At 47.8% G+C, this 71291-nt stretch overlaps 3 protein-coding genes across 5 annotated transcripts; all 3 read left to right on the top strand.

Annotated features, from left to right (window-relative positions):
- Positions 1-19004: 19004 nt before the first annotated feature.
- Positions 19005-19520, top strand: LOC122205300 (60S ribosomal protein L21-like). The gene has a single exon (XM_042913574.1). The coding sequence runs from the start codon at positions 19020-19022 to the stop codon at positions 19500-19502; it is 483 nt and encodes a 160-aa protein (XP_042769508.1). The 5' UTR covers positions 19005-19019; the 3' UTR covers positions 19503-19520.
- Positions 19521-32167: 12647 nt separating this feature from the next.
- On the top strand, positions 32168-42422 carry LOC122205294 (NUT family member 2G-like). 2 transcript variants are annotated; one of them, XM_042913562.1, is made up of 7 exons: positions 32168-35096; positions 37035-37752; positions 38241-38369; positions 38712-38851; positions 39311-39597; positions 41083-41199; positions 41565-42422. In XM_042913562.1, exons 1-7 carry the CDS (start codon positions 35081-35083, stop codon positions 42318-42320), a joined length of 2163 nt encoding a protein of 720 aa, XP_042769496.1. In that variant the 5' UTR covers positions 32168-35080; the 3' UTR covers positions 42321-42422. The 2 variants fall into 2 exon arrangements, with proteins under 2 accessions (XP_042769496.1, XP_042769497.1); XM_042913563.1 differs by lacking the exon at positions 32168-35096 and adding an exon at positions 36573-36914.
- An 18324-nt stretch (positions 42423-60746) lies between these two features.
- On the top strand, positions 60747-68409 carry LOC122205299 (putative serine protease 47). Of its 2 annotated transcripts, XM_042913572.1 has the most exons (6): positions 60747-60963; positions 61773-61935; positions 63211-63488; positions 64959-65125; positions 65235-65378; positions 65706-65783. In XM_042913572.1, the coding sequence occupies exons 1-5, from the start codon at positions 60762-60764 to the stop codon at positions 65337-65339; spliced, it is 915 nt and encodes a 304-aa protein (XP_042769506.1). In that variant the 5' UTR covers positions 60747-60761; the 3' UTR covers positions 65340-65378; positions 65706-65783. The 2 variants fall into 2 exon arrangements, with proteins under 2 accessions (XP_042769506.1, XP_042769505.1); XM_042913571.1 differs by lacking the exons at positions 65235-65378; positions 65706-65783 and adding an exon at positions 67658-68409.
- The last annotated feature ends 2882 nt before the right edge of the window (positions 68410-71291 follow it).

Below are 71291 nucleotides of genomic sequence, written 5' to 3'. Positions count from 1 at the left end.
ACATCAGAAGTGTGTGTATGATCCCAGCCTGTCCTTGACCAGGGCTAAACAGACCTCACACGATTCTTGCTGGAGGCAGGCCAGGGTGATCAGACACCACCTGGGGGATGGTGGAGGATGAGGAATCTAACCAGATACCAAGGGTGGGGACTCCAGCTGAACTGACTTAGCAGGACTCTTGCTAAAACTGAACAGTGCAGAGAACTCAGAAGAAGCTGGTTGGAAAAGTTCATAAAAGCCTGAGTAGAATCTTCCCAGGACAGAATCTCTGTCAAGGGGAAGGAGCACTTCATTCTCATCCCCTCAAGATACCTGAGAACGTTTCTCAGCTGACTTAAGATCACAAATCTCCTGGTCAATGTGTCTGGGCACTCCTAAATGCCAGAGCCCATTAGCATACTATGAGTCTGCTCAAAACCCCCTCAAAAGCACTGTTGCAGAATCAGGATGTTGCCATCACTGTTCTCCTGGATGCTGACCCCAGCCCACCTGACGCTGACTGCAATGCCTGAGAAAGGGTGGTTAGCACTCAGAGCAGGGGCCACTCAGGAGCTAATAGGTGAACACCCAAAGAAAGAAAAAGCGGGGGTGGGGGGGACAATTGGGGACAGACAGGTAAAAATGAAAGAAAAACAAAAGAAAAATCCTACACACCTAAAGTTATAAGTCATTCTAAAAGATTTTGTTTATAAAAATAAAAATGAATGTTAGAAAAACCTACCACATGCCTATGCTCAGCTGGGTCACTCTGGGGTTTGGACTTGAATACATGAATGATATGGCAGGGCATCACTGCACTGTCAGTCTCAGGAGTGACTGAGATAATTAAGGCACCCAAGGCATAGCTCTGCCAGAAGTCCTAAGACCTCTTGGATCTGAAAGGCTCTCTGGTCCATCAGTTATGAGAGAGGATTTTTACATTAAAATGGCATTCTGTTTATGCTGAGGCTATTCATACGTTACAATTCTCTATTCTCTAAAACTACTCAATTGGCAGATAAGTGGAAAAACCAAAACTGATTATTTTCTTTGTCCAAAATTGTCTTCAAGTTTTAAATCTGTATAATTTTCAGAACACTTATAATTATTCTACAGAACATGAAACAAGAAAACTAATTTTTTTATTGCCTTGATATTTGTATTATCAGGTATCTAAGACCCAAACAAAAATGTAGGCCAGATATACAAATCTGTGAAATTTTAAGTGATATTTAGGGAGCTGCAGTTAGAAATGCACGTTCCACTTCATAAAGTCTAGCTGATCTAATGAACCTTTCTTGGGTCTCATGGATGTACAGGCCTATATTTTTATGATAGTTAGGCCTGCTGTATTATTTTATAAGATTTCTCTCTTGCCACTTTTAAATGTTTACAAAGTATGATCACGTTTCCCAGGTGGGATCCTTGCAACTTTCCTGTAGGTGAGTTACAAGACATGTTCACATTATCCCCATGCCACCTGCCAGCAGCTGAGTGGTGGTGAGAGTGGGAGTGTGCCACCTCCGTACTGCTTTCCACAGTGGCTTCACCAATTTACAATCCTACTAACAGTGCATAACGGTTCTCTCTTCTCCGCATCCTTACCAGCACTTGTTATTTCTCAGACAAAATAGAGTTTAAATACACAGTTACAAGAGATAGTGAAGAACATAATACATTAATAAACAGTTCAACACAGCAAAATAAAACAATTGTAAACATCTATGCACCTAGTAAGAGACCATCAGAGTATATGAAGCAAAAACTGACAGAACTGAAGGGAGAAACAGTCCTACAATAATAGTTGGAGACATCAACATCCCTCTCACAATAATGCATGAAACCACCAGATGGAACATAAGGAATCAGAAGACTTAAACAACATAATAAACCAACTGACTCTAACATATACAGAGCACTCTACCCAACAACAAATGCATACACATTTTTCCTCAAGTGTTCACGGGGCATATTCTAGGATAGGCCCTATGTTAGGAACAAAATTAAGTCTTGAGATTTAAAGAAACAGACATCATACAATGTATCTACTCTAACCACAGTGGGATGAAGACAGAAATCAGTAACATAAAAAATTAAAACTTCACAAAATTGTGTAAATTAGTTTTCAACAACCCGTGGATAAAGAAGAAATCACAAGAGAAATTAGATAATACTTAGCTGTGATTGAAAATGAATGAAGATACAACACACCAAAACTTACGGCATACAATGAAAACAGTGCTTAAGGGGTAAATCTCTAACTATGAACACATTAAAAAACAAAAGAGATCTCAAACCAACAACCTAAATTTACAACTTAAGGAACTAGAAAAAGAAAAGAGGGGTGCCAAGATGGCTCAGTCGATTAAGCATCTGACTCTTGGTTTTGGCTAAAGTCATGATCTTACGGTTCATGAATTCAAGCCCCACGTTGGACTCTGTGCTCACAGCGCACAGCCTGCTTGGGATTCTCTCTCTCCCTCACTCTCTACCCCTCCTAAGTACATAAACAAACATTAAAAAAAAGAACAAACTAAACCCAAGCTATCAGAAGGAAGGAAATGATAAAGAAAAGAGATAAATGAAATAGAGAATAAAAAAATAATCAATGAAACTGAAAACTAGTTCTTTGAAAAAATCAACAAAATTGACAAACATTTAGCTAGGTGGACTAAGAAAAAAAGAGAACACTCAAATAATCAGAAATAATATTCAGAAATGAAAGTGGGGACAATAATACCGACCTTACAGAAATAAAAAGGATTGTAAGAGAATAAAAGGAACAATTGTACACAAAAAATTTGGATAAGTCATGTGAAATGCACAAATTCTTAGAAACACAAGACAGATCAAAACAAAATCATGAAGAAACAATCTGAATAGATCTATAACTAGTAAGGATATTTAATTACTAATAAAAAAATAGCCAACAAAGGAAACCCTGGACCTGATGGCTTCAATTGTGAATTTCACTAGACATTTAAAGAATAATCAATCCTTCTCAAACTTTTCCAAATAATTGAAGAGGAGGGAATACTTCCTAACTCATTCTGTGAGGTCAACATAACCCTGATACCAAAGCTAGAAAAGCCACCAGAAGAAAACTGAGACTAATATCTTTCATAAACACTTAATAATCTCAACATAATAGCAAACAGAATTCAACAGCATATTGAAAGGATTATACAGCATGACTAAGTGGGATTTATTCCTGTAATGCAAGGATGGTTCAACATAGAAAATTCAATCAACACACCACATTAACAGAATGAAGAAACCCACATGATCATCTGAATTGATGCAGGAAACACATTTTACCAAATTCAACACTTTTTCATGATATAAACACTTAACAAGATAGGAATAGAAGGAAATTATCTCTACATAATAAAAGCCATAAAGGAAAAACCCAAAGCAAACATAATCCTCAAATGTGAGAGACTGAAAACTTTTCCTTTAAGATCAGAAACAACGCAAAGATGCTTTTCACAACTTCTATTCAACATGGCACTGGAAGTCCTAGCCAGAGAAATCAGGCAATAAAAAGAAATAAAATTATCTGTTTGCAGAGAACATATCATATGTAGAAAACCTTAAAGAAAGATACCACAAAAATCGTTAGAATAAATGAATTCAGCAATGTATCAGGATATAGAGTCAACACACAAAAACCAGTTGCATTTCTACATGCAAAAATGAACAATCTGAAAAGGAAATTACAAAAACAAGTCCATTTACAATAGCACCAGAAAAGAATACTTAGGGATTGACTTAATCAAGGAGACAATGAAAGCTAATGAAAATTCCAAGATGTTGCTGAAAGAAATTAAGAAGATATAAATAGAAACACATCCCATGCTCATGGATTAGAAGATTAAGTGTTGTTAAAATGTCAATATTACCCAAAGTAATCTACAGATTCAATGCAATACCTACCAAAGTATCAATGATATCTTTTCTGAAATAGGAAAACCTATCCTAAAATTCATATGGAATCTCAAGAGACCCTGAATAGCCAAAACAATCTTAAGAACAAAACTCACACTTCCTGATTTCAAAATCTACTACAAAGCTACAGGAGTCAAAACAGTGTGGTATTGGCATAAAGAAACCACAATATGGACCAATGGAATCAAATATAGAGCCCAGAAGTAAACCCTTGCATATGAAGTCAAATGATTTTTGACAAGAGTGCCCAGACTATTCAATGGAGAAAGGACAGCCTTTTCAACAAAACTGGATATTCACATGCAAAATAATGAAGCTGGACCCTTACCTAACACAATATACTAAAATTAACTCAAAATGGATAAAGAGCTCAAATGTAAGACCTAAAATAATAAAGCTCTTAGAAGAAAACATATGACTAAAGCTTCATGACACTGGCTTTGGCAGTGATTTTTTGGATAGGATAACCAAAGGCATAGGGAACAACAAAAAATAGACGAACTTGGGACACTAAGAAAATTTAAACATTTTGACATCAAGAGGCACTATCCACAAAATAAAAACACAACATATAGAATGGGAGAAAACATGTAAATCATGCATCTGATAAGGAATCACTATCCAGAATATGTAGAAATTTCCTAAAACTTGATAGAAAACAAAACAAAACTGATTCAACAATGGGCAAACAACTTGAATAGAATTTCTCTAAAAAAGATAAACAAATGACCAATAAGCATGTGAAAAGATGCTCAACATCACTTATCATTAGGGAAATGCTGATCAAAACTCCAATGAGATACTACTTTACACCTATCAGGATGGCTACTGCAAAAAAATGAGAGGATTTGGCAAGGATTTGGAGAAATTGGAACCCTTTGGCATTATTGGGAATATAAAATGATATGGTCACTGTGGAAAACAGTAAGAAGGTTCCTCAATAAATTAAAAATAAAAGTATGATAGGACCCAGCAACTGCATTTCTGGGAATACACCCAAAAGAAACGAAAGCAAGGTTTTCAAGAGATATTTATACATTCACGTTCAGAGCAGAATTAGTCACATTATGTGGGATGTAACCCAATTGTCCAACCAATAAACACATAGGCAAATGTGCTATATACATAAAACAAAATGTTATTTAGCATTTAAAAGCAATGAAATTCTCTAATGTATTACAACATGGATAAAACTTGAGGACCTTAGGCTAAATTCAATAAGCCACTCACAAAAATACAGACAAATACTTTAAGATTCCATTTATATGATGTATATAGAGTAGTCAAATTCACAAAGAGAAAAAATAATGGTTGCCAGGTGTGGGGTAGAGAGGAGAATGGAAAGTTAATAGGTATAGATTTTCAGATTTAAACTATGAAAAGATCTTCAATAAATGGTGTTTGGAAAATTGGACAGCTACATGTAAAAGAATGAAACCAGACCATTTTCTTACAACATGCACAGAATAATCTCAAAATGGACTAAAAACCTAAATGTGAGACCTGAAACCATAAAAATCCTAGAGAATATCATAGGTAGTAATGTCTCTGATATTGGCTGTAACAACTTCTTTCTAGATATATCTCCTGAGGCAAAGGAAACAAAAGAAAATTAACTATTAGGAGTATATCAAAATAAAAATCTTCAACATAGCAAAGGAAACAAAAATAAAAGACAATCTACAAATGGCATCTCTGATAACATACAAACCCAACACCAAAAATACAAATAATCCAATTTAAAAATGGGCAAAAGACATGAACAGACATTTCTCCAAAGTCATACAGATGGCTGACACATGAAAATGTGCTCAACATCACTCATTATCAAATACAAATCAAAACCACAATGAATTATCAACTCAAACCTGTCAGAATGGCTAAAATCAAAAACACAAGTGTTGGTAAAGTTGTGGAGATAAAGGAACCTTCATGCACTGTTGGAGGGAAAGCAAACTGGTATAGCCACTGTGGAAGACAGTAGGGAGGTTCCTTAAACAATTAAAAATAGAACTACCCTAGATTTCTACTGTGTCTATTCTCACTCCAGCAGAAGTCTGGGATTTTATTCTCTGGAGAGGTTTCTGTACTGCATGCACACACCCTAATCCTAAACCCAACCCTAACCATCTGGAGAGGTCTGAGCGGCAAAATACAAGACACATACCCTAACCCTAACCCTAATCCCTAAAAGCTAAGTCTAACCATAACCGACTCTGATTTCAGCTCAAGTCATGATGCCAGGCATGGAGCCTGCTTGGGATATTTTCTCTCTCTCTCTCTCTCTCTCTCTCTCTCTCCCTCTCCCTCTCCCTCTCCCTCTCTCCCTCTCTCCCTCTCTCCCTCCATTTGCCCCTCTCCGCCCATTTGCCCCTCTCCCCCATGCTCTCTCTCTCTCTCGCTCTTGCTTCACACTCATGCTCTCTCTCTCTTGCTTCACACGCACCACACCCCCATACACCAGTGGTTAAATTCTGGTAAATGTTTAATAAAATGATCTTTAGGGGTAGGTGGTAAAGCGTTAATCTGTGGCATTTAACAATTTGCCTGGTGTTCATATTCTCAGCATGACTAATTCCACCTGATGTCACAGAACTGGGAAGAAATATGCACCATTAACTATTCCAAGCTAGTACAAGCCAGTTCCAGTGCACCCTTTCCTCATTCGCAAAAACATGTGCACATAATTCACTTGTATCCCAAGTAATACCCTAAACTTTTACCCAAATATACAAAATAAAAATGTTGCATATCTCCAAAATATACAACCTTTCATATACCTAAATACATACATACAATTTCTACCTGCACCCTGAATGTACTACAAACCACCTCTTACTAACCAGATTTTTACAGACAAAACCTGATTCACCTCAAATACTCACATGCCACACCTACAAGTATATCCACACACACAACTGGTGCCCAAATACAAACATGAACAATGAACACGCTACCCAAAAGTTTACGGTGAATACCCTGAAAAGACACATAGGCTCTCAAAAACTACCAAGTACCCAGTTGTTTCATGAACCACCCCAAAATATTCCCATAATATCACAGCTCTAAAATGCACATACTCTACCATTCCGGAACACAAACACAACCTACTCAGACTGTTTCAAAATATATACACTGAACCTCCCACATCTTGTAGAATACACACCCCATAAGCTACCATGAACCCAAATACACACACAGCCACAAAAAAAAAACCTAATTTACCAAATCCATAGAAGACTACCCCATAAATGCTGAAACCATGCATATAAGCCAACTAGCCAAATTCTGCAACCATTACATTCCAGAAGTGACACAAGCGAATCCCTGAACCCATGAACACACATACTCACAAACTAGCCATGAATATAAATATACATAGAACCCTCACAGATACACACAAAACACCAACAATCATTGCACTCTACATTCATACTTCCACACGTGAACACAAAACACACACCCACACACACACACTCCAAATCTCTAAATACATCACCCAAAACGCTATGCATCATCTTCACATTTCCAGAATACAACATTACCACCACACTTCCCAAACAATCCCCAAAATGTACAAAAACCCTAGCATTCTCCAAAGGAGGTAACTTTGACTATTCCAGACAACCCCAAACCCTATGAATAAACTTACAAAATTCACATGTGTGCTGGTAAATGTACATACAAACTAGTATACACTCCTACAACAAGGAAACACCTCTGGCACATCATATATAAACACACATAAAACCCTTTGAAGTCCCCAATGAAAGATCTCAAATTTCCACATTCCTAAGTACTCACAAAGCCATATTATGCACCCTCAGTACATACAAATACAATTCTCCAACTCCCCTGTATAAACACATAACTCCATTACTCTGTCAATACAAAAATATTCCCAGATACATACTAATAAGCCCCTAATGAAAAATGCAAACACTCACCATAAAAAATATTCATCCAATCTGCCATGCTCCTTGAATACAAAGACAACACACATTTCTCACAAGCCCCAAATATATCCCAAATTACCCAGCACACTACAAATGTGAAAACAAACCACCTTATACCTCCCAATACACATAAAGCTTCACATAACCCACATACACATAATCAGACTCTCATATACTCAATAACTCCACCATCTTCCAGAATACAGATTAAGCCCACACCATACAATCCATTCATCTGCACATATCTGACACACCGCCAGTTATACCTATGAAATAGTCACATACTGTCCTCACCCCCCAGATATGTGCTCACAACTCCTGGAAATCACAAAAGAAACACATGTAACAATACAGCATGTCCTGAGCGCACAAAGGACCCATCCACTTTTCAAAATGTCAACCTTAAAAATAGCCAGCCATTTTACCAGCAAAATTACTTTATTCAGGAATAGCAGAGGAAATGCAATTTGGAACACGCAAACTATGGCAAACCATAGGCAAGCCTAGAGAACAAAAAGAGATGCTTGTTTTTATAAAAGGAGTAAGTTGGGAGGAGTGGTTTTGAATCAAAGTTCGTTGGAGAAGATCAAGAGTTTGATGTGGTGGCAGTTTTCCACTGGCTGGGCTGTTGTTGGGCAAGGAGAAAATCTTCTACTGCTGGAGTAGTCAGGTATGCTTTTCCCTACTGGGTCTACATATGGGAGTGACTGGTAGTGCCTGAGAGCTCTTTACTTATTTTCATAGAAAATATGCAGAGACCCTACACCAAAAGTAATAAACACACTCTCCCCAATATTGCCAGTAGGCACAAGCAGCTAACCCTTCCAAACCTGACACTACAAACTGCCAACATTCAGGGGAACAACATACATACACAAACAATCCCAAGTCCTAAATTACAAACACATAACCCAAACACCTGGACTACATCTGAATTACAACTCAAACCCGCTAAATAAACTTAACCCCACCCTGAAGAAACACACTCGTGTCTCCCACTTAACCCCAAACATCCACATACACATCACCAACACACAGATGCGGATATACTAGTCACATTCCCATCAACTCTATAAAAAGACAAACCTCAACTAAGAATCCATGTAAACATATTTCCAAGAGACTCTTTAATATGACAGGTACAAAGCCACCACTGCCCATGAAATCCTACAATCTGTAGCAGACCCACAAACACACATACACCACACCACATTTCCAGATACAACCACCGACAACGTCCCAATCTCCAACCAAACACAAAACTTATCCTCAGATAAACACTGAATCTCAACAACCCACGAACACATATACATACACTCTGCACTACAAACTCACCCACACAGTCTCCTCACTCCCACAGAACACAAGCATAAACCACCTTAAATCCCAAAGGAACAGGCAGCAGCGTGTGCTGGCAATGGCTTCAGAATCCGAACCAGCTGCACCGGACCCAAATACACACACACGTATTTCATGAATATACACACACGTATTTCACTTCCATGATACCATGGATGTGCAAATAATTTACGATTAAACAGAAAACAATACTCTTCCTTGTAAATTCCACCTACTCAACGGAATCTTACCTACTGATGTTGGTTTTTCCTTCGCTCCCGCATCAGTGCCACCTGCGCTCCGCTTCCCTCACGGAGCTGCACCCTCAGACGCCAACCACGACGTCTGCTCGCCACCCGCCCATTCCACACACCCGACCCCAGACCCACGGCCGCCGGACCCTGCCGCCACTGACTCCCAAGAACCGGCCGCAGCCCCATACGGTCCACACCCGCACACCGCAAACCGCCCAGAAAAACTCGCACATCAGCTCACCATCGCGGCGGTGGTCGCCGAGCGTACTTACTTCCGGCTACCACACAAGTCGCACGAACACAAACAACGGTGTTAACACTGATGACCACGGCCTCGCCTGAGCAACTAACACCCCGCGAAACTTTAACCTAGAGTTTAAGTCACTACATGTAGCACAAGGCCACCTCCCACGGCACCGCCCACAGCAGGGAGGGCCGTTGGGCCCCGCCCACACCTACAACCAGCAGGACTGCAGCCCCGCCCCCCTGGGCCTGTGCCTGCAGGAGGACGGGGGATATGCTGGAACCAACCTGGAGATCTCTGCAGGAGAGGACCAAGGGACCCTCTCGCGCTGGGAAGCCACTCGGGCGGCTCGAGCTCAGACGGGACGGACTCTTTATGGCCGTCCAGCCGTGGAGCCGGCGCCTGTGAAGCCAGCACTGGCGATTGTAACACCGCACACGTGCGCTCCGCGCCCTCTGACGCGGCCTTCCCACCGAGTCAGGGACCAGGTGCACCTGCAGCCCCACGGCCTCCGGTGGGGCCACGGCCGCCCTCGGCCCGGACCGCCCGTCCCTCTTCTCGTCCCCGCCTTTCCACAAGTGCTGTGCCCCTTGGACGCCCGAGCCCGAAGGTTCCATGAAGGAACAGATCAGGCGGAGAATGCAGACCTGGGGAACACTCCAAGGGCCCCCTCCCTCCCCGCCTCCTTTCCCAGAGTTTCCCGAACGCACTGCCTGTGCCAGGTTAGGTTCCTTAGTGTAGCTGCTGATACACGGGCTGCTCAGTACGTGGGATGCACGGACGTCTCCTTAGAGGCTTGTGCTCTGCCTTTGATCCTGCTGGACAGATGCAGTCACACAGCTGGGCTGGGAACGATTTGCCCTCCCCTCCCTCCTTTTCAAAACAGCGAAGAATTTCAACTGATTTTTTGAAAAAGACTCAACTTCTTGACCAGATTTTGTAGTATTCTTGGGAGAAGCTGCAACCTCCACAACCTCTTCGTGGCCAGTTGCCACCTTCGTGCTATTTCTCAGCCACAGCAGAACGATGAAACCTCACACGGCACACCCCCAAGTGCACGGGCTGCAGACTCCAAGAGACACAAGCATGATATCCCCCACTCTGCTAACGTCCTTGCTTGTGTGGAAGGCCACCCCTCTTCTGAGGCCTGTGATCCGTGTCCAGAGATGGGTTTGTCTCAGAAGTTAATGCAGGAACGGCCAGAGATCAGGGTCTAAAGGAATGCTCTTACTCCCTCCTAGGACCAGTCTTCCCAAGTTACATTTGGGCTAATTTGATGCCATCTAGACTCTGGACTCTAGATTTCGAAGTGTTCGAAAATGATTGCAGAATTGGGACCAGAGAATTTTTCTGCAGTGTAATCTTTTATCAGTGGCCCTGAGAAGGGTCACTCAAGTCCTACCTCTGAGCCATGAGTGAGAATCTTAGCAATAATTGGTTGACTGACTGGACAAAGGGAGCAAACAAGAAGGAGCCTGCTTTCACGAGTGCCTGAGTACATTTCGCCTCAAAACTCTCTAGGCAACTAATAGTTTACTGGGAACCTGAACAGGCAAGTGGCCATTTCCCATGCCTTTGGGAAATTGAAGACTCTTGGCATACCCTCAACCATAGGGAGCCACCAAGAACAAAGACAGGAACTGGAACAATCACAAAGGTTTAAGAGACCAGAGGAGCTCAGGCCAGGATGACTGATGAGCTTCTCCCGAACAAGGCCAATCACTCAAGACTGTGAGGCAAAACACACACTGACAGTCAAGTGAAGAAATGGGAATATGTTCCAAACAAAGGAATGAGATAAATCTCTAGAAACTGACTTAATGAAATGGGAGATAAGTGACTTACCCAACAGAGAGTTCAAGACAATGATGATAAACGGACTTCATGCTGTATTACAAAGCTGTAATCACCAAGGCAGTATGGTACTGGCACAAGAACAGACACTCAGATCAATGGAACAGAAGACAGAACCCAGAAATGGACCCACAAACATATGGCCAACCAATCTTTGACAAAGCAGGAAAGAATATCCATGGAATAAAGACAGTCTCTTCAGCAAGTGGTGCTGAGAAAACTGGACAGTGACATGCAGAAAAATGAACCTGGACATCTTTCTTACACTATACACAAAAATAAACTCAAAATGGATGGAAGACCTAAATGTAAGACAGGAAGCCATCAAAATCCTTGAGGAGAAAACAGTCAAAAATCTCTTTGACCTTGGCCGCAGCAACTTCTTACTCAACACGTCTCTGGAGGCAAGGGAAACAAAAGCAAAAATGTACTGGGACCTCATCAAAATAAAAAGCTTCTGCACAGCAAAGGAAATGATCAGCAAAACTAAAAGGCAACCAACAGAATGGGAGAAGATATTTGCAAACGACATATCAGATAAAGGGCTATATCCAAAATCTATAAAGAACTTATCAAACTCAACACCCAAAAAACAAATAATCCAGTGAAGAAATGGGCAGAAGACATGAACACACACTTCTCCAAAGAAGACATCCAGATGGCCAACCGATACATGAAAAAATGCTCAGCATCACTCATCATCAGGGAAATACAAATCAAAACCACAATGAGATACCACCTCTCACACCTGTCAGAATGGCTAACATTAACAACTCAAGCAACAACAGATGTTGACAAGGATGCAAAGAAAGAGGATCTCTTTTCCACTGCTGGTGGGAATGCAAACTGGTGTACCCACTCTGGAAAACAGTATGGAGGTTCCTCAAAAAATTAATAATAGAACTACCCTACGACCCAGCAATTGAACTACTTGGTATTTATCCAACAGGTACAGGTATGCTGTTTTGAAGGGGCACCTGCACCCCCATGTTCATAGCAGCACTATCAACAAAAGCCAAAGTATGGAAAGAGCCCAATGTCCAACAATGGATGAATGGATAAAGAAGACTTGGTGTATATATATATATATATAATGGAGTATCATTCAGCAATCAAAAAGAATGAAATCTTGCCATTCGCAACTATGTGGACAGAGCTAGACGGTATTGTGCTAAGCGAAATTACTCAGAGAAAGACAAATATCATATGACTTCACTCATATGAGGACTTTAAGATACAAAACAGATGAACATAAGGGAAGGGCAGCAAAAATAATATAAAAACAGGGAGGGGGACAAAAACATAAGAGACTCTTAAATATGGAGAACAGTTACTGGAGGGGGTGTGGGAGGGGATGGGATAAATGCATTAGGGGCATTAAGGAATCTACTCCTGAAATCATTGTTGCACTATATGCTAACTGACGTGGATGTAAATTAAAAAAATAAATTTCTTCCGACCTCTTTGTCATCATCTTTTTAAAAAATTTTTATTTATTTTTATTTTTTTAATGTTTATTTATCTTAGAGAGAGAGAGAGAGACAGAGTGTGAGTGAGGGAGGGGTAGAGAGAGAGGGAGACACAGAATCTGAAGTAGGCTCTAAGCTCTGTGCTGTCAGCACAGAGCCCAACGCGGGGCTCGAACTCATGAACTGTGATATCATGACCTGAGCCAAAGTCAGACGCTTAACAGACTGAGCCACCCAGGCACCCCCATCATCCTTTCTTGATAAAAAGCCTCAAGAATGTAGGGATAGAAAGAACATACCTTAAGATCATAAAAGCCACATATGAAAGGCCCACAGCTAAGATCATCCTCAATGCGGAAAAACTGAGAGCCTTCCCCCTAAAATCAGGAACACAACAGGGATGGCCACTCCCACCACTGTTGTCAGTATCATACTGAAAGTCCTAGTCTCAGCAATCAAACAAAAATAAATAAAAGTCATCCAAACTGGCAAGGAGTAAGTCAAACTCTCGCTCTTCTCAGATGACGTGACACTATGGAAAACCCAAAAGATTCCACCAAAAAACTGGTAGAAATGATATGTGAATTCGGCAAAGTCACAAAATATAAAATCAACATACAGAAAGCAGTTGTATTTCTATACATCAACAATGAAGCAATAGAAAGAGAAATTGAGGAATCAATCCCATCTACAATTGCACCAAAACCCATAAGATACCTAGGAGTAAACCTAATCAAAGAGGTAAAAGGTCTGTATACTGAAAACTATAGTAAGCTTATGAAAGAAACTGAAGACACAAAGAAATGGAAAAACATTCCATACTCATGGAATGGAAGAACAAATACTGTTAAAATGTCGATACTATCCAAAGCAATCTACACATTCGGCACAACCCCTATCAAAATACCACCAGCATTCTTCACAGAGCTAGAACAGTCCTAAAACTTGTATGGAACCAGAAAAGACCCCAAATAGCCAAAGTTATGTTGAAAATGAAAACCAAAGCTGGAGGCATCACAATTCCAGACTTCTAGCTGTATTACAAATCTATAATCATCAAGACAGTATGGTATGGACACAAAAACAAACACATAGATCAATGGAACAGAACAGAAAACCCAGAAATGGACCCACAGACATATGGCCAACTAATCCTCAACAAAGCAAGAAAGAAGATCCAATGGGAAAAAGACAGTCTCTTCAACAAATGGTGCTGGGAAAACTGGACAGCAACACGCAGACAACTGAAACTGGAGCACTTTCTTACACTATACACAAAGATAAATTCAAAATGGATGAAAAACCTAAATGTGAGACCGGAAACAATCAAAATCCTATAGGAGAAAATAAACAGCATCCTCTTCGATTATGGCCGCAGGAAATTCTTACTAGACATGTCTCCAGAGGCAAGGGAAGCAAAAGCAAAAATGAACAATTGGGACCTCATCAAGATAAAAGGCTTCTGCACAGCAAACAATCAACAAAACTAAAAGGCAGCTATGGAATGGGAGAAGATATATGCAAATCACATCTCAGATAAAGGGTTAGTTTTCAAAATTTAGAAAGAATTTATAAAGAACTCAACACCCAAAAAACAAATAATGCAGTGAAGAAATGGGCAGGAGACACGAACACTTTTCCAAAGAAGACATCCAGGTTGCTAACAGACACATGAAAACATGCTCAACATCACTCATAATTGGGGAAATACAAATCAAAACCACAATGAGATACCACCACACACCTGTCAGATGGCTAAAATGAACAACTCAGGAAACCACCGATATTGGTGAGGACACAGAAAAAGGGGAACACTATTCCCTGTTGGTAAGAATGCAAACCGGTGCAGCCACTCCGGAAAACAGTATGGAGGTTTCTCAAAAAATTAAAAATAGAACTATCCTACAATCCAGAAATTGCAGTATTAGGTATTTACCCAAAGGGTACAAAAATGCTGATTCAAAGGGGCACATGCACCCCCAATGTTTATAACAGCACTATCAACAATAGCCAAATTATGGGAAGAGCCCCAATGTCTATCAACTGATGAATGGATAAGGAAGATGTGGTGTATATGTACGTATACATACATACCTACATACATATACATACACATACATACATATATACACACAATGGAATACTACTTGGCAATCAAAGAGAATGAAGCCTTCCATTTCCAATAATGTGGATGGAACTAGAGTGTATTATGCTAAGCAAAATAAGTCAGGCAGAGAAAGACAAATATCTATGATTTCACTCCTAGGTGGACTTTGAGAAACACAACAGATGAACATAAGGGAAGGGAAGGAAAAATAAGATAAAAACGGGGCGGCGGGGGGGAGACAAACCATAAGAGACTCTAAGTACAGGGAACAGACTGAGGGTTGTTGAAGGGGAGGTGGAGGATGAGCTAAATGGGCGATGGGTATTAAGGAAGGCACTTGTTTGTGATGATCACTGGGTGTCATACCTAAGTGAGGAATCACTGGATTCTATTCCTGACACCAAGCCTACATTGTATGCCAATACTTGAATTTAAATAAATAAAAGAGAAAAAGAAAAAAAAACAGGAATCTGAAGAGTGCCTGGGGCACACAGTGGGGAGGTTATGTGCTCATTTTAGAGCACATCTCAGAGAGGCAGCATTCATGGAACATTCTGGGAACAAAGGAACTGGCCAGAGCCATTTCCCTCCTCTACCCCTTAGCAAAAGCACAGGGCAAACTGTAGGAACCAGTGCAGTATCAGCACTCACAACCTAACTTGTTTACACCAAGTCCCACCCCCACACCCTCTGATAGAACCACTCTTCCCAGTCAACAGCCTCATCCCCAGCTTGGCAGGCCCCTCCTCATGGAGACCTGCCCAAACCCCTGCTCACATGTATCTCCCAATCAGGAGGTTTGCAGAGTCTTGTTCCCATGGCAGTGGCAACAGGTCTCATTCCACAAGCAGACCAGGGAGCACCCAGTTAAAACTCGCCACATTCAAGCCAGGAACCAAACACTGCCCACAGCAGGCAAAGAGAGCTCTGCAAGTAACTGGCCCAAAGAATAAAGCAGCCCGTACTCAATAGCATAGCGCAAACAGCATACCTTAGAGCCACTCCCGGAAGCACCAGGTCCTGGGGAACAGGTGACACTATACTGCAGGGCACTACAGCACCTCTTCTTCAATAGGCCATTACCCTCAAGCACAGGAGACTCAGCTGACTTGCCTAACAAACAGAAACAGGCACAGGGACATAAGCAAAATGAGGAGACAGAGGAATTTATCCCAAATGAAGCAACAGGACAAGGCCTCAGCTGAAGACCTAAGCAACACAAATATAAGTAACATGCCTGATGGGAGTATTTAAAGCAGTGATCATAAGGATACTCACTGGGCTTGAGAAAAGAGTGGAAGACATGAGTGAGACCCTTAACACAGAGATAAGGAGTACCATAGAGATAAACTGTTCAATAAACAAATGAGAAACACACTTAATAGAATGAATGGCAGGCTGGAAGAAGCAGGGGAACATAATGACCTAGAAGACAGAGTAACAAAAAGTAATCAAACTGAACAAAAGGGAGAAAAAAAGAATTATGCAAAACAAGAAGGCACTCAGGGAACTCAGTGACTCCATCAAGCATAGTAATATTCACATCATAGGCATCCTAGAAGAAAGGAAGGGGACAGAAGATGTATTTGAAGAAATAAAGCTGGAAACTTCCCTAATCTGGGAAAGGAAACATATCCAGATGCAGGACGCACAGGGAACCCCCAACAAAATCAACAGAAGCAGATTCGCTCCAAGATAGATAATTGTCAAAATACAGTGATAAAAAGAGGTATTTTAAAAACAGCAAGACAAAAGTAGACAGTAACAAACAAGAGAACCCTCATAAGGCTATTAGGGGATTTTTCAACAGAAACTTTCCAAGCAAGAAGGGAGTCGCATGATATACTCAACGTGTGAATGGGAAAAAATTGTAGCCAAGAATACTCTATCTAGTAAGGCTATCATTCAGAACAGAAGGAAAGATAGAGTTTCCCAGCCAAACAAAAACTAAAGGAGTTCATGACCACTAAACCAGCCCTTCAAGAAATATTAAAGGGAACTCTGAGTAGAAAGCAAACAACAAAAATGACAGTATGGAGTCAGGAAAACACAGAGGAAGTAAAAATAAGTATTTCTGTAAAAAAATTAGTCAAGACATTAAAAAAAATTTTAATGCTTATTTGTTTTTGAGAGAGAGAAAGAGAGAACGAGAGGGACAGGGGCAGAGAGAGACGGAGTCACAGAATCTGAAGGAGAGAGAGAAAGAAAGAGAGACAGAACGAGTGGGGTAGGGGCAGAGAGAGGAGTCACAGAATTCGAAGCAGGCTCCAGGCTCCAAACCGCCAGCTCAGAGCCCAATGCAGGGTTCGAACATGAGCTGCGAGATCATGACCTGAGCCGAAGTCAGATGCCCAATCGACTAAGCCACCCAAGAGTCCCTAAAAAATCAGTCAGCGCATTTTAACAATATTTTTCTTCCAATCCATGAGCACAGAATGTCTTTGCATTTTTTGTGTCATCTTCAATTTATTTCATCAGTGTTTTATAGTTTTCACAGTACAGGTGAAAGTACAGGTCTTTCACCTCTTTGGTAAGATTTACTCCTAGGTATCTCATTAGTTTGGCTACAACTGTAAATGGGACTGTTTTCTTAATTTCTCTTTCTGATGCTTCCTTGTTGGTCGTTGCAAGGAGTATGGCCGGAGTCGCAAAAGATGAGTCTGCAAACAAAGTGCAGTTAAGTGAAGGTCCTCATACTCAAGTCGGAATGAGGCCCTGACTCCACAATGAAGCTTCTTTTCATTAGGATAATCGATATAGACTATGTGCATAAAGTCAGCTAAGCAAGTGTGTTAATCAATCTAATGGTTTAGTTTTTCAAGGTTGAATTTCGAGTTAGTTGGTTTCTATAACACTAGGAAGTGTCAGGTGCGAAGGAGGATCTGGCCCTGACAATGTTAATGGCTTTAGGCGTTCCTTACTAGTCGCAGCCGTGGTCAGCTGTGTAAACATGTCCTAAGGCCTTGCACCTTCTCCAGCCCTTCCCTTTTGAAGTCTTTTCCTTTGATGCTTCTCTCCTGCATCTCCCACAGTTGGTGTATAGACATGCAACAGATTTTTGCACGTTTATTTTGTATCCTGCAAATTTACTGAATTCATTTATCAGCTGTAGCAGTTTTTCAGTGGAGTCTTTAGGATTTTCTGTATGCAGCATCATGGCATCTGCAAATACTGTGAAAATGTCCATACTACTCAAAGCAATCTATACGTTTAATGCAGTCCCTATCAAAATACTAATAGCATTTTTTACGGGACTAGAACAAACAGTCCTAAAATTTGTATCGAACCACAAAAGACCCTGAACAGTCAAACCAATCTTGAAAAATAAAAGCAAAGCTGGAGGGCATTGCCAACCTGGACTTTAAGTTCTATCAAAAAGCTACAGTAATCAAAACAGTATGGTACTGGCATAAAAACAGACACATAAACCCAGAAATAAACCCACAACTATGCGGTCGATTAATCTTTGACAAAGCAAGAAGGAACATCCAATAGGAAAACACAGTCTCTTCAACAAACAGTGTTGGGAAAACTGGGCTCAAAATGCAAAAGAACGTAACTGGACCATCTTCTTACACCATACATAAAAATGATTTCAAAATGGATTAAAGACCTAAATGTGAGACCTGAAACCTTAAAAATCCTAGAAGAGAATATAGGCAGTATTTTCTTTGACATAGGCCATAGCAGCTTCTTTCTAGATATACCTCTTGAGGAAAGGGAAATAAAAGCAAAAGTAAACTACTGGAACTATATCAAAATGAAAATCTTCAGCACAGTGAAGGAAAAAAACCAACAAAACTAAAAGACAACCTTTAGAAGATATTTGCCTTTCGGCCAGAACCGCCATCTTCCAGTTAATTCGCCAAAATGACCAACACAAAGGGAAAGAGGAGAGGTACTCGCTATATGTTCTCTAGGCCTTTTAGAAAACATGGAGGTGTTCCTTTGGCAACATACATGCGAATCTACAAGAAAGGTGATATTGTGGACATCAAGGGAATGGGCACTGTTCAAAAAGGAATGCCCCACAAATGTTACCATGGCAAAACTGGAAGAGTCTACAATGTTACCCAGCACGCTGTTGGCACTGTTGTAAACAAACAAGTTAAGGGCAAGATTCTTGCTAAGAGAATTAATGTACGTATCGAGCACATTAAGCACTCAAAGAGCCGAGACAGCTTCCTGAAGTGTGTGAAGGAAAATGATCAGAAAAAGAAGGAAGCCCAGGAGAAAGGTACTTGGGTTCAACTGAAGCGCCAGCCTGCCCCACCCACAGAAGCACACTTTGTGAGAGCCAATGGAAAGGAGCCTGAGCTGTTGGAACCCATTCCCTATGAATTCATGGCGTGATAAATGTAAAAAAAATAAAAGACGTCAGGACTGTAAAAATGTTTCTTTTAATTGAGTAGCAGCATGGTATTGTCTTCCCCAAAGAAGTATTTAAAGCAAACTTTACATCCGAATTCACTGGGGGATGGCTTTATTCAAATTTTGTGGGTTTTGAGGCACCTGGATGACTCAGTTAAGCGTCCGACTTCGGCTCAGGTCATGATCTCGCGGTCCATGAGTTTGAGCCCCATGTCAGGCTCTGTGCTGACAGCTCAGAGCCCGGATCCTGCTTTGGATTCTGTGTCTCCCTCTCTCTCTGCCCTCCCCTGCTTGTGCTGTCTCAAAAATAAACATTAAAATATGAAAAAAAAAAAAGAAGATATTTGCAAATGACATATCCAATACAGGATTAGCATCCAACACATATAAAGAATTTATAAAACTCAACACCCAAAAAGCAAATAACCCAAGATACCACCTCACACCTGTCAGAACGGCTAAAATTAACTCAGGAAACAACAGATGTTGGTGAGGATGCAGAAAGAGGAGAACACTTTTGCACTGTTGATGGGAAAGCAAACTGCAAAACAGTATGGAGGCTCCTCAAAAAATTAAAAACTGAACTACCCTACAACCCAGCAATTGCACTGCTAAGTATTTATCCAAAGGACACAAAAATGCTGATTCAAAGGGGCACACGCACCCCAATGTTTATAGCTGCATTATCAACAACAGCCAAATTATGGAAAGAGCCCAAATGTCCACTGACTGCTGGATATGGAAGATGCGCATATACACATACACACGATGGAGTATTACTCAGCGATGAAAAAGAATGAAATCTTGACACCTGCAACAACGCTGATGGAACTAGAGTGTATTTGGTAAGTAAACGTCAGGCAGAGAAAGACAATTATCATATGATTTCACTCCTATGTGGAATTTCAGAAACATAACAGATCAACATAGGGGAAGGGAAGGAACAACAGAGGGAGGCAAACCATAGCAGAGAACTGGAGGTTAACAGAGGGGAGCTGGGGGGCAATGGACTAAATGGGTGATGGGCATTAAGAAGGGTACTTGTTGGGATGAGCACTGGGTGTCATATGTAAGTGATAAATCATACTGGGTTCTACTCCTGAAACCAATACTTCACGGTATGTTAACTAACTTGAATTTAAATAAGTTTAATATTTAAAAAATGGGCCCAAAACATGAACAGACATTTCTCCAAAGAAATCCAAATAGCCAACGTGAAAAGATGCTCATCATCACTCATCATCAGGGAAATGAAAATGAAAATTACAATATCACCTCACACCTGTCAGAATGGCTAAAATCAACAACACAAGAAACAGGTGTTGGCAAGAATGTGGAGAAAAAATGGACCCATGTAGTTCAAATTCGTGCAGTTCAAGGATGACATGTATACACTACTTACAAGATATTCATTTATATTCAAACCTATATAGACTCAGAGTTAAGGGATGGAAAAGGATACAATACCCCACTCAAATAGTAACCAAAACAAACTAGGAGTTTTTATACAAAAAAAAAAAAAAAAAAAAAAAAACCAACCAGGAGTTTTATACAAAATAGATTTTAAGTCAAAAACTTTCTGTAGACCATAAAAGGTCTGTATATGACGATTAAAGAGTCCATTTAACAGGAAGATATAACAACCATATGTACCCCGATATCCAAGCACCTAAACATATAAAGTAAATGCTGACGTATTATATTGCACTATAATGATGTTAGGGGACTTTAAAAACTCACTTATAATAACACAGAATATCCAGACAGAAAATCAGTAAAGAAACAGTTGACTTGAACAATATTATAGATCAAATGGACCTTATAGACATACACAGAACTCATATTCCATCCAACAGCAGCAAAGATTCATTTCTAGTACACAAGCAACGCTTTCCAGGATAAATAATACGTTAAGCCACAAACAGATCTTAAATTAAGAAGATCAAAATTATTCAAAGGATCTTTTCTGACCACAAGGGAATGAAACTAGAAATCACTAGCAGCAAAAACAAACAAACAAAACAAATTCACTAATGTAGAAACTAAACAGCCCACTCTTGAACAACCATTTGCTCAAAGAGGAAATCAGAAGGGAATTGAAAAAGTGTATCAAGACAAACTCAAAGAAACACAGCACACCCAAACTCACAGGATGCAGCAAAGGCAGTAAGTACTAAGATGGAAGTTTATAGTCAGAAATGCCTCTATCAAAAAAATAAAATAAAAAGGACCTCAAATAAACAGCCTACCTTTACACCTCAAGGACCTAAGGAAAAAAAGAAAAACATAATCCTCAAGTTGGCAGAAGGAAGGAAATAATACAGATTAAAACAGAACTATATCAAGTAAAGAACAGAAAAAACAGCAGAAAAAGTTTTAAAAACTAAGTGGTGATTCTTGAAAAGATAAATTCAACACACCCTTAACTACATTAATTAAGTAAAGAGGACTTGAATCAAGAAAATCAGAAGGGAAAGAGGATGCAATAAAAAGTGATGCCTCAAGTCCTAAGAGGAAAATACACTACAATTCAGGCCTATCTCAAGAAACAAGAAAAATCCCAAATACAGTATCTAACAGCACACCTAAACAAACTAGAAGCAGAACAACAAAGAAACCCCAAGGCCAGCAGAATAAGAGAAAAAATAAAGATCAGAGCAGAAATAAAAAATATAGAATCCAAAAAAATATTGTTTCAATGCCCATACGGCCTAAAGTGCCCTATCGATTTCATGCAATCCGTATTAAAATTCCAATGGAATCTTTACAGAAATAGAAAAACAATCCAAAAATTTATAGGGAACCACAGATCCTGAAGAGCCAAAACAACTTTGAAAAAGAGCAAAGCCTGAGGCATCACATTTCCTGATTTCAAAATATATTACAAAGCTACAATAATCAAAATAATACAGTACTGCCATATAGACCTGCAGGTAAATGGACCCAAGAGCCCAGAAATAAATCCATCTATAGTGTGATCTTCAAGAAGGATTCCAAGAACTCACAAAGTGGGGAAAGGGTAGTCTCTAATAAATGGTGATGGGAAAACATGCTTAAGAGTGAAACTGGTCCCTTACTCAACTTCCATCACAAAAATCAACTCTAAATGGATAAAAAAGACTTAAGACCTGAAACTACTAGATAAAAACAGAGATTCCGCTGCTGGGATCTACTTTGTGTCTTCAAAGCCTGGCATCCGGATGCATTGATCAGGGTTATGTTTAGTTTGCTGGGAGGGGTTAACAAGTATGACCGATACTCTGGCACATACAAGGTGCTTCATCATGATTGCCCACCTCTGAACATCAACTTCATCACCTGCAAAAGTGAAACAATTAATGTTTCCACCTAGTGGGGTTTTTATGGATTTGGAATACATGCATGTGAAAGTACTCCACACAGTGCCCTGCACACACTAGAAACTCAAGTGATGCAGTGATGATGCAAATTTGCATTTTCAATGGAGCCTGATAAACACAGCTGGGCACTCAGTTTGGCTCTGCTCTTTCTTCAACAGTTTAGGACACCAAGAGTTTTGGCTGTCAATATTTGGATAACGGGAAACATGTTGCATTCTAAAAAGGTCACCGTTTATAATTTTACAGCCAGTCTATTGAAGTTCTATGCCATGCCTGCTCCAGTGGGAGCCACCCAAGGGAGGAAACAGGTTTCTCTCTCAGGAACGGTCTGGGTCTACTTTTCTCCTAGCAGAGTCCATCCAATAGGTCAGTCCTGCCAGCACATTCTGGAGAGGGCTGGTCATGTCTGACTTCCTGGAGGGCAAGTCCTGACCTACCAGCCACCCCACTGAGGACAGGACTCCTGGGGGACTCAGCCCCATTCTGCATCCAGCCACCAGCAGAAGTGATATTTCCAGTCCAATCCAGGTGAAAATGAGAAGACTGCTGACAATTCCAGGGGAGTGGCTGCCCTAGAGAAGAGACAGGATGACGGCAAGTCACAGAAGGTCAGAACAAACAAGGGTCAGTACACATGGGGGAGACTTACAGCCACCAACACAGCCCCATATCCCAGTCACAGTCATCTGTGCCACCATCAAACAGGCCCACAGAGCTCCACACATCCTCAAACACACAAACCCTCTACCTATCAGATGCCTGGTTGTGTACCCAGAACCCTCATGCCCCAAATATACATAAACCCTCAGCCCCAATAAAGTTACGGCTATGGCCTTCAATAAAATAATGCACTCCCAGGGAACCTGGGTGGCTCAGTCAGTTAAGCCTCCGACTTCGGCTCAGGTCATGATCCTGCAGTCCATGGGATCAAGCCCTGCGTCGGACTCTTTGCTGGCAACTCAGAGCCTGGAGGCTGCTCAGATTCTGTGTCTCCCTCTCTCTCTGTCCCTCTCCCGCTCACACTCTGCCTCTGTCTCTCTCAAAACAAACATACATTTAAAAATTTTTAACTAAAAAAATGCACTTCCAACCATCCCCGTATCCCCAAAAAATCCACTCAACCTCATAAAACCCCCAATGCAATGCACACAAACCCTCCAACAATAACTGAATACATTAAAACCAAACTCACATACTCCTTAATGTTAGACACAATCCTCTAATCCCACATATACCACACACAGTCCCCTAGAGCTGTGAACATCCACATAGGCATGCCTTCAAAGCTCAAACACATAAATACCCTCAGACAGACACAGACAGGGTTTCCTACCTTCTCCTAAATGGTCACTCCCCCCCAAAAACAATGACCTTACCACGCTGATACAAACGTACACCCATCTCCCTCTTGAGAACCTATAAATACCATGTCTACACCCCTCAATTCTGCACACACCACTCAAAACACCCCAATACACTAACAACCCCAATCTCCCAAATCCCTCCACTCCCTAAATTCTTACCCTGACAGGATGCATGAATACAGGTATAACACTGATATTGCAAACACACACAAAACCAACACATGAAGCATTAAAATGCATAACTCTACCTCTTCTGAAACGCACATACACATATTCACCATAGTCTCAAAATGCACACAACCAGCCACACCATCCAGCCAAACCACACGCACCCACACCCACCCTCACACCATTCCACACCACCTGTATACACACAGCTCTCCTTGCCCCCCCAAATCACACATATACAATCCCTACACATCCTTAAAATTACCCCAAACTATCTCATACCCCCATATACCCACAAGTTATTCTACAACCTTCTTTGTCCTGGTTCACATTGCTTCTCCCCAGCCTCCTTCCAAACACAAAACACACACACATACAACAGTCCCCCCAACCGCTGTCCCAACCCGAGGCCTCCAGAAAAAAAAAAGTACTGAATATATAGAACCAACCCCTTAAACCTCTCAAAATACACAGGAACCCTTCAAAATTCCTCAAACACACTATGGACCCCTTACAAATAGAAACATACACATACGCGACCTTTCGTGTCCCAAGTGCACATGCACCCAGACACATACATAAGCAACCCCCAATCCTCAAATGTATATATTAGATTAGTATGATTTCACCCATATGTGGTTTTAAGATGCAAAACAGATGAACATATGGGAGGGGGGGAAATACACAGGGAGGCAAACCATAAGAGACTCTTAAAGACAGAGAACCAAACTGAGGGTTGACGGGGGTGGGGTAAATGGGCGGTGAGTATTAAGGAGGGCACTTTGGATGAGCCCTGGGTGTTAGACATAAGGGATGAATCACTGAATTCTACTCCTGAAACCAAGATTGCACTGCATGTTAACTAGCCAGAATTTAAGTAAGTTTTTAAAGAAAAAGATGACTCACTAAACACTGAATTCACACACACAACTCAGCCTGTACTATATACACTCAACACACCACACAAACTTCCTGCAAGCACCCTGAATATTCACAGGAATTCACACAACCCCAGCGCACGCACACCCTCACGTCACTGGCACACACGCGTACAGAGCTCCAGTCTCACAATGAGAAAACCGCCCTCGTGAGGTGCTGCCCGCGTGACTACAGCAGGACAGCCTGCTCACACCCAGTCTGGACATTTCGATTAGGGCCTGAGCTTAGAATTCCCACCCCAAGCTCCCACTCTGCTTTTCCTAGGGCACCTTGGAAAGTAACCCTCCAGAGCTGAGCCCGTGAAAAGCGAGCAACCTCCACCCCAACCACCTGGCAGTACTAGGTGCTTGCTACCCTGCACTCTACGTCTGCTGGCTGTGGCCCAAGATGGACAACTGCCCTTCCCCTGGCTCACTGCACGCCCGTTACAGGGACCTGGAAGTAAATCTTGTGACTCTCCTTCCTTTGAGGGAGGCGGGTGTGCTGAAACTGTGCGTTCGATCAAACCACCCTGTGCTTTTCACTTCCCCACCGTGTTGCTCAGGTGCCGAGGGAGCTCCCTGCTGAGGCCGCGTGGGTATGACCGGCTGAAGGAGGTCTTAATCCAAGACTGGTTCTTAATACCATCTACCAGCTCGGGACCCCCAACAATGCTCAGCACAACATACAAGGGCCATCCAACACCCCCCCCCCCCCCCCGCCCAGACACAAGCGCAAACCTACACACTCCCCAACTTCACACACAAAAACTCCATGCTCGTACAAACATTCACAATATTCACAACACCGATGCGCACTTACACAGTTTCCACCACCTGAAGACACCCACACGCTCAGAATCTATATACAGAAACTGCGATGGGGATGAGTTGGTGACAACGGCAAGTATCACCTGCCCCTCTTTCCAGGGAAGGCCCGGTGTCCCCCGCTGGCAAGGGTGCCTTCGGGAGGCAGTGTCGACTCCCGGCTCCTTCAGGGACTGCCGAGCTACACACAGTGGCCTCACCACGGGGCATCCCCTTTCCAGGAAGGCATATGTCCCACGGGTTGATGGCGGCCTGGCCGGTTTCCTCCAACTGAGGACAGACAGCTCTGAAAGAGAGTTCAGTGGGGGAAGCACAGGCTGTGCTGGAGTCTGGGGGAGAGATCGATGGGTCCAATCCTGCTTTCTGCTTCTTCCCTCACAGGTGCTGTTTAGTAAACATCCTGTTCCCTAAACTCTGTGTTCAGGTCTGTTTTCCGAAGAATCCAAGCTACAACAAGTATTTACCAAGCACGGTAAAGACTCCTCTTCTGGCTCTTACTTTCCAGTGGAGAAAACAGATACTAAACACAGAGCTGCATCACGGACGGACGGACGGACGGACGGACACACACACACACACACACACACACGCACAGCATCAGCCAATGTCCAGTCAGCACTTTGACCAAAAACTCTGATCTCTGCACATGGAAGGAGGAGAGGCTACAAGCACCGATATACAACTTATTAAAAACCGGTTACTGTTTCTAATTTTGTTTCTGGGGCGCTCCCAAGGAAGAGGCCTTGAGCTTCCTTAAACGCTGCATTTCTAACCAGGGTGCACCATGGACACGTTTGTTGTTTAAAGCGTGAGTGAGCCTCGGGAAGGAGCTGGACCGCTGACCTCCAAGCTAACATTCTCTCAGGGTCCCTAACCAGGAGCAGCCACAGGAGCAGGGTCTGGCGGAGGGATGAGGGTGGCGGACTTCATCCCCTGACTTGCTCCCTCCTCCTCTCCCGGCGGAGTCAAAGCCTGCCTCCAGCCCCGTCCTGATTCCCATCCTCTCCCTGCTCTGTTCCTAGTCCCACTGACCCCGTTCTGCTTTTCCCAGTCCCTGCAGGCTGTAAGCCCTTGGACGCGCAGCTCCTACAGCAGACATCAGAGCAGCCTCCTTTCTGCAGCCACCTTTTGGGTGTCCTCAGACCCACTCCTGTGTTGCTGCAGGGCTCCTGAGCCCCCAAAGCCCAGTGTGGGTGAGAGCGTTCAGCTCCTTTATCCCCACCAACTGCTGCGAAGTGCAAGGGGTGGGAGCTCCTAATGGCCTGGCCAAAGGGGCCGCTCCGTGCGGAACAGAGGATCCCTTCTGCCCAGGGAGAGATGGGGGAACGCAGGGTACGTGCCGTAACGTACACTCCAAAACACCAGTGGCCCCAGAACAACCAGCTGTGATCGGCCTCAGCCATTCCAGACGTTTCCATCCATTCCAAGTGAGTGGGGCGTTTTCAGTGCTGGTTTGGGATATCGAGACACTCCTGTTCTTCTCCCCTAAAGCTCAGGGTCTACATCTTCCCATATCAAAAACAAAACAAATTAAAGGAACCCAAGAACGTCTACCTTGCATGTGTTACATCATGTTCTTTTTAGAACATAAACTGTTTTAAAACACAAAAAACTGGCAAAGGTCCATTTTGCCGACAAAACACATTGCAATTAACATACCGTACTGTCCCTTTATTGGGGATAGGTTACAAAGGAGGCAGTGAGAGCCCTAGGAATCCGCTAGTGCTAAGAGAGTGGTATTGGGGCATTCAAGAAGGTGACGTCGGCACCTTTTGCTGGAGGGAGATCCACCATGAGGGAGAAGAGGCCAGTGGGAGACTCCCCATAAGGAAGGCCCAGAAAGGCTTGGGTGGGTCCCAGGGAGGGGGAGGCAGGAGGCAGCTGTGTATGTGGTCAGCTGGTGGCCATATTGACTGAACCCTCTGGTGGGTCTGCAGGTCCATGTGGACGGAGAGAAAGAGCATCAGGTCATCCCATCAGAGAAACATGAAGCTGAGATAAGCTTCCCAGGACTAGGAGCACCCTGAACCTTCGAAAAGAAAAGAGAGCATACCCTACAGGGTTCTGGAACATCACAGCCATACCTACCCAGAGCAGAACATCCCAGTCTCCCCGGGTCTCAGCCCCCAGCCCTTCTGCAGGGACAAAGCCTCCCAACTCCAGGCTTGTCAGTTCACTGACCCCCCCCACCCCGCCCCCAGAGGTCCTGCCGAGCACCGAGGACTCAGGCTTCCACTGAGATGAGCTGGTTGAGAACTAGTGACATGGCTGACCAGCATGATCGCCCAAATCCCCCACCACCTGGGGCAGCTGCTCTCGCAGACACATGTTTCTACAGACCGTCACCACCTGCAACCCACGTGGAGGGTGTCCTTGCCTAGCAGCCATGCCCCAGAGGAGACAGCAGTGCCCGTAGCTGCCCGGCTGACCTGCGGGGGTTGCCCGCGAGAGCAGACCTTCCGACCTTCCGCCCTCCCGTCCAGGAATCCCCATCACACCGACAACACACTGGTGAAGGTTCTGCACGACAGCCATCGATGCCCACCAGGCCATCCCACTTGGGACCCAGATGCCAGGACCGCAGGTGCTGAAGGAGTCTCCACCCACCTAACAGACACCCCCAACCTATCTGCACATCACCAATGTTTACAGGGATGCTTTGGCCCTAACCAGTGGGCCAACCTCATTAGGAGTGACGCAACGGTTCAGAATGACCAGGCTCGGTGCACACACACAAGGGCCCACAGCTCCGGAAGCGACACTCACAATTCACAGAGTCACCCCCCCCCCCCCAACACCCAACGATGCCTGAATATGCTTGCTTCGCTCATCCATCCATCCATCCATCCATCCACCCACACAGACCGGTGGTGTGCTCGTAAATGCTCAGGAAAATGCTCCCGCAGAAAGGAGGGACAGGCTTCATTTGTGGCTTTTACGTAGCATTCGCAGCTTGACTGCTTCAAGCGACCCGCCTGCTGACACTCAACACGGAACTAGGAACAGATGCGCACCACTCACCATCCCGAGTCGGCACAGGTCACTTCCAGCACACCCCAACGCTTCGCACAAGCCCACATCACGAGGGCACGTCAACCCCCGCCCCCACCCCCGACGCCATGAAAGAGTCACGGACTTGCCCTCTACACACCAACACACACACACAGCTCCACTACCCAAAGAAATACCCTTGGAATGCTCCTGAAACCTTCACACCTTGCGAACAACTTGGATAATTCCTGCAGCTGGTGACGGATAGATACACAGCTGCCGACAATCAGGAAAAGAACCTGAACCCTAAACCACGTGGTCCTGCGACACTGGCCGAGTAACACGCAGCACGCCACACACCGAAGCTCACACGCGCAGGCGCCGTCCACACCCTGCCCCTACGCACGTGCGCCTAATCCTTCCAAATCCGCCGCGACTCGCACCGGACCCCGCGTCAGAGGGGGAAACAGTCGCACGTTCCCCACGGTACCCACAGCTAACCGCCAACTCCCCGAGGAGCTGGGCACTCAGCGTCCACACACGACTCTCCGCCCACGCTCACACTCGGCCTCGGCCCCTCCCTCACAAACGCCCTACCGCAGGGCGGTAGAGACCGCACTACCCCACACGTGCGAACACACGTGCCACACTCCCGGCGGACAAGCTCCCGCGGCCCCACCTGTGCTCCGCTCGCCTGGCGGCCCCGCGCCCTCGGAGGGGAACCCCGACGGCCCCTCGCCACCCGCCCACCGCACCCTCCAGGCCCCCGAAGCCCGACCGCCGGGACGCACATCCAGACGCGCGGCCGCCCGGGGCCCCGCTGCCGACGCCGACACGCCCGAGAACCCGCCTCAGAACCGCCGGGTCGAGATGCCAGGGGAAGACCCCAGACCCGCCGCTGCTGCTCGGGACCAAGTTGCCGACGCCGACACGCCCAAGAACCCGCCTCAGAACCGCCGGGTCGAGACGCCGGGGCGCAGACCCCAGACCCGCTGCTGCTGCTCGGGACCCCGCTGCCGACGCCGACACGCCCAAGAACCCGCCTCAGAACCACTGGGTCGAGACGCCGGGGCGCAGACCCCAGACCCGCCGCTGCTGCTAGGGACCAATTTGCCGAGGCCGACACGCCCAAGAACCCGCCTCAGAACCACTGGGTCAAGACGCCGGGGCGCAGAACCCAGACCCACCGGCCGCCCGGGAACCCGCTGCCGACGCCGACACGCCCAAGAACCCGCCTCAGAACCGCCGGGTCGAGGGGTGGGGCGCAGAACCCAGACCCGCCGCCCGGGACCAATCTGCCGAGGCCGACACGCCCAAGAACCCGCTTCAGTACCGCCGGGTCGGGACGCCGAGGCGAAGACCCCAGACGTACAGCCGCCCGGGACCACACTGCCGACGCCGACACGCCCAAGAACCCGCCTCAGAACCACTGGGTCGAGACGCCGAGGCGAAGACCCCAGACCCGCCGCCGCCGCCCAGGACCCCGCTGCCGACGCCGACTCCCAGAACCGGTCTCAGCCCCGCACGGTCCACACCCGCACACCGCCCGAAACACTCGCGCGCCAGCTCACCGTCGCGGCGGCGGTCGCCGAGCGTCCACGCGGCCGGTTGCTACGTGACACGCGCGCACAGAAGCTAAGGCCTTAACACGGCGACCGCAGCTACGCCTGAGCGACTAACAGCGCGCGACCCTGCCCTCGACTTGACGTCACGGTGGCACGAGGCCGCCAGGCAGGGCACCGCCTCCAGCCGGCAGGGCCGTTGAGCCCCGCCCCCACGTACGCGCGCGCGCTCCCCGGCACGCCCCCTCAACGGACGCGGCGGGCACCGGGGGGCGGGTCCAGAGCGCTGCAGCCCCGCCCCCCTGGGCGTGCGCGGGCGGGCAAAGGACACGAAGGGACGCGCCTGGAGGTCCCTGCGGGGTAGGACAGCAGGGGACCCTCTCGCGCTGGGAAGCCACTCGGGCGGCTCGAGCTCAGACGGGACGGACTCTTTATGGCCGTCCAGCCTTGGAGCCGGCGCCTGTGAAGCCAGCACTGGCGATTGTAACACCGCACACGTGCGCTCCGCGCCCTCTGACGCGGCCTTCCCACCGAGTCAGGGACCAGGTGCACCTGCAGCCCCACGGCCTCCGGTGGGGCCACGGCCGCCCTCGGCCCGGACCGCCCGTCCCTCTTCTCGTCCCCGCCTTTCCACAAGTGCTGTGCCCCTTGGACGCCCGAGCCCGAAGGTTCCATGAAGGAACAGATCAGGCGGAGAATGCAGACCTGGGGAACACTCCAAGGGCCCCCTCCCTCCCCGCCTCCTTTCCCAGAGTTTCCCGAACGCACTGCCTGTGCCGGGTTACGTTCCTTAGTGTAGCTGCTGATACACGGGCTGCTCAGTACGTGGGATGCACGGACGTCTCCTTAGAGGCTTGTGCTCTGCCTTTGATCCTGCTGGACAGATGCAGTCACACAGCTGGGCTGGGAACGATTTGCCCTCCCCTCCCTCCTTTTCAAAACAGCGAAGAATTTCAACTGATTTTTTGAAAAAGACTCAACTTCTTGACCACATTTTGTAGTATTCTTGGGAGAAGCTGCAACCTCCACAACCTCTTCGTGGCCAGTTGCCACCTTCGTGCTATTTCTCAGCCACAGCAGAACGATGAAACCTCGCACGGCACACCCCCAAGTCCACGGGCTGCAGACTCCAAGAGACACAAGCATGATATCCCCCACTCTGCTAACGTCCTTGCTTGTGTGGAAGGCCACCCCTCTTCTGAGGCCTGTGATCCGTGTCCAGAGATGGGTTTGTCTCAGAAGTTAATGCAGGAACGGCCAGAGATCAGGGTCTAAAGGAATGCTCTTACTCCCTCCTAGGACCAGTCTTCCCAAGTTACATTTGGGCTAATTTGATGCCATCTAGACTCTGGACTCTAGATTTCGAAGTGTTCGAAAATGATTGCAGAATTGGGACCAGAGAATTTTTCTGCAGTGTAATCTTTTATCAGTGGCCCTGAGAAGGGTCATTCAAGTCCTACCTCTGAGCCATGAGTGAGAATCTTAGCAATAATTGGTTGACTGACTGGACAAAGGGAGCAAACAAGAAGGAGCCTGCTTTCACGAGTGCCTGAGTACATGTTGCCTCAAAACTCTCTAAAACAAAGCTGTTGCTTGAAACCCATTTCAGCCTTCCCCTGATAAAAGCTCAAGTCTTGAGAAATGCCTGCAAGTTGTTCACTTTTTCAATGCCCAGCAGGGATGTTTGCAATAAAGTTCACTATGATTTGCTTGAATGGCTCTCAGCTCATCTCCCCAGCTCACGTCCAGGAAGCGTGCTCAGAGCAGCTGCCAGAGAGAACACAAAGATGGGTACCAGTGGAGAGTCCCTTCCACACTGCAAGTGGGAGAAGCCTGGGGAATGCCCTGAAGGGCTGCACCGTGGAGCTCACCTGCTTTGGGTGGCTGGTCCTACACTCCAGAAGTGCTAATACAAATAATCCCTGGGCCCTGTCAGGGTGGGAGTTGGGAGAAAACTTAGAAACTGTGTGGAGATTGGAGAGGAATTGGGAAATGACTCTCCTACATGACCATAGTACGGAGCAGGGGGAGGGGAGGAACTCCAGGTCCTGAACTCAAAAGTCCAGTGCCTTTCCGCATCAGGGTGTCCACTGTTCAGTTTCCACACAGTGGTGGCCTTTGGAGTCAACTTTCCTCAAGGGGGCAAGGAATTGTTTCAGTGCCTTAACCAGGAGTCTTTTCCAGTGTATGTTCAGTGTGGAGCCATCCTTCTAAACCTCCCTTTCCTTCCCCAACACCCTGCCATCCTAGGAGCTGCACTGCTGTGATAGCAGGAGTGAAGCAGGTCTCCCAAGAGATTGGTGACAACCACTGAGGTTCTTAACCCTCGTCACCCTTGGCCAATTTCCTAACAGTCCTCTCTTCTGACAACACAAAAGTCCAATGCTCTTTCATATCATTTTGAACCTTCCCAGTAAACTGGTGTTGATGTGCAATTTGAAAAGAAGAATCAAACAAGACTTTAAAGAGGTGCTCCCATGATTCTCATGCAGATGGGGCCACATGCACTGATGAGCATGGATTCCAAAGAACAAGGGTCTCTCATGCAGACAGGAAATACACAACCCCGTGAGCAGGGCTTCCAGGCTAGCAATGGCCAATTAGGACTTAGAGGAAGCTGGTTGTGTGAATGGGGGTTGGACGTCAGGGATAGATTACAGGTGCACATCCATTTCATGGGGATTGATTTTAACCCCTAGGAAAACCAGGACTGTAGGATGTTAGGGAGGGGAAGGTTTCCTAACCCTTACTTCTGTCCTTAGTCCCATTAATTCCAGATACTCAATTCTGTATATTTGGCGCCTCCAAATTCCATATCACCCAAAGAGCCTATAGACACTGTGTGTGTGTGTGTGTGTGTGTGTGTGTGTGTGCACGTGCATGCGCAGGCAAATGATTTTGTGGGTGAGCCAAGATAGCACTCTTTTTTTTTTTTTCAAAGTAGCACTCTTGAGTCTCCTAATCCAAGTTCTCTTTCTCACAGGGTGACTAATATTAGCTGAATATATTACACTGTTTGGGTAGAGATGCCATCTAAAGTACAGAACCCCAGCTAAATGCAAAATTCAAATCAACTGGGAACAAATTTCCATTAAAAGTTATATCCAAAATATTGCATGGGACACAATTATTCTAAAAGCTGATCCCTATTATCTGAAATTCTAACTCACCTGAGCATCCATTATTTCATATGCTAAATCCAGTCACCCTATTCTACAGGGTCCTTGAAATGTAAAGGACTGTAGAACTACATGTTCCCAGAATCCAGTCTCCAGAAATAAGGACAGGAGCCACAGTATCAGCATAAAGTCAATCACTGGGCACACTCACACATATTTTGGAATATGTGTCAACTTTTAGCCAGAGAAAAAAATACAAGCATTTTTTGAAAATGAAAATAGCTGACATGTACTTTTAGTTGCATAATCCGTCTCTCTGAAGATTTGAACGTCACAGATAACACTGGTTTCCTGCGAGAAAGGGGCTTGGTGCCCAGGAGTAAGAGGTGGGAGGAAGAGTCATCACTGCATATTCCTTTATGTCCTTTGACATTGAACCACACAAAGCTATTGATTCTTTGAGATATTCCACTAAAAGAAGGAGAAATGTTAACAGTCAATGTTGAATGACAGCACAGGATGCTGGGAAACAAAAAGTAGTGATTTCTGGTCCTGCATGTGTAGGCTGCACGACCTTTGTCTGATAGGCTGGGGCTTTCCAGCAGAGGAGAGCATTAGTAAGGCTCATCCTGCTTGAGGCTGAGCAGCCTCCAGCGCCGGAGGGCGGCGAGGACAGAAGGACCCATGTGCAAGCACGCACGCAGGATCTGCTGAGACCATGCTAATTTGGAAGCTGAGTTCCATGTGGCCTTCAGGACCCATGTGTTCATCAGAATACATGTTCTGAATCTTGTTCAGAAAGTCCGGCCTCGGTTGAAGTGAGTCAAGAGCCAGGTGGGAAGCAGAGTGGGTTGAGGGACGCAAACTCAGCCGATGGATGAAAACGGAAGCAAAGGACCACCGAGTAACACCTCGGTGCTCGGAATCTGAGCAACTTGTATAAATTGCCTCAAAAGGCACACAGCAATTGTGTTGCCCCTGTGTCATTTGAGAGGGACTTGTGGTCCTTGCCTACCTGCCAGAGCCCTCAGGGAATGTCTCCCCACCCCCACCCAGGGCCCTGGCCCTCGGCCCCTCCCCCGCTGCAGAATGTCAGGAGCCCTACATTCTGTCCCTGTTTACATTCAAACTTTTCCCTCCTTAATTGGATCTTGAGCATCTGCTGCAGCAGATCGCTGTCTGGGACCTGGGCTCGACGTTTCTCACTGTGGTGGCTGCAGGGTAGCAGTGGTCCCTGCCCGAGCCTGCGGGGATGGCTTCAGAAGGAGGTAAGCCTGTGGGTTGGGCAGGTGTGTCTGCGTGCCTGCCATCCCTCAAATCCGTGGGATTCAAATGTGACACTTGGACAGGGGCACATGGGGGTGGGGGTGGGGGTTGAGTAGGGAAAGAGGGTGGGGGCCAAGGACAGCTCATCTGGGAGGCTGGGAGCCCGTGGAAACCTGCAAGGACCCTGGGGAGGAGGCCGGGTCGAGACCTCGTAGGGGAAACGCCCTGGGTGTGGAGAACGGATAGAGGCAGGCACACTGCGTGTCTCTGGAGTCACACACCACTTTGACAGTTTGTAGGAGAGGTGGCACCGTGTCGTGGTGGTGGCACAGGCAGGGTCCCAGGGAAAGGACAGCCGGGTGTGGTATTCCTCAGACACCTGGACCTCCCCCACCATAGCCTCCAAGGGACTTGACTGCAGATTCTGGGTCTCCATAGTGCCTGATAGGGATGTGGGGGGAGATGGTCTGAGCCAGGACGTGGTTCAGTGAGAAGGTCTTATGGCCAATGTCCTCCCCGGGAGCGGGGCTGGAAGTTCCTCTAACACCCCCGGCCCAGGACTTCCACTCCTTCCAGCCCAGAGCTGACTTCTCCCCAGCCCAGGTGACCCTTTTCGTAGATTCAGCAGGGACAGGGCATCCGGTGGCCTCAACCAAGGTAGGCCTTGGGTTCCTCAGCTGTTCTGGGTCCCTCTTCCTCTTGAGGACGTGCGGTCCTTCCACCTGCTTCATCTTGTCCAGTGTTTCCTGGCCAACCCTCAGCCCTGGGAGCCACCTTTGAGGTGAAGAGTCTGCTTGTATTCCTCGTCCCTGTGCCGTGGATGGGGAACAGAGTGTAGTGTGGTTGGGTGTCCCAAGCAGCATCTGTGAAAGCTGAGTCCTCCTTACAGGGGGTAGAAGGGGAGCCTGGACCGGAGGACCATCTTCTCTGGTTGTATCACATGTCGTGGGACACCTGTTGATCAGTTAGATGTGCAGGTGTGTCCCTTGTCCTCCCGAACGAGGACCTGCATGGGTTCTTCATGAACAGGCACAGGATCCAGCCCCTTTTCCTTCTGGCACTGGGCTCATGCTGGGCTCCTCGTGTGTCTTCACTTTCACTGTTGGAGCTGGAAGGGGAAGACCACAGAAGCCTGCATTCCCACAACCAGTCCCACGTGACCCAGCTCCAGAGTCCCCCCACCCCAACAGCCCCGCTGCCCCCTCTGCATTGCCCTTTGCTAATCTTCTGTAGCCACCGTGGCTGCGAGTGACAGGAACCAGGGAACATGATGCCCGCCTCACACTCTCCCAGGATCCGAGCTGCTGAGCGGTGGCAGAACCTGGCCCGTGATGCGTGTGGGATGTGGGGGTTCCTAAGACAGGGTTACGTGGGGGCTTGGAGGCCGCGTTTCTAGGGAGAAAGATATTACAAGCGTTTGTTTTCTTATGTTAGGACGGGAAGAAAGGGAGGGAGTTATACTGTCGGGCATTGGGGGTCTGAGCAGGAGAGGGGCTCAAATGGTTTAGACGCTGCCCGTTCACAAAGGCCCTTCAGGTGACTCGGACGTACCTGGGAGCAGAACCCAAGCTGCCTGGGAGCCGGCCGAGGGCATTTCCCACAGGGCAGATGTCCACCCAGCCCCTCGTCCAGGAGGACAGCCCGTGAGGATGGAGGGTGGTGTCTGGGGTCCTGGGGAGGTTCCCAGAGTCAGTGCTGGCCAAGGCTGCCTCTTCCAGGCAGGCAGGCTGTCTTGTTGAGAAGGGCGGGGACAGTAATTGTCGTCTGGAGGCCAGAGCATGGAAGTCACTCCAGGACACTTGCAAACCGCAGCTTTTCCTGTAAGTGTCCCTCCCGTGTCACGATTCCCCACTCCGCTCCCTAGTGAGCACAGGGGCCCAGGATCCTGCGTCCTGGCTGCGATTCTCCGACTCGATCTGGCCCTTCCCTTCTGTCCACAGCATCTCCAGTGCTGGGACCGCATGTGGCCATGGACCCGGAGGCCTCCGTGTCTTCTTTGACGGCACAGCCGTTCCCCCCACCTGCTGCTGGCGCCTCGCACTGGTCACCCCGGGGGCAGCACTCGCCGCCCCACGTGACCCCGCCATTCACGCCTGGCAGCCCCGTGGTGCTGCCCACTTTCTGCAGGACACCGCTGGTGGCAGGAGATGCCGTCCATGGCCCAGGTGGGACCCGGGCCTGTAACGTCATCGTCCAGGCCAGGTCAGAGTGGGGGCCCGCAGATGCCCCCCAGACTCAGACCGTCGTCCTCACCCAGGCCCCCGTTCGCTGGAGTCCTCCCGGGGCCCTCTGTGGGGGTGCTGCGTGTCCCACACCCCTGTTCCTGGCAACGTCGGCAGCGGAGAGCAGCGTGTCCGCCCCAGCCGTCGGGGGCACCTGGGCCGGCAAGGGAGGCTCCACCCCAGGCCTTCGGCCTCAGGCTCCCCCCCTGGCTGTCCGGCTGGCCCCCATGGTGCCCCCGGTGACCGCAGGGCCGCAGCCCCCCGCAGCTGCCAGGGAGGGCAGCCTGGCCAGCGGCCCCGCCAAGGCCTCGCCCGCGGACTCCTGTAGCCCCAAGAGTGTGTACGAGAACTTCAGGCGCTGGCAGTGCTTCAAGGTCCTGGCCCGCAGGCACCTCCCGCAGAGCCCCGACGCCGAAGCCCTCTCCTGCTTTCTCATGTGAGCGCCTTCTGCCCCCCGCTGCCCTCAGCCAGGACCCTGGGGTGTGCCCAGGGCGGGGGCCTCAGGGTGAGGAGAGGAGGGTGTGAGCCAGTGCGGCTCTGGGAAGGCAGTGCGGCGTGGGTCCTCTGGGGTCCCCCCCCACCGGACACGGGGTGACGGCACTTCCCGCAGGGGACCGGGGGACCAGATCACTGCCTGGCACGGCACGCTCAGTATCGTCAGTATGGAACGCAGGGTCCGGGGGCAAAGAGCTCCCTGATCCAGGTGCGGGTGGGTGGTCAGCCTGGAGCCCAGGGCCCGGGGCTGCCCAGTGTGAGGCAGTGACGGTGTTCGCCTGGAGGGGGCTGGTTTGCACGGCCAGACACCGCCTGTCACCTGCCAGCACTGAGTCACGCTGGGCGGGGGACACGTGCTGCACAGGGCGGGAGTGGGGCAGGGTGGGGGCCACCAGGCCGCAGCCACCGCCTGACCCCGAGGGCTTGCAGCCCGGTGCTTCGGTCCCTGGCCCGCCTGAAGCCCACCATGACGCTGGAGGAGGGAGTGTGGCGGGCCGTGCAGGAGTGGCAGTGCAGAAGCAACTTTGACCGGGTCATCTACTACGAGATGGCAGGAAAGTGAGTCAGGGTCCCAGCCCCAGGCCGGTGGGCGTGAGGCCGGGCTGAGCACAGGGTCCTCCTCACCTACCTGCCCAGGCTTCAACCCCAACCTGATCGACACCCACCCCTGCCTCCATGTGAAGGTCTCAGGATGGGGGCTGAACCTGCAACCCCGGGGGAGGTGGGACCCCCGCTGTGGCTGGGCCGGGCCGGATCGGCCAGCCTGCTGCCTCCTGGGGGGCCAGGACCATGGCTGCCGCTGCCGGGCACTGCCTCTTCCGGTCCCCCCACGGCCTCCGCCTTTGCTGGGCTCCACGGCCGGGCCCCTCCTCAGTGTGGCCTGGGTCTCCTCACCCCCAGGTTCATGGAGTTTGAGGCAGAGGAGGAGATACAGATTCAGAAGCTGCAGTGGGTGAAGGTGGCCCAGGGCCCATCTGCTCCAGCCCCACCCAAGCCTGGAACCCAGGGGTCCCCAGCCCTGGAGGGGGGCCGGCAGCCAGGTACAGCACCCGCATTCCCAAGGGAGCTGGCGGCCGAAGGCAGTGGGGCCTAGGGAAGGCCGCCGTCCCCACGTCCTGTCTCCTCCTTCACGTGGGCCTTGGTCTTTCAACCAAACCAGCCGCAGAGAGCCTGGGGTCGTAGCTGCCCTTTGTCACCGTGAGATATTGACCTGGCCAAGTTGGTGACTACTCTCCCACCTCCCTGTCAAGGGACCCAACGAAACTCTGCCTGGAAAGCGGGCTGCGGGGGGAGACCCTTGGAGAATCGGTGGGTCCTCTGTTGTTCACAGGAGACGCTATTAGATGATCCTCCCCTCGGCTCCCCCGTCCCAGGGTTCCTGTGGCTTCAGGTGGCCCCGATCCAGCCCTCCACCGACATCAGTGTCCCCCAAACCCTGCCCTCTCCACAAGCAAGCTGGAGCCCCTCTCACCTCCTCCCTCGTTCCCGCTCTGCCTCAGCCTGCATTCCCAGGAAGGCCGGCTCCAGGGCCCAGCCACCCTGCCCGCAGCCACACAGACCCCCGCAGCCCAAGGCACCCAAGGAGATCCCCCCTGAGGCTGTGAGAGAGTACGTGGACATCATGGAGGGGCTGCTGGGGCCTGCCTGCTCAGCCCCGGGGGCGCTAGCGGGTGAATGGGGACAGGACGGAGAGGAGCCACAGCAGGACGAGGACGCCATCTACCTGGACCCGGGTCTTCTCAGCTACATTGACAAGCTGTGTTCCCAGGAAGACTTCATCACCAAGGTGGGCTGGCCCACAGCCTGGCGTCTGGAAGATCCCAGGCATTGCCACTCCGACACCCGGAGTGGGGCTGTGCCTAGGCCTTTGGGATCAAGCTCTGTTCCTCGTTCCTGAGCTGTGTGTGCAGGCACGTGTGTGTGCACGTGTGTGTACTTGCGTGCATGTGCTTATGAGCATGTGTGTACTTGCGTGCATGTACGTACATGCAAGGGTTTGTATGTGTGTGTATTTGAATGAATGTGTTTATGTGCATGTGCGTGTGGGTACTTGCGTGCATGCATGTGCGTATACTTGTGTGCATATGTGTCCATTTATGTGTGTGCATGGGCGTGTACTTGAGTGCATGTACACACATGCAAGTGTTTGTGTGTGTACTTGTGTGAACGTGCTTACGTGCGTGTGTGTGTGCCTGCGTATAGGGTGCATGTGTGTGTGCTCTTGTGTGCATGTGCATACATGTATGTGTGTGCATGTGCATGTACTTGTGTGAATGTGCTTACGTGCACGTGTGTGTGCCTGCGTGTAGTGTGCGTGTGTGTACTTGTGTGCATGTACGTACATGCAAGGGTTTGTTTGTATGTGTACTTGTGTGAATGTGCTTATGTGCATGTGTGTGCCTGCGTGTAGTGTGCTTGCGGGTACTTGTGTGTATGCATATGTGTATACTTGTGTGTTTGTGCGTCCATGTATGTGTGTGCATGTGCGTGTACTTGAGTGTGTGTACATACATGCAAGTGTTTGTATGTGTGTGTACTTGAGTGAACGTGCTTACATACATGTGTGTGTGCCTGTGTGTGTGTGCATGTGTGTACTTGGGTGCATGAACGTACATGCAAGGGTTTGTATGTCTGTGTACTTGTGTGACTGTGCTTACGTGCATGTAAGTGTGCCTGCGTGTAGGGTGCACCTGTGTGTACGTGTGTGCGTGTGCATCCATGCATGTGTTTGTGCCTATGTGTAGTGTGCCTGTGTGGGTACTTGTGTACATGAATGTGTGTGTACTTGTGTGTGTGTGCACATGTGCAGGTGTGGGTGAGCCTGTGTGGGTGTCTGTGTGTGGCCTGTGTGTATGTGTACGTGCATGTCTGTGTGTGTATGCATATGTTTGTGAGGATATGTTGGTGTCTACCATTTGAATGCTTCTGTGTCTCTGTGTGGGCACATATGTGTTGGGGGGGTGTGTGCATACGCATTTGTGTGGCTTTTGTATGTGCATATGTATATATGTATGTATGTATGTATAGGCTTTGTCTCTCTGTGTATGCATGTGTGAAATTGTGTTGTCTGCATGTGTGCCTGTGTGTGCCTGTGTGTGCGTGCGTGTGCGCCTGTCTGCGTGTGCGTGCAGCCAGTGACCATGATGGTTCAAACATCCTGCCTTGTGCAGAAGGCGGGGTGGGGCTTCACGTTACCACTTTCCCTCCGGGTCCTCCTTGGCTCACAGGTGCCCCCTGCCAAGGTGCCCACAGCCTGTTCCTTCTGTCCCAGGTGGAGGCAGTCCTTCACCCGCGATTCCTGGCAGAACTGCTTTCTTCAGAACCACAGCTGGATCTTTTGGCCCTCGCTGAGCAATTGGAGCAGGAGGAAGGACTCTCCCTTGCAGAGGTGAGCAGGGCAAAGAGAGACGCAGGAGAGGACCTGAGCCAGGGGAGGGAGGGGACCCAGGTGAGCCAGGGGAAGGGGGGGCACTCAGTACACAGGCACACGTGACGCGGTCCCCCGCTCCCCTGCCTAGGAGGCATGGCACTGGGGAGGCGAGCTCCAGGGCAGGTACTGAGCAGAGAATGGCATCTACAGGATGGGGAGCCTGGGGAGGGAGGGAGGGACTCAGGGGGATATCAGGAGAGCCAGGGCCTCACGGGCCACCCGTCCCCTCCTCCCACCCCCCCCCCTCCGCCCCCCATGCCACCGTCCCACCTCCCCTCTCACACTCCCGTGCTGGCCAGTCACCGTCACCTCCCTCCTCCCAGCTGGTAGAGAAGAGACTGGTGGCCTTGGCGGTGGAGGACGGTGTGCCCACAACCCCGAGTCACTGTGCAGCGACACTGGGCTCCGGGCCCGAGGGTGAGGCCAGGGCCCGGCCAGGGGTCAGCCGTGAGGCCTGCCCAGCAGAGAGCGAGTGCCAGGACCTCCGGAGGCACAGCCGGGCACACGCGCACCCGTGCAGACCCAGATCCTTTGCCGCGTCTCCAGGACAACAGGAGCTGCCTGCCCTCCGGGCTGGCGGGCTCTCCTCTCCTCCCCAGGGGCCAGGGCGCACCCCTCCTCGGCCGGACCCCAGGGATGCCCCCGTGTTCAGAGAGGCCCCCCCTGCTAGGGAGCCTGGCGGGCCAGCAGATGGGTCCAGTGAGGACGAGGAGGAGCTGCCCAGCCTGGCCTTCCTCCTGGCCTCTCGGCACAGCCTGCTGCCCTGGGGGCTCTCCCAGAGTCCTGCTCCGGCCCCGGGCCTCCCCAGCCCTGGAGGGCGCGGGCCGCGGGGAGCTCCCCAGGCCCCCGCTGCTCAGAGAATAGGCCGCGGCCCAGCCGCTCCCCCAGCTGCCAAGTCCAGAAAGCGGGCTCTGTGTGCGGGTCTGGCCGCTGCCGGCAAGACGCCCCTCGCAGGGGCCAGCCTCAGGGGCTCGGTGCGGGCCTTGGCCGTGGGGCTGCTTCGGCCCTCTCTGCCTCCAAAGAGAAGGTGTGGCTCCTTTGTCCCAGGGAGGAGGAAAAAGCAGCACTGCAGCCCGTAGGGAGCCCTGGGCCCACCCTTCAGTGCTGATCCTGGCTGGGGGGAGAGGGGGAGGGCACGACTGCGGGCGGGGTGGCAGCAGCCCCCAGGGGCGCTGCGTGGACGTGGGAATAAAGATGGTTTTGCTGGGAAATGCGTCTGGGCCGCTGCATGGAGATGCCCTGGCCGGAGGGAAGGGGTCTGGGAGGGGCCTCCAGGGGCTTGCGGTCACCATGTGCGTCCCTGAACATCCAGGGATGGGCGCCCTCTGCACCACAACCATCTTCCAGAGTGCAGTCTGCAGTCAGCCCTGTCTTCTCCGGGAGCTGCCCTCTGCCTCCCTGCGGCGTCCAGCCATGGGGCTGAGCTGGGGCGGGGAGGGGGGGGCTTGGGGAGGGGGGGCTACATCCTCCTTGGCTCCTCCAAGGCTCCCTGTGTGGGCCTGAGGGAGGGCACAAGGCCTGGCCTCAGGGGACAGGCTCTGGGGCTCTGGCCTCCTGGTATGAGGAGCATCTTCGAGTCCCAGTGGGACCGTTGAAATATGAGGGATGGGGGGGTCCTCTTCATCCCCGTGAGGATGGACTCGGGGAAAGCACGAGGCGGGACCCGGGGGCCACCAGCCGGGGTGTGCGTGTGCTGTCCCAGGCGGCACCTCCCGGTCAGCTCACTGGGCCTCCACAGGGAGCCTGGAGGGAGCCAGGCTTCACCGTTTTCTGAGGACCGTGGGCTCCGGGAGGCCAGGGGATGAGGGCAGTCACGGGCGCCAGGGCGGCCGCCACACAGCGTTGGCTCCAGAGTCCTCCTCCTGCTCCCCTAAGAAGAAACCCCTCAAAGTAGCCATGGAGTCGTGGGGAACTCCCTCGCATCCAGGTGCACGCCTGTCCCCACTGATGACGGTGTCATGTCTTCTGATGGCACCCGGGCAGTCGGGCTCCCTGTGGCCCCCCTGTCCTGGCTGCACGTTTGTTCTTCATTCCGAGCTGCGGGGTGTCCTACAGGTCACTGTGCGCTGGGCGGGAAGGGGGAGAGCAGGCTGGTTTGGGGAATCCTGGCCAGGGTGCCCCCATGCTCCCCAAACGCTGATCTTGGGGAGGCCTGCCCGCACCCATGCCTCCATCGGTCATCAGCCATCACTGGGCACGGGTGTCTTAGGGGGCTCCGGCAGAGAAAGATGGTGTCCGTGGCCAGTTGTTAGGACAGACAGTGCTGAGCCATCCCCGGAACCCCTACAAGCATTTGCTCTGGAGATTCTGGGCCGGGAATCAGAGGGCTCGGAAAGTCCCCACTTGTGGTCCCCACGACCTACTTGATGGGACCCTTCCTCCAGATGAGCTGGCACGAGTCCCCACAGCCTCGCAGGTCTCCTGGGAGGCCCTGGACGTGACTCACGGAGTCTGAGGGCCCGTCCGTCTGGGACGCCTGCGTGCCAGCCTGGGCTCTCTCTCGGTGCTCATTTTAGCAAAATATCTTGCGATTAAGCTGGGCTGTGTGAGGGTTCATTTTCCCTACTTCACCGCAGTCTCTGAAGGCCAGTCTCCACCCTCCTCCCACAGTCTGTCCTTTGGAACGTCCTTTGTCGTGGTTCGTTCCGAAGATCATGCTTCAGGGCCGTGTATTGTGTGAATTCGTACAAAGTGCATGGATATTAAAAGATGTTTTCCAACCCCACACACAATCTACAGAGGTATCCGTAAGGTGTTTCTAGGTTGTAAGGCTCCTAAAAATATATAAATAGAACAACTGGTAAAGTGCTCCTGCCCTTTACAATCTGTTCATATGAAAACAGCCAATGCAGATTTTTCTCTTGCAAATTGTGCTGAAGTGGATCCTCAAAACCATCTATACAGACCAACCTATGCCACTGGGAGCACAGTGGTGTTATCAGTACCGAGAGGGTGATTCAGATCACACACCATCCTTCCCCCCCTATTTTTACCTCGATGTTGGCTTTGCTGGATCCCTTGTGCTGTCCCAGAAAGCAATGGATATACCACTATTGTAGTCTCTGTGTACTTCTGATAAGTACGTCTTGTAGGCCTGGAGTCATTTTTTCAGGGCATTCGCTATTGGTTGCTCTGCGTGTGCAAGATATTGACAACCTCTAGATAAAACTGACATTAAAAGAATTTTCTCCAATGGTATTTGGAGAACAGTCATAAAGTAAACAAACATAACTGCATTATACTCTAATGTGTCCAAAGTTTAAGCTTTAAGTTATATATAGATAAAAATGAAGATAAAGTTTTTCCCCTCAGTTCAGCAATAAGACCAGAATATCTGCTCTCATCTCTCCTTTTTCAACTTAATATTGCAGGTCCTAGTTAGTATAGTAAAGCTAGAAGTGGAAATAGAGGCATACGGTTTGGAGAAGAAGAAATATATCTGTCATTATGTGCTGATGTCATTATGTGATGATGAAAATTCCAAGGACTCTACAAGAAACTCATAATAAATTATAATAGATTACTTTAGCGAAATCTCAGAATACAAGATCAGTGTAATATGCAACATCGATCATATTACCATAGTCTAGCAACGAACAATTGGAAATGAATATCTAGAACATATACAATCATTCTCTCAGAAATGAGATGTTTGGTGTAAGTCTTTTAAAAAATGTAAAGGACCTGCACAATGAACCTTACAGAACTGATGAAAACAAACAAGCCCACGTAAGCACAAGAACATACTGCTTTCATGAACTGAAAGAGTCAAGGTAGTAGATCGTCAATTCTTGTAAAATTGATAGACAGGCTTAAAATGGAATTCCTGTCAGTTCCCCATAAGGCTTTTCTTTGGTCAAAATAGACAAACTTATTCTAAAACTTACATGGAAGTTAAAGGAAGAGTGACAGCAGCAAAATGATGGACAGACTAGGATGGTCCAAGCTCTTGTTTCTGCACAGAAAATTAAAAAAAAAAAAAAAAAAAAAAAAAAAAAAGAAAGAAAGAAAGAAAAGAAGAACACACACACACACACACACACACACACACACACACACACAAACTCTCAGAAACCTCTAAACCAACTTTATAGGAGCTCCAGAAAATAGCCAAAGGCTTCCAGTGACCAGCATATGCCCAATCAAGAAAAAAACATCTTCAAAAAGGTAAGAAGGTTTTGTGGCATTTTACCCGCCCTTGTCCCATACCTCCCAGCAGGGCCATGGTCTTAGTTCTGTGCAGGAGCAGGGCTGGTCCCCGGTTCCCCTCCTCCATTGTGGGGAGCAGAGCAGACCTTCCTTGCAGATAACTGTGTTCCCTCATTCCAATCTGCCTGGGGACCTCCTGAAGGCCTGGAGGGAGATGTTCGTGTGTGGTTTGTACAGGTTGGACACAGGTGGGAAAAGGCAGGTGCTGCTCCTGAACCTACAGGGCACCTCTGAACCTACAGACGCCTGAGCTAGGAGATTCAGGCTGGGGACACGCAATTGACCGTTTAAAGCTCAGGAGATAAGCTAAAGTAAGACTTTGGGAAATGAGGATTTTCTAAAGCAGCCTGTATACAGGGGAGTTTAAAAAGCCATGTGCAGGACAGGCAAGAATGCTCAGAAAAGTCCTGAGAAGACCTCAAGCTTCCACCCCAGGCTGACTCCTAGTCCAGAGCAAGCCTAGCAAAGGGGGAGGGGGGACAAGGACTCCAGCACAGAGCCAGCATGCCTGGGGGACGTAGCTGTTCTCTCTCATTATTTGTTATTTTTGTTTGTTTATTTGTGTCAGCTCTGGAGATTCAAAGAAATCTTTCAAAACATAAGCTAAACACAGACTAAAGAAACAAAGACTTCAGTGTTTAAACTCGACAAGTAATCAATCGTCTTTGCAAAAAATAATAATAATAACTGGAGGTGTGCCTGGGTGACTCAGTCATTAAGCATCTGACTCTTGACTTCGGCCCAGGTCATCATCTCACAGTTCATGAGTTCTAGCCCCGCATCAGGCTCTGTACTGAGAGTGCGGAGCCTGGTCGCGATTCTCACGCTCTCTCTGCCCCTCCCCCCCTCTTTCAAAATAAATAAATAAACTTTAAAAAAATGGAAGCATCAAAATGAACACACTACTACAGACTTCAAAAATAAGTAAAAACCCAACAAACCATGGGGAACAGGAAGATTCTTATTTCCAGAGTTACCAATGATAACCAATTTCCAACAAAAAAGCCACAGGCATACAAAGAAACATAAAAATAGTAAGCTCATCTTGACAAAAGAGCAAAAGCACTTCTATGAATGTAGGATAGTTGTTTTATTTGTTTGTTTGTTTAGCAAGTATATGAGTGGGGGAGGGAAACAGAGAATCTGAGGCAGGCTCTGCAGTGTCAGCACGGAGCCCCATGTGGGCCTCGAACTCCTGAACCCGAGATCATGGCCTGATCCAAAAGCAAGAGTCAGATGCTTAACTGACTCAGCCACCAGGTGCCCTGAGGATAGTTGTTTTAACGAATTGTGTTGAAACAATTGAATGCCCACAGGCCAAAAAAACAAAAAACAACCCCCCCCCCAAAACCTCCACCTAAACTTCACACTTTATATATAAAAATGAACTCAAAATGGATGATACATCTGTACATAATGTAAACACATCTGTACGTAATGTAAATACCTCTCTACATAATGTAAAACGTAAAACTATAAATCGACAAAAACATAGGAGAAAATCTTTATGATTTAGGGTGAAGCAAAGGTTTCTTAGCCATGACACCAAAAACGTGATCTATAAAATTAAAAACTGATAAATTGTAATCATCAAGATTACAGACTTTTGTTCTGAAAAAGACCCCATGAATAAGATGAATAAACAAATTGATATATTGGTGCCACCCTCAGAATCCACTTCGATTTCAACAGTTTTATATGTACTCATTTGTATGTTTGTGTATAATTTTTTTAAAGCGATTCTTCTTCTTTTTTTAATTTAAATTTTCATTAGTTAACATACAGTGCAATATTGGCTTCAGGAGCAGAAGTCACTGATTCATCACGATATGAAATTTTATGACATGGACTCGTATAAACACCACAGTGAAGAAGATGTATCACCGGGGTCGTACCTAATGCTACTCTTCACAGACCCGCCAGCCTCTCCTCCCTCCCTGGGGTCCTCCATAACCCCTGGCAACCGCAAACATGTTTTCCATCTTGACAACCTTCTCTTCTTAAGAATGTTGTATAAAAGGAATCATATGTATGTTATATAAGCAAAATGTTATATCAATGATTTTTCACTCAGAAAAATCCCCTTGAGATCCATTCGACTTGCACACATCAATTTGCTCCTTTTTATCAGAGAGTAGCATTTACTAGTATAGCTGTACCACAAATTGTATGGCTATTTACTGATTGGAGATCATCTGGGTTGTTTCCAATTCGGGGTTCTTACAACTAAAGCCACTGTGAACATTCACGTACAGGGTTTTGCATAGACATGCTTTTCATTTCTCTGGGATAAATGCCCAGCAGGGTGATGCTGAGGATTTGGTAAGTGTATGCTTATTTTTTTTTTAAAGAAACTGCAGTCTGGGGATGCAGGGGACTTGGGTGGAGTCTAGGGAGTCTGGAGGGTGCATTTGACCTGGAAGTGGTGGCAAGAGTGTCTCTAGTCACAGGAGACATGGGCCACTGTGGTTGTAACCCAGGTCACAGGGCACTCGAAGAGAGTCACAGGGGTATCTAGGAGCACAGAGATCTTGGAAGTAACCAAAGAGGTGTTGGGGGGCACCAGAGGCTTGAAAGGAGTCATAGCAGTTTCTGGAGGCACAGAGGACATGGGAGGATTCCCAGAGATTTGGAGTGCATGGCAGCCTAGAAGCAAACAGTTGTCTGAAGGAGGAGTGGTAAGACCCAGGGAACACCAGCATCATTGGGTGGATGGTGGGTTCAGAGAAGCACCAGCAGCATCAGGGTGCATGAGGGCCTGAAGGAGCACCAGGACTGTCTGGAGGTGTTGTGATGTGTATGGTCACACGAGGGATGTGGAGGGAGTTGCAGGCACGTGTGGGGGAGCAGAGAACTGGGAGAAGTCACAGGAATGTTTAAGGTACAGGAGATTTGAGAAGAGTTCTCTGCCCAGGGTCCCATGAGGCTGAAGTGGAGATGTTCACTGGGCTGCTTTCTCATTGGGAAGCTCTGGGTAGAAAATCCACTCGCAAGCTTGTCCTTGCTCCTGGCACAATTCAGTTCCATGCAGCAGAAGGTCTGAGGCCCTGGTTTCTTCCCAGTGTCGTTGAGGGCCACTCTCAGCTTCATTAGGCCAGTGCATCCCTTGCCGTGTAGCCCCACCATTTTCATGCCAGCAACACCAAACCTTTCTCATGCTCTGAACTCAGACGGGGATCACACCACTGGCTTTCCTGGGGCCAGTGTGCAGATGGCAGATCATCTGAGCCTTCACAATCATGTGAGCCAATCCCTCATAGGTAAACAATCTCTGCCACTCCCTCTTTCTTGCTCTCCTGATTCGTATTAGCTCTGTTTCTCTGGAGAACCCCAACAAATGTAGCAACCACTATGAAAGTCACTAAAAATATAGGTATAGAATTAACAGAGGAATTAGATGGTACAATAAAAAATGTTAGTGGAAAAGACAGAAGTAGAGAAGTAAAAGTGGGGGAAAGATAAGAGAAACACAGAAAACAAGTAGCAAACTGGAAAATGTAATTCAAACCACATCAATAGTCACATTAAGTACAAATAGACCAAGCACTCTAATTTAAAGATAGACATTGAAAGACCATATTACAAAATTTAAAAAACAAGGCCCTTATAAATATGATCCCTAAGAGGAAGAAGGAAAGAAATGAGAAATTAAAGTAATCCAACTTTGAATGGAATAAGTAAAACTTTTATTTGCAGAAGTCATGAACCTCTATGTAGAAAATTCTAATGAACTTGCCAAAACAAGAGACTATAGTTAATAAATAACTTGAAGATCCTAAGAAGCAATATTTCTTACAAAAGTCCATGATATTTCTGTATACTAGCAATAGAAAGATGAAAATAAACTAAAATAATTTCATTCACAATAGCATAGAAAATAGATATAAGTTTAATAAAGAAGTACAAGATCTGTACATTGAAAACTATAAAACATTGCTGAGAGAAATTAAAGATCTAGTTAAATGGAGAAACATATCTCACTCATGGATTGAAGGATTTCTTTTTTTTTTAATGTCAGGTTTATTGATGTATAATTCACATATAGCTATGTAATCATCACCACAATCAAAATATAGATTGTTACATAACCCCAAAAAATTCCCCTGTGCCCCTTCATAGTCTTATTTTTTCATTTAATGTTTTTATTTTTTTAATTTAAATTTTAGTTAGCCAACATACAGTTCAATATCGGCTTCGGGAGTGGAACTCTGATTCATCACCTACAAACAACACCCAGGGCTCATCACAAGTGCCCTCCTTAATACCCATCACCCATTTAGACCATCTCTCCACTCACCTTTCTTCATCAACCCTCAGTCTTTTCTCTATTGTTAAGAGTCTTTCATAGTTTGTTTCCCTCTCTCTTCTACTCCCCTGCCTTCCCATATGTTCACCTGTTTTGTTTCTTTTTCCCCATATTTTTATAATTCATTTTTTTAATTCTTTTTTTATTCTCAAGTTATTTAACATACAGTCTAGTCTTGGCTTCAGGAGTAGAACCCAGTGATTTATCTCTTACATATAACATTCAGTGCTCATTCCAAAAAGTGATCTCCTTAATGCTTGTCATCCATTTAACATATCCCCCACTTCACCCCTGACAGCAATCCTCATTTTGCTCTCTGTATTTAAGAGTCTCTTATGGTTTACCTCCCTCTCTGTTTTTATCTTATTTTTCCTTCTCTTCCCCTATGTTAATATGTTGATTTTCTCAAATTCCGCATGAGTGAAATCATGTATCTTTCTCTGACTGATTTATTTTGCTTAGCATATTACCCTGCAGTTCCATCCATGTTATTACAAACGGCAAAATTTCATTCTTTTTCATAGTCCTATAGTATTTCAGTGTGTGTGTGTGTGTGTGTGTGTGTGAGTGTGTGTGTGTGTGTGTGCGTGTGTGTGTGTATATATATATATATTTATATACACACCACAATATACCACATCTTCTTTATCTATTCATCAGTTGATGAACATTTGGGCTCTTCCCATAAGTTGCTACTGTCAATAGCACTGCTATAAACGTTGGGGTGCATGTGCCCCTTTGAATCAGCACCTTTTTATCCTTTGAGTAAATACCTATTAATGCAGTTGCTGGGTCATAGGGTAATTCCATTTTTTATTTTTTTAGGAACCTCCATACTGTTTTCCAGAGTGGCTGCACCACTTTGCATTCCCACCAACAGTGCGAAAGTGTTCTCCTTTCTTTGTGTCCTTGCCAACATCTGTTGTTTCCTGAGTTGTTAATTTTAGCCATTCCGACTGGTGTGAGGTGGTATCTCATTGTGGTTTTGATGTGTATTTTCCTGATTATGTGTGATTTTGAGTATCCTTTCATGTGTCTGTTGGCTATCTGGATGTCTTCTTTGGAAAAGTGTCTATTCATGTCTTCCACCCATTTCTTCTCTGGATTATTTGTTTTTTGGGTGTTGAGTTTGGTAAATTCTTTATAGATTTTGGATACTCTTTATCAGATGTCATTTGCAAATATCTTCTCCCATTCTGTCGGTTGCCTTTTAGTTTAGTTGATTGTTTCCTTTGCTGTGCAGAAGCTTTTTATCTTGATGAGGTCTCAATAGTTCATTTTTGCTTTTGTTTCCCTTGCCTTCAGAGACATGTTGAATATGAAGTTGCTGCAGCCTAGGTCAAAGAAGTTGCTACCTGTTTTCTCCTATAGGATTTTGATGGTTTTCTGTCTCATATGTAGGTCATCATTTCAAATTTATTTTTGTGTATGGTGTAAGAAAGTGGTCCAGTTTCATTCTTCAGCATGTTGCTGTCCAGTTCTCCCAGCACCATTTACTAGATTGTCTTTTTCCTCTTCTTTTCTTCTTCTCCTTCTCCCCTCTCCTCCTCCTCCTTCTTTTTTTCTGAGACTGTCTTTTTTCCACTGGGTACTCTTTCCTGCTTTGTCGAATATTAGTTGGCCATATATTTGTGGTTCCATTTCTGGGTTCTCCATTCTGTTCCATTGATCTATGTGTCTGTTTTTGTGCCAACACCATACTGTCTCAATGATTACAGCTTTGTAATACAGCTTAAAGTCCAGGATAGTGATGCCTCCAACTTTGGTTTTCTTCTTCAACATTGTTTTGGCTATTTGAGGTCTTTTGTGGTTCCATACAAATTTTAGGATTGTTTGTTCTAGCTCTTTGAGGAATGCTTGTGTTATTTTGATAGGGATTGCATTGAATGTGTCGGTTGCTTTAGGTAATATTGACATTTTGACAATATTTGTTCTTCTAATCCATGAGCATGGAATGTTTTTCCATTTGTTTCTGTCTTCTTCAATTTCTTTCATAAGATTTCTATAGATTTCAGCATATAGATCTTTTACTTCTTTGGTTAGGTTTATTCCTAGGTATTTTATGGGTTTTGGTGCAATTGAAAATGGGATTGATTCCTTGATATCTGTTTCTATTGCTTCATTATTGGTATATAGAAATGCAACTGATTTCTGTACATTGATTTTATATCCTGTGACTGCTGAATTAATGTATCAGCTCTAGAAGTTTTTTGGTGGAGTCTTTTAGGTTTTCCATGTACAGTATCATCTCATCTGCAAAGAGTGAAAGTTTGACAACTTATTTGCCAATTTGGATGCCTTTTATTTCTTTGTGTTATCTGATTGCTGAAGCTAGGACTTCCAACACTTTGGTGAAAAACAGTGGTGAGAGTGGACCTCCCTGTTGAGTTCCTGATCTTAGGGGGAAAGCGCTCATTTCTTTCCTACTGAAGATGATATTAGCTGTGGGCCTATCATATATGGCTTTTATGATGTTAAGGTATGTTCCTTCTATCCTGACTTTCTTGAGGATTTTTATTAAGAATGGATGATGTATTTTGACAAATGCTTTTTCTGCATCTATTGACAGGATCATATGGTTCTTATCCTTTGTTTTATCAATGTGGTGTCACGTTGATTGATTTGTGAATATTGAACCATCCCTGCAGCCCGGAAAGAAATCCCACTTGATCATGGTCAATAATTCTTTTAATGTATGGTTGAATTCAATTTGCTAGTATCTTGTTGAGGATTTTTGCACCCAAGTTCATCAAAGATATTGGCCTATAATTCTCCTTTCCAGTGGGGTCTTTGGTTTTGGAATTAAGGCAATGCTGGCTTCATAGAATGAATTTGGAAGCTTTCCTTCCTTTTCTATTTTTTGAAACAATTTGAGAAGAATAGGTATTAACTCTGCTTTAAATGTCTGGTAAAATTCCCCTGGGCAGCCATGTGGCTCAGGACTCTTACTTGTTGGAAGATTTTTGATAACTGATTCAATTTCTTTGCTGGTTATGGGTCTGTTTAAATGTTTTATTTCTTCCTGTTTCTGTTTTGGTAATTTGTTAGTTTCTAGAAATTTGTCCATTTCTTCCAGATTGCCCAGTTTTTTTGGCATGTAATTTTTCACAGTATTCTCTTCTAATTGTGTTTCTGCAATGTTGGTTGTGATCTCTCCTCTTTCATTCATGATTTTATCTATTTGGGTCCTTTCTCTCTCTCTCTCTCTCTCTCTCTCTCTCTTTTGATAAGTCTGGCTAAGAGTTTATTAATGTTGTTTATTCTTTCAAAGAATTAGCTCTTAGTTTCAATGATCTATTCTAATGTTTTTGTTTCTATATTGTTTATTTCTGATCTAATCTTTATTATTATCCTTCTTCTGTTGGCTTTAGGTTTTATTTGCTGTTTATTTTCTAGCTCCTTTAGATGTAAGGTTAGGTTGTATATTAGTGACCTTCCTTGCTTCTTGAGATAGACCTAAATTGCAATGTACTTTCTTCTCGGGACTGCCTTTGCTGCATCCCAAAGGTTTTAGGCTGTTGTGTTTTCATTTGCATTTGCTTCCATGTATTTTTTACTTCTTCTTTAATTTCCTGGTTAACTCATTCATTCTTTAGTAGGATGTTTTTTAACTTCCCTGTGTTTGAGGGTTTTCCAAACTTTTCTTGTGGTTAACTTCAAGTTAGTTGAAGTGTAGTGTAGTGATCTGAAAATATGCATGGTATGATCTCAATCTTTTTATACTTATTGAGGGCTGATTTGTGACCCAGTACGTGATCTATTCTGGAGAATGCTCCATGTGCATTCAAAAAGAATGCGTATTCTATTGCTTTAGGATGAAATGTTCTGAATATATCTGGTAAGTCCATCTGGTCCAGTGTGTCATCCAAAGTCATTGTTTCCTTGTTGATTTTCTTCTTAGATGATCTGCCCGTTGCTGTAAGTGGAATGTTAAAGTCCCCTACTATTACTGCATTATTATAAATGTGTTTCTTTATGTTTGTTAGTAATTGATATATATCCCAAGTTGGGAGAATAAATCTTTATAATTTTTAGATCTTCATGATGGATAGATCCCTTAATTATGATATAATGCCCTTCTTCATCACTGGTGATAGTCTTTGGTTTAAAATCTAGTTTGTCTGATATATGAAAGACACTTCAGCTTTCTTTTGATTCCCATTAACTGATAGTTGGTTCTCCATCCCCTCACTTTCAATCTGCAGGTGTCTTTAGGTCTAAACTGAGTCTCTTGTAGGCAGCATATAGATGGATCTGGTTTTTTATCCATTTTGATATCCTCTGCCTTTTGATTGGAGCATTTAGTCGATTTACATTCAAAGTGGTTATTGGTATGAATTTAGTGCCATTGTGTTGCCATAGATTTGGTGTTTCTGGTGATGTTCTCTGGTCCTTTCTAGTCTTTGTTACTTTTGGTCTTTTTTTTTTCTCCACTCAAAGAGTCCCCCTTTAAATTTCTTTCAGGGCTTACTTAGTGGTCATGCATTCCTTTAGTTTTTGTTTTTCTGGGAAACTATCTCTCCTTCTATTCTGAATGACAGCCTTGCTGGATAAAGGATTCTTGGCAGCATATTTTTCCCATTCAGTATGTTGACGGTATCCTGCCACTCCTTTCTGGCCTTCCAAGTTTATGTGGACAGATCTGCTATGAAACTGATCTGTCTTCCCTTGTAGGTTAAAGATTTTTTTTCTCTTGCTGTTTTTAGGATTCTTTCTTTGTCTGTATATTTTGTGAATTTGACTATAATATGCCTTGGTGATGGTTGGCTTTTATTGAATTTAATGGGAGTTCTCTGTACCTCTTGGATCTTGATGTCTGTGTCCTTCTCCAGATTAGGGAAGTCTTCAGCTGTTCAAATAAACTTCTGCCCCTTTTCCCTCTCTTCTGGGACCCCTATGATATGAAAATTATTATGTTTTAAAGAGTTGCTGAGTTCCCTAAGTTTGCCTTTGTGATCCATGACCTTTGTTTCCCTCTTCTTTTCAGCTTCATTATTTTCCACAATTTTATCTTCCATATTACTAATTTGCTCCTCTGCTTTGTCCGGCCTCATCATGGCATCCATTCAGGTTTCCATATCGGTTATAGCATTTTTAATTTTGGCCTGACTAGATTTTAGTTATTTTATTTCTGGAGAAAGGGACTGTCTTGTATCTTCCATGTTCTTTTTTCAAGCCCAGCTAGTATCCTTACAATTGTTTTAAATTCTAGTTCAGACATCTAAATTATGTGTGTTGATTAAATACCTCACCATGAGTTCTACCTCTTGTTCTTTCTTTTGGTGTGAATTCACTGTCTTGTCATTTTGTTCAGGATAGAAAACAAGAAAAGAAAAATGAAGAAAAAAACCCACAAAAACCCACAAACAACAAAGAAAAAACAAGCAAATGAACGAAACTAGATTGTGGGTATGTTTTGGTCTGCTTGTTAAAATAATCTAGATCCAAAAATAAAATAAAATAAAGTAAAATAAAGTAAAATACAAGTAAGGAAACCACAAAGTTAATTAAAATATTAAAAAAATAAAACATATATGAATAAATAATGAAAGTCATAATAATAAAAAGTCTATAAAGTAATTGAAAAAATAAGAAAATAAATAAAAATAAAAAAAGAATAAAAGTAAAACGGAAGTTAGATCTTATTTCCACTAGAGCTGAAGATTTGCAGTGCTATGATCATGGACTTCGTGCAGGGAGTTATTTGCGCTGGTCTTCTGGGGAAGAGGCCTGCTGTGCTGGTTCTCAGGCTGGCTTGTTTGAGTGGAAATCCTCATCTGGGGTGCAGGGGGCAGGGCTTGGTGTAAGTGGATCTTGCCTCCACTAGGTGGCACTGTCTTGCTCCCTGAAGGCGCTTTTCACTGATGGGTGGGATGAACATCACTGTGCCCACCTTCTAGCCCGGAGATGAAAGTTTGCACCCCCCACTCTTCAGGGAACCCTCAAAGAAGAGCAATCAATCGCCCCTCCTGTGTCCCCCGGTTTCCATCAAAACCCCAAGTTCACCCAGCTTGTGTTCAAGCTTTTTTATCTCAGGTGCAACACTGAGTTTCAAAACTCCACATTTTAGGGATTCCTGTGGCATGGACGAGCACTGCTCCTCTGGGGGAGGGTCTTGCCATGCTTTTGCTGCCCGGCTTAGGAAAGCAGTTGCACAACTGCACAGCAGTTCAGAGCTTATGTCAAAACAGAGCAGAAAGCTGGTACCCGCGTCTGACTCCTATGCCTGGGAACAGTGCGGCACATTGGTGTCACCTGTTCTTCTTGTGAGCCAGGAGACCCTCAGACTACGTTGTCATTCCTGGGATTCCGCCCTGGCACCTGAGCACTTTTAGGCCAGGCTCATACCTCACGGTAGCAGACTTCAAAAAGTTCTGCTGCTTATACTACTTAGCAGTAGCCTCTGAAAGCAGCCCCTCCCCCTCTGCTGTATCTGCAGCTATGTCTCTCCCAAGTCAACTCTCTCCTCCTCCTACCTTCCAGAAGGTGGTCGCTTTTCTACTTGTAGTCTTACAGTTTTTGTTCTCTCAGACCTCCCATTGATTTCTGGGATGTTCAGGATGATTTGATGATAACTATGTAGCTGTGTTTGAGGGACCCGACAAGCTTGGGTCTCCCTACTCCTCCTCTATCTTAACTCTCCCTCCTTCACAGTCTTTCCCTTTTTCACCCTCAGCCCCTGGTAACAACTGATAGTTTTTCTCCCTGTGGCTTCTTTTCCACGTATGTAAATGCGATCTACAGCATATGACCTTTGAGCCTGGCTTCTTTCATTAAACCTAATGCATTTGAAATTTCTCCATGCTATTCTAATTTTCTGTAACTCCTTCCTTTTCATTGCTGAGTAGTACTCATTGTATGGGGGCATTGTAGAACTCTTCAGAATACTTCTTCATATTCCTAGGTGACTGTAGTTTATTTAAATCTATCCACACATTTCAAACTTTTTAACACATGTTGGTAATCCCCTTTGTCAATTAAATTACCTTATGATGCTGACTACTCATTTTTTTTTAAAGTTTTATCTTTTTGTTCAGACTTTCAAAAATATTAAGTAAGCCCTACCGTATGCCAAACATTTTTCTAGGTGTTGAAGATACAATGCTTAAAATAAATACAAAGTGACAAAAACAAAAAGCACATATTGTCTGTGGACTTTCCTTGGTAAGGAGGTAGAGATAAAAATATATGTGTAATATAATGTCAGGTATTAATTGAAGTTTTAAAAGTATTTTTAAAAATTTTTTTTAACATTTATTTATTTTTGAGACAGAGAGAGACAGAGCATGAATGGGGGAGGGTCAGAGAGAGGGAGACACAGAATCTGAAACAGGCTCCAGGCTCTGAGCTGTCAGCACAGAGCCCGAGGCAGGGCTCGAACTCACGGACCGCGAGATCATAACCTGAGCCGAAGTCGGCTGCTTAACCGACTGAGCCACCCAGGCACCCCTAAAAGTATTTTTAAACAATTGATGGAGATTTCATATTATCAAGAAATTCACTTATAAATTTAATGCAGTCCCTGTGGAAATCCCAGCAGACTTTTTGGGGGGTAGAAATTGACCAGGTGATTCTATAATTTATATGGAAATGCTAAGGGCCTAAAACAGCCTAAACAGTTTGGAAAAATAATAAAGCTGGAAAACTTGCACTACTTAGTTCAAAATTTGCTATAATGCATGTTAATCTAGACAGTGGAATTCTGGCATGAGAGTATGCATCTACGACAATGGCACAGCATTGAAAGTCCAGAAATAAAATTTTATTTTTTACTATGAATTGATTTTCGACAAAGGCTCCAAGACAATTCAGTGGGGAAAGGATCATCTTTTTCTTTTTTTTAAACTAAGAAATGGTGCTGGGACAGATGGATAGCCACATGAAAATCCAAAAATCAAACAAACAAAAAAACTTACATCACACTAGACAACAATGAACTAAAAATTGATCCAAACGTAAGAACCAACCCTTAAAGTTTCTCAAGGAAAACAGTAGAAAACTTTCATGATCTCTTAAGTATGACACCGAAAGCATGATCCATACAAAAAAACCTGAACTTCTTAGAAGTCATCAAGATTAAAATATTTTTCTCTTCAAAAGCCACTGTTGAAAGAATGAAAGACAAGCCGGAGACTTGGAGAAAATATTTACACATTACACACCTGGTAAAGAACATAGGTACAACTTGGTAAAAAGACAAATATTTTTTGAAACAGGAAAAAGATTTGAATGGACATTTTTACTAAAGAAAATACAAGAGTGGCAATGGAGCACATGAAAACACATTCAACATCATTAGTCATTAGGGAAAAGTGGATTGAAGCCACAGTAAGTCAGCACTTCACACCATTAGGATGACTATAATAAAAAAAAGACACGTGTTGGCAAGCATGTAGAATAAAGTGTAAGCTTCCTCCACCATGGCAAGAATGTAAAATGGTACAGACTCTTTGGGAAGCAGTTTGTCAGCTTAAAAAATCTGAAAGCTAAACTTAGGTATGACCCAGCACTTTCATTCTTGTCCTAGGAATCCACCCCCCAAAAATGAAAACAGATGTCCACACGAAGACCAGAACATGAATATTCATAGCAGTGTTATTTGTAACTGCCCCAAACTGCAGACGATCCAAATGTCCATCAACTGGTAAATGGATAATCAAAATGTGGTACAACCATTCCACGGAAGGAAAAGGAACAGAATACCAATATGTACCACAGCATGGATGAACTCCAAAACCAATGTGCTAATGTTACTGGACAGAACCGGTTCTGACCTCAGGCTCTGCTGCTCTCTGCTCAAAAATCAACACTTGAGAGAGGAGTGATGATGGGAAAAGAGAGGTTTCTTTACTCAGGAAGCTGGCAACCTGGGAAGAGGATGGACTAATGTCTTGAAGGCCATCTTCCCCGTCCAGGTGAAGTGGGAGGGTTTTCGAGGGGAAGGTGTGGGGAATGGGAAGGGGTCTGCATGCAGGAGAAGGGGTGCCCAGGCAGTGACTTCTGTGTCGCCGTGACCTTGGATGGACCTGCTGGCATCCTTGGCAGGTGTTTTCGAGTGTGGTCAGGCCTTATCGTCCTTCATCCTCAAGGCCAGTGGTCTGCAAACCCAAGACAAGTAGGTTAGTTCTACTGCAGACCAAGGACTCAGGTCAGCCAACAGGAGCACCTGAGCTCGAGGCCAGCTCCCTGCGAAGGCCGGTGGGAGTGCTATCACACTAAGCGAAAAAGCCAGATTGAAAGACAATATAGTATGTGATTCCATTTATATGATATGTCCAGAAAACATAAATTTAGAGGGACAAAAAGCCCACAGGTGGCTATCTAGAGCCAGCAATGAGAGAACATTAGCTGCAAATCTGGTGATTGCTTCATAATTCTCAAAGTTGACTGAAAATCATTCAATTGTCCCTTGTAATGTATGAAATTTATGGTATATAAACTATGTCCCCATAAAGCTGTTTAAAACGTGATTAAGAAATCTTGTAGTTATGTAATTTAGTGTTTCTATGGTTTAAATTCACCCTGTGCAGGGTACCTGGGTGGCTCAGTTGGTTAAGCGTCCAACTTCAGCTCAGGTCATGATCTTGTGGCTTGTGAGTTCGAGCCCCGCGTCGGGCTCTGTGCTGACAGCTCAGAGCCTGGAACCTGCTTCTGATTCTGTCTCCCTCTCTCTCTGCTCCTCCCCTGTTCTCTCTCTCTCTCTCACTCAAAAATTAATAAACATTAAAAAAATTTTTTTTTTAATTCACCCTATGCAGTCCTCAGTCTCTTACTGGCTCCTTTTTCTTTTTTGGCTCTTTTCTGTGTTTTGGTCTCTGATTTTGTTCTATGTGTTTTTTTCAATGATTTTATCCTCTCCCGTAGACTCAACTATCACCTCAAACCTCACAGTACTCTCTATCTCCAACCCCAAGGCACTTCCCCAAATCCTAAATTGGTACTTCCAAATGCCTATTGAACGAATCCAACTGTATATTCCACAGACACTCCGATCTTAACTCATTTAATATGGTCTTCATCATCACCTCACCTTCTCCATCAATCCTATATTCCCTTTTATAAAATTCATGAATTATTCTTCTAGTCTCTATATGAAATACACATTCTTCCTAACACCAGCTTAGGTAAACTGTGGTGTAGTTTGGGTAAGAACCCAAAAGGTGACTTTTTAAAATTTATTCAAGTATAATTTCTTAGCCAGTAAGTAAAGCTGGGTGCCCCTTGGCTTCTGTTTTCATTAAATAACAATAGTAGCTATTAAACTGAATTTCAGGGTCTACGGTGTGCAGCTCTAATCCCCCTCCTCTCTTGCCCCTAGACTCAGTGGTGAATAAAATAATTTCCCTGTGCACACAGAAAGTAAGTGTGAGCCGATAGGATCTTACTCCCAATACCAACAAATGCAGGACACTCCATCCTGGAGTAGACAATAATAAGCGTGTCTGAAATTTGGATGTTTTCCTCACACTGTGGAGAAATCACTGATTAACCAAGGTGTATGGGTCTTTATCCATCCCAGAAAATGTTTGCAATTTGATGATTGAAAATGACACACTGTAATGTTTCAACTCCCTTTTCTAGTTAACCAGTTAAATGAAGCATGTTTTCTTGCCTACAGATACTTTAAATTCCCTCTCCCATGAATTGCTTTCTCATACAGTTGCTATTTTCTATGTGGTGTCTACTGTCTTTTCTCTTGGATTCATAGGAGCCCTTGATTGCACTGAGGTCCCGCCCTCCTGGGACCAGCTGGGCAGGAGGCCAAGAGGGGTGGGGTCAGGACCAGATGTGGGGAGGAGTCCAGGCCTGAGTCAGGGCTCAGTGGGGTAGGGTCTGGGCAGGATTAGGGCCCAGGATTAGGAGGTCGGGGGGGGGGGGGGGGGGGGGGGGGGGGGGGCGGACAGGGGCAGGGCAGGGCCTGGGATAGGAGCGGCCAGGGATTGGCTGGCCTGGGGTCAGGGGTGGGGGGTCAGGTCGGGTCAGGCTGGGGTCAGCGTCCCGGGTCATGGGAGAGGAGGGGCCGACCCCCCGTGGGCGAGGCTGGCTGGCGGCCCTGCTCCGGCTGCTGCTGCTGCTGCTGCTAGCCACGGGCATACGAGGATCCTGGCCAGTGGTCTCCCACGTCCCTGCTCCAGCTCCAGTGGAGGCAGCGACTGAGGAGCCCGGGCGGCAGGCGGGTGGCGCGCAGCGGTTGGCGCTAGAAGCAGGTGCGTTGGACTGAGGCGTGTGGGCGGAGGGGGGACTCCGGCCCCGGGAGGGGCTGGGGCGCGGCCACGGCCTTTTCTTCTCTCCGCCCCCTCGCAGGGCCCACTGTGGACCCACCTGGAGCCGGGCGGGTGGCAGGGCCTGACCCTGGGATGGGGGCTGGGAAGGGGAGGACTGCTGAGTGAGGCACACCCCTGGCCCTCCCCCGGTGTGAACCCCAGAACCGGGGCGTTCGTCACTAGACTGCTCCCTCTTCCTTAAGAAACAGCGTCCTGAGTCAGGGGAGTGGCCCTCCCGGGGTCACCCAGCACCACAGACTCCTTCCTGCCGTGAACCTCCCTCCCTGAGAGGCGGGGTGAGGTGGAGGGCACACAGGAAGCCCCCTGGAAGCATCACGGCCAGCAGGTCGGGTTAGGAACCCCTGAGACCTTCAGTTGTTCCATTTGCAGAGTGGGCGAGGAGGCGGAGGCTGCCAGTTGAAGGGAACACTGGCCCAGCCCCCCGCAGGTGCATTCAGGGACATCTGTCTCCCTGGGGATGCTGCTGTGGCCTCTCTTGGTCCTCCTTGCCTGGCCTCACCAGACCCCTGGGCCCTCATCCTGACCACAGGGCTTGCCGGCCTGTGCTCGGCTCTACTGTCCTCGACAGCAGCTGATGAAGGCAGGGTCCGGGCGGCCCTGGCATTTTGGCCAGGCCCCTTGACCCTTGGCCTTGGTTTTTGCATCTGTGAAGCGGAGGAAGGCCTCTGTGGTAGCGTCACTTGGGGTCACCGGTGTCTCTGTCGTAGACAGGGCAGGGTGTGTCTCCACAGTGTGCGGGAGGCCCAAGGTGACGGGGAAGATCTATGGTGGCCAGGATGCGCTGGCCGGCCAGTGGCCTTGGCAGGCCAGCCTGCTGTACCAGCACACACACATCTGCGGAGCTGTCCTCATCGACTCCCTCTGGCTGGTGTCTACTGCCCACTGCTTTCTCAAGTGAGTCCCCCCTCCTGGGTGCCAGCAGAGGGGCCAGTGGGGCAGCGGGATGCAAGGGGAAGAGGAGAAAAGGGGTGATGGGCGTCCAATGCGCTGGGCTTTGCTCTGGAGCAGCGTGTAGCCTCCAGACACGCGTCATTCCTGCCTTTGACCGGTGTCCCCTCCACCTGCATGTGCTCCCCACTCACCCCCTCTGTCCTCAGCCCCTGTGCCTGTCCCCCAGCACAGATTGGCAGTGTCTGTCCTGGCTGCCACGCGGTGTGGGCAGGCGCTCTGCCTCCTCAGATCAGGGCTTGTCCTCCGTGTCCCCACACTCCTCGGTGACAGACTGTAGGCAGGGACCCGGGACTACACACACAGCCAGCAGCCGGCTGATTTTTCTTATCGTTTTTGCAGAACTGTGTGCCCAGGAGGAGGTGTGGCCGCCGGCACCCATATGCCAGGCTGCCTGGGTGGGAGGTGGGCTCCTCGACCTTGGAGGGTGCCTGGCTTGGCACTCAGCTTCTGAATAGATGAGAAGGGGTCTCAAGGGTGCAGCTGGGCATCACAGCCCAGGCCAGGGAGCTAGAGTTCGGGCACTGACTGGCTTTAAGGGCCCAGGGCCCTGTCAGCACCTACCCTGTTCCATAGCCACTCTGTGCCATGGCGGGGGGTGTCAGTCCAGCGTGGGTGAGACGGGAGGGCCCCATGGACAAGAAGGGAGGTCAGGAGAGGTGCCAGCTGGCATGGGTGGAGCCAGAAGGGACGGGTTTGGGCACCGAGCGGGGGTAGGACTTTCCACCAGAAAGTCTGGCAGGGCTGGCAGGGCCGGATGTTTCATCACTCATGTTCCGGGGACAAGGCTCCTTTTCCTGCACTCATCCACTCATTTAACACATCTTTTGTGGATACTTATGAACAGGTGTGCACACAGCCCTCAGGCAGGAAGGTGTTTACAGGAAGAAGGGGCAGGAAAGATGTGGGGCCAAAGTTGGGCCGTGGGGAGCTTTGGGAAGGGTCAGGCCAGAGCTAGGCTTGAGCCAGGGTTCCTCTGTATAAGGTGGAAGGCCTTGATGCGAGGCCCCACCAAGGAGCCCTGAGCACAAGGAGTCCCCACGCTTCCAATTCAAGATGTGACAGGGAAGCCACACGTCTCAGGTCGGGGACAACAGATCAGACAGCCCCAAGATGGTTGGGAAGAGGAGTCTCGTGCAGGCAGGGGCAGGTAGATGAGGGGCAGGGAGAGGGAGCTGACCCCGGGCTCGGAGACAGTGACGATGAGCTGTTCCCTGCCAGCAAATCCCAAGCCCCAGCAGACTACCAGGTTCTGTTGGGAAGCACACGGCTATACCAGCACGGCCAGCACACCCGGGAGATGTCTGTGAGCCGGATCATCGTGCACCCAGACTTTGAGAAGCTTCACCCCTTCGGGAGTGACATAACCATGCTGCAGCTGAACGTGCCTGTGAACTTCACCTCCTACATCGCCCCCGCCTGCCTCCCGAGCCCCGGCATGCAGCTGTCCAGCAACTTGTCCTGTTGGATAACCGGCTGGGGGATGCTCAGCGAGGACCGTGAGGGCGTGTGGGAGAGGCGGGGTGGGGCGGGGGTGAGAGAGGGAGGGAAGACGGGAGGCCAGGTTCAGCCCTAGGGGCCCCCCCTGGCAGGCGGGCACGGGACCTTGCGCCTCTGTGCCTCATTTCTAGAGGACTGGACCATTTTCGTTCTAGTTCTGAAAAGTGTGCGATTCTAAAGCTTTAGAGTTCCTTAAGTCTGAGGGACTGTCCCAACCATAGGGCAACCTGGCCCCCAGCACTTTCTCTCTGTCTCTGTGTCTCTCTCTGTCTCTCACGCACGTGCACCCACACGCAGGCACAGAGGCTGGTTCTTCCTTGAGGGCGAGGACCATGTCTCACTTGTTTTAACATCCCCCCCACCCCCACCCCAGGCACCTGGCACGTGCTCCGCTATTGCCTCCCTGGTCTGACAGACCATCGCGTCTTGCCTGTGCCTCCAGACTGGTCTCCCAGCTCCCACCCTATGTGTCCTGTTTAGTGCCCACACAGCTGTCTGCTCACTTTAAATCGTGAATTGTGCCACTTCCCTGCTCAGCTCCCTGCGTGCTCTCACAGCTGTTTGGACTGTTAGAACAAGTCCAGAGTCCCTGCCTTGGCGGTCAGATGCTCCAGACCTTGGCCCCAGCCCTCCCTACATCCCCTGCACACCCCAAGTCAGCCACCAGCCTCCTTCCTGCCGTCCTCACCCCAGGGCCGGCTTCTCCACCTGCCTCTCTGCCCACTGGTGTTTGCGTGCAGGGGGCCACCCTGTCTTTACTCGGGGCCACCGAGTCTTTATCGATGACTCGGCCCCTCCTCTGCGGAGTTCCGCTTGCCCACGTGAGCTGAGAGGGGTTCCTCCTCCTGTTTTGTTTCCTTCACACCGCTTATCACTTCTCAAACAATCCCACCCACGTTCCTCACTTGCCCTGTGTCCCCACAATCCCGTCCATGTTCCTCACTCGCCCTGTGTCCCCAACAACAATGCCCCCTGTGTCAGTGGCGTCTACAGTAAGCCCAGCATGAGGACAGACGAATGGAGGGGTGAGTGCTGGTGGCTGTGTGGGGCGGCGTGGCTGGGAGAGGAGTGGCTGGTGGCTGGTGGGTATTGACGGAGGGATGGAGACAAGCATGAGAGGCGGGGTGGGTAGGCGGATGGGGGGAATCAGTGGATGGAAGGATGGGAGGAAGGGCAGTGACAGACGGGCGGACATGGTGTGTGACAGCGTAGGTGGGTGGGTCAGTGGTGGCCAAGGCCCTGAGAATGGCTGTGCTGGTGGGATTTGCCTTCTTTCTTTGCGGAGTGAGTGAGGTAGAGGGAATGGATGAGCGTGTGAACTGTTCAGGAAGTAGGAGAGGAGCCTGTTAGGGACGGATGGAAGACCGCAGCCGTGTTCGAGGCCCATCTGTGTTGAGCAACCCGCGTGTTTCGTGGTGGCCGGGGCTTCCCCACGGCGCACGCCACAGGCCCCCTTCCTATTCACACAGAACATCTGCACTCGCCCTTCCATCTCCAGGAGGGTAAGGTGAGCCTCATTGAGAACAAGTTCTGTAACATCTTATACAGACGAAAACTTAGCAACAGCAAGACCTACTCAGTGCAGGAGGAGATGCTGTGTGCTGGTGATTTCTCGACAGGAAAGGCCACCTGCCACGTGAGTTTCTGTTCTTCCCTTGCCTGTTTGCCTCAGTTTCCCCAGTGGGCCTGTGTTGCTTCTGCTCTGTGGAGACCTGTGGGCCTTCCTGTCTCCCCGTCCCCAGCAGCGTCGCCTGGCTCACCCCTTCCTAAGCCACATGAGGGCATCTGCTGGCAGGACCTCCAAACAGCATCTGTTGTTAGCACGTTTCAAGCTTTTCCCTCCAGTGTAACACGCACACAGAGGCATATATGATTGCCAAGAGCAGCAGGTGAATCTTCCTATCCTGACACGTGTGACCGACTCCCCACGGCCCAGCCCACTCTAACACCCGAGGGAGCCCCGGCCGCCACCTCTAACACCTTACGATGGCTTCTGAACCCTCCCTCCGTGGGGCTCATTTGCAGCTGGCAGCCGGCGTCTCGGTGCTCCGTGTGTGCGTTTCCTCTGCCCTGTCTGCGCGTAGGGCGCGTGCCGTCGTGCGCATTCAGTCCTGTTGTTGGGTCCACTGTCAAGGAGTATTTTGGGAGCTTTCGGGTTTTCCACTCCATTCACTTCCAAGTGTCTCATCCGCTTTATATCCTCTTTCTATTCACAGCAGCCCACGAGTAGAATCGTTGGATTGTGTGCACACCCAGCTTTGGCCGAAGTTAGGGGATGTGGTGCCCCTGCCCCACCACTTTGAGCAGCGGATGAGTTTATATTCTTGCCAATACTTAGCGCTCTCTGTCTTTGCTCCTTTTGGTGTGTGTGCATCGTGGTATCTTACTGTGATTTAATTTGTGTTTTCCAGATGACGGATTAAGTTAAATAAACTGTCCCGTATTTGTTGTCGCCAGATACCTTCTTCAGTAGAGTTTCCCTTCTGGTTTTACCCCCGGCACTTTTCTGTTGGGCTGTCTGTCTTTTTATTTCAGGAGCTCCTTATAATTTTGTATTTTCTGGGTGTGTGTCTGCCATGGGGCACAACCCAGTGGATTGTGAAGATTTCTTTCCACTCTCTGCGATGCCCCATCCTGCAGGTGGGCAAGCAGGCCCAGAGAGGGAATGTGACCAGCCCTACATAAGGCAGCCCACGCCTGCTCTGCCAGCATCCTGACTCCAAGCCCACCCAGCCTCCAAGCACACTGTCAGGCCCCAGCCTTAAGAGCTGATGTCTGTGCACCTGCCTCCTGCATGGAAGGCACCGAGGATTGGGGGAGGGGGGGTCTGGAGTCAGAGACATGGCTCTGCTATGTGTCCCTGCCCTGGGACCTCGGGTGGCACCTTTGAGCCTGCGTGGGATTCTGAGGCCCCCCTCCATGGGGTTGTTGAAAGGATGCTATAGTGGTCTGAGTGCTGTCCCCCAAATTCACGTCCATTTGGAACCTTAGAATGTAACCTTACTGGGAACTGTGTAGGGTCTTTGCAGATGTGATTAGAGTCTCAAGATGAGACCATTCTGGATTTGGAGGGACCCTAAATCCCAAGTCCTGGCGTTGCTAAAAGATCTAGGGAAAGGCACAGAGACACCTGTTCTCAGACTCTGACTCCAGAACTTTGAGGGTAAGTGTCCGCTGTGGTCATGTGTGATGGCAGCCCGAGGAAACATGGGCAGGAGGCCTGAGGTGGGCCTGCCGTGGGGAGGCCTCACTGACAGTTGCTCTCATTACTGTCCGGGGAGCTGCTGAGTCACAGCAGGAAGCTCAGCCATCCACCTCCTGGTAGGACGTAGGTCTGGTTTCTTGGTTCCCAGGCCACAGATGATGGTATGGACTTTCTGACCCAACCTCCTCACAGGGTTCAGCCCCTGAGTCCCCACACGGTTGTCACCAAAGATCTCCCTTCCAGCCTTGCCCCCCACCTGCCTTCTCCTGTGGAGTTTAGAGCCGATGCCCTTTGTCGGCCTGCCTGCTGGACATCCATGGTGCCCTTGACCCCACTCCTCCTCTGGGGACCCCCAGGCTGAGGACATCACGGAGCTGGACACCTGGTAGTCTTCCAGCCACCATAGCCTGTCCATGACATTCCATCTGGTCCAGTGTGGGCACAGGAAACAGCTCTAGGGAGCGGGGGACACTGCAGAATGGCTCAGGACTCAGATTGTGGGGCAGGTGGACCTGCTCTGGTCTCTGTCTGTCACTTACCGGTGCTGTGACCACAGCCAATTTCCTCACTCATGAAGTGGGGGGTGCTACCAGCCTCCCCTTCATAAGGCTTCTGTAGGGAATTCAGTGCGGTGTCTGGTCTGTGGTAACAAGTGTTGGCCTTCGTTCTCCTGCTGGGTCTGCCTCCCCTGATCTGGGCTCTGTTTGTTCCTCTGGGCCACCCGCCCTTCCTGGGGTGCAGGGGCAGAGGGCAGAGTCCACGTGATGACGGATTTAGATCTGTGATTGTCCTCAGGGTCAGTTGGGAGCACCCTGAAGTGCATTTCCAGGGCCCGCCCGTGTCACCTTGATGTGTCCATAGCTCGATGCTGGTCTGGACTTTCATAGACCCAGGGGCACCCCTGCCACCTAGTGTTCTTAGACCCTGCTCGGTCACCTGCACTAACTCCCCTCTCTTTCCTAGGGCGATTCCGGGGGGCCCCTCGTCTGCAACCTCCTCAGTGCGTGGGTTCTGGTGGGGCTGGCCAGCTGGGGCTTGGACTGCCGGCACCCTGTCTACCCCAGCGTCTTCACCAGGGTTGACTGCTTCACCGACTGGATCGACAAGATCCAGAGGCTCACACCTCCCCCTGATCCCACGTCTGCTCCTCAGACGCAGTTTCCAGATCAGCCTTGGCGGACGGCTGGCTCGTCCGGGCACAGCACAACCCTCATGTTTCCCCAGACCTGGTTCCTGCTGCTGTTCGTGCTCAGGGGCCCGCAGCAGGCCCTGTGGTGACCCTCCGAGCCCCTCTGTCCTGCTCTCTGCCTCAGGCCCCAGTCTGCTCGCTGGAACCTTCCACACCTCCCCTTCCCCAGCCCCACTGGCTCTCAGTGGTTCCTTCTCCTGGACTCTCCTGTCCATCAGCTGCCATCCCCCAAGCCAAGCCTGAAACAAAACAAAACAAAAACAAGTAAAAGACTCATCTCACTCCTGTCTTGGGACCCCATTGCCCCTCCTTCCCTTGAGGTAAGTCAGCTGGCTCCCTGTGCAAGGAAAAGGGACTCATCAGGGAGACTGTCCCAGGAGGGAGCCAGGGCTGCCAGCTGGGAAGAGAGCAGACCGTCTCCACTCAGACCCTGCTCCTGCCTCAGGGACCATGCGGGCCTTCAGAGGAAGTGTGTCGGTCAGCACAGGCTGCATAACAAACATCAGAGCCCACGCAGCTTCAACAGCAGGAATTTATCATCTCCCAGTCCTGGAGGCTGCAAGTCCAAGATCCAGGTGTGGGCAGGGTTGGTTTCCCCTGAGGCCTCTCTCCTGCCATGTAGATGCTGTCTTCCCCCAGTGTTCTCATGGGGTCATCACTCTGTGTGTGTCTGTGTCCTGATCTCCTCTTCTTCACAGGGACACTGGTCATTTGGGATTAGGGCCAACCTAGTGGCCTCATGTTAATCACCTCTGTAAAGATCTTATCTCCAAATGCAGCCAGATTCTGAGGCACTGGGAGTTAGGTCTCCAATATATAAATTTGGGGGAACACAATTCAACCCAAATTTGAAGTAAGACATTTCACTAGATGTCTACACTGCAAGGGAACAAGAGTTTCCCCAAAGTAGAGAAACACCATTCAAGAGGTTTGGAGGAGGGAGGACAGACTCCCCATGGAGGTGGACAAAAGTTCCCAGAGTGCAGGATGACTCTGCACTGAGTTGGACTGGGGTGCATGACCCAGGCCATACTGTGGCCACCAGTATAGAGGGCTCTCAGACATGGAGGGTCTATGAGAGTGAGTCAGAAGCAGAGGAGGCTGGATGCCAGGCTGAGAGTCAAAGTTCAGGCCGGCAGTCTTCAGACCTCTGTTCCTAGAGCTGACTGCCAGCACCTTCCTCACCTGTCCTCACAGCCCCACTCTCCCCAGTCTGAAGGGGCCCAAGTCCATTGAAACTGCTCCCTGCTTCCCACAAGCCAGTCTGCCTGAGGTGTCCACACACCTTCAGCAGCTGGATCCTGGTGTCACCTTTTATGCTTAGCTGACCCAGGACATAGTGGCCTGGCAATATGCCTTGAAGCAATGTTCCAGGGCATCCTTCCTGGCAGTGTGCCTGACAAAGGCCCTTGTGCAGCCAGCGCAGCCCCAGCCGCACAGTGCACCCACTCCAGCCCCCAGACCCACGATAAGGTGGGAAAGCTCCTATCTGGTGCATGTCCAGTACAGACCAAGTGGCATTTGGAGGGTTCAGTGCAAATTCTTTCCAATTCTGGCAATGCTTAAATATCCTGGATCCTTGTTGGCAGGTGGGCACAAGTGGACTCACATGGCTATTAACCCTGGATTCTCACTGATGCAGGAGGCCCCTTCCAGGATGATCTTTGGGGGCTTCAGGAAAGTGTCTTCTGGGGCACCTGGGAGGCTCAGTCGGATGAGCATCTGAATCTTGATTTCGGCTCAGGTCATGATCTCATGGTTCATGGGATCAAGCCCCGCGTCGGGCTCTGCACTGACAGCATGAAGCCTGCTTGGGATTCTCTCTCCTCTCTCTCTCCCCCTCTAATAATAAACTTTAAAGTGTCTTCCCAGGGCTCACATCCCTGCCCAGGCCATCCCTCTGGCTGGAGCCCCACTAGTGCAGTGCCCTATGCCTGGCCACGTGCCCGCCGGCAGCTCAGCTGTCTATGGAAGGGGAAAGAGGATGCCTTCCCTCGGTGGTAGATTCACTTATGGGGCCCCGGGCAGGGCTGCTCAGGCCCCTGGATGCCAGTGGGTTACTGAGATGGCCTGCGGTTGACGCACACTCTCACAAGCTCAGGGCAGCTCAGGCAGCTGAGCTGGAGCGTCAGCTGCTCTTCTGGTCCTAAACTATCCTGCAAGCATGGCAGCCACGGCTGGCTGTGCTCTGGAGCCTGCCTGCGGCTGCAGCCAGGGGATTCCCTGCCCCTCCCGAGGTTCTCAGACCTCCGATGGAGGCATCCCACACATACCTCACCCACATGACAGAACAACCAGCTTTCAGCTGCAACCCAACCAGTTTCCCCATCACTTGCAACCGGCTCAGTGCTCAGTGCTAGCCTGCTTTAGCTTCCTTCTAAAGATGAAATGAAGCCCTGTAGGGTTCTGCAGCAGATGTAGAGATGGCACAGGCCGTAAGCAGTGGAACAAGGGCTCGAACCTACATCTCTCTCCCCAAGAGCTGGAGCCCCTTGTTATTCTGGCTCCAACAGGCTGCAAGTAGATGACCGTTACCCTGCCCGCCCTCCCCTCAGACATCAGGGAAAGGCTTACTCCACTTGTCCCGAGAGTGAGTTCCAGATACCCACTCCTGAGTAGGCAGACTAAGGGAGAGGTGGAGGAAAGGGGCCAAGCCAAGGGGCCGGTGAGTCTGGGAGCAGGGCCTGGAGGGGCACTGGGGCTGTCGGTGGAGAGCGGGACTAGGAAGGTCCGCCATCAGGGACTCCTTGCCCTGCTAGATGGGGCACTGGCACGGGCTGCCAGCTGTCATTGCCAAGTCAACCCCAGACAAGCTACAGAAATGAAAACAAACTAACAAGAATCAATTAGAGGCTTTCTGTTTCCAGTCTGGAGTACAAGGAGCTTGGAAGCCATTACTCCCATCCACAAAACACACAAAAAAATTGAACAAATTAAAAATCAACAGCTTTTCTTAGACCCAGCAGAGAATTGAGGTCACAGGGCAAACCTCAGCATCCTGGCTTGCCTGAGTGTGGCCAGCTTGGACAGCCAGCTGTGCTGTGTAGAAGCTTTTTATTTTGACGTGATCCCAATAGTTCATTTTTGCTTTTGTTTCCCTTGCCTCTGGAGATGAGTTGAGTAAGAAGTTGCTATGGCCAAGGTCAAAGGTTCTTCCCTGAAGAACATGGATGCAAAAATCCTCAACAAGATATTAGCCAACCAGATCCAACAATACATTAAAAAATTATTCACAACCAAGCAAGATTTATATCTGGGATGCAGGGCTGGTTCAATATCTGCAAAATCAGTGTGACTCATCACATCAATAAAAGAAAGGACAAGAACCATATGATCCTCTCAATAGCCACAGAGAAAGCATTTGACAAATACAGCATCCTTTCTTGGTAAAAATCCTTAAGAAAGTAG

The sequence above is a fragment of the Panthera leo genome, chromosome D4, assembly GCF_018350215.1.
Source record: "Panthera leo isolate Ple1 chromosome D4, P.leo_Ple1_pat1.1, whole genome shotgun sequence".
NCBI lineage: Eukaryota > Metazoa > Chordata > Mammalia > Carnivora > Felidae > Panthera > Panthera leo.
The sequence above is the reverse complement of the archived record's forward strand: the minus strand, read 5'-3'. Positions and strand labels throughout refer to the sequence as shown.

Excerpts from the sequence above, each read along its gene's own strand:
- LOC122205294 (XM_042913562.1), top strand. Across the intron at positions 38,370-38,711 it reads TACTACGAGATGGCAGGAAA|GTTCATGGAGTTTGAGGCAG; the intron begins GTGAGTCAGGGT and ends CCTCACCCCCAG. Across the intron at positions 39,598-41,082 it reads AGGAAGACTTCATCACCAAG|GTGGAGGCAGTCCTTCACCC; the intron begins GTGGGCTGGCCC and ends CTTCTGTCCCAG.
- LOC122205300 (XM_042913574.1), top strand. The coding sequence starts at position 19,020 with ATGACCAACACAAAGGGAAAGAGGAGAGGTACTCGCTATATGTTCTCT.
- LOC122205299 (XM_042913571.1), top strand. The coding sequence starts at position 60,762 with ATGGGAGAGGAGGGGCCGACCCCCCGTGGGCGAGGCTGGCTGGCGGCC. Across the intron at positions 63,489-64,958 it reads GGGGATGCTCAGCGAGGACC|AACATCTGCACTCGCCCTTC; the intron begins GTGAGGGCGTGT and ends CTATTCACACAG. Across the intron at positions 65,126-67,657 it reads CAGGAAAGGCCACCTGCCAC|GGCGATTCCGGGGGGCCCCT; the intron begins GTGAGTTTCTGT and ends TCTCTTTCCTAG.